Here is a 68,502-nt window from a genome sequence, read left to right as displayed (position 1 = left end):
CGCTGGGTATTGGTTTCAAGTCTAAGGTTCCTAGATCATCTGGCAATTCTAATTGCCCTGCACTCTCTGGGGAGGGGGCTTCCATATTTAAAATACTGGGGCTGGAGACAAGGTGGTTTCTCACAAAGCCCCCACTTGTCAAATCCCTGTCTTCTCTCAGCCTGGACAGACAAAGCCCAAATGACAAGAACCACAGGAGAAAGAATGGCAGCCCTGCAAGGGACTTGGAAACATACAATATTAAAGGCAGAAGGGCACTTGGAACACAGAAATGTTAGAGCCAGAGATCATTTAAGTCCAAGTCTCATTTTACAGATGAGGCAACCCAAGCTGAACAACCTACTCAAGGTCACCTAGCTGGTGAGTGATAAAGTGACAGCTAAAACCCAGGCCTCTTGCCTCCCAAGGCAGGGCTCCTCCCTCTGCATCCCCCAGGTGAGTCCTTCAGGGATGACTGCTTTAGAGAGCGGTCAGGTGTGTACCGCGTGGCTCGCATAGTGGCACATACATGGGATATGTAGGTGGCTTGCTTACCTGATAGGTTTCTTGACCTGTATTGGGACCTGGGTCCCACACACCAACTGCTCCGACAGCTTCACCTACTCTTGCCCCTAGCCTCAGGATCCCAGCTCAGCGACCACAGGGCTAATAAAGAAAGGTCTTGGCCAGCACGTGTCCATGTGTTTTGTATTGTTTTTCAACACAGTAGTGTATTTGTTATAGTTTATTTATAGGCGATCACGTCACTATTTACAGTACATGAGCATAGAGATTCTACAGTCTTTGTGATGTAAACAATTAGCTCCACAGCTGGAGATTGAAAAAAAGAAGCCCGTTCTGAAGTATTTACAGAAGTTAAAATAGAACTTTATACTCACGGGATAATACACAGAGCAATTTGGTTAAATTATCTAGGAAACTATAGAATCTGACAATGTAAAAATACAAGGAAACGTTTTCTCATTTAGAAGGTAGACAGGTAAATCACACTAGAAATAAAAAGACAACAACAAACGACAATAATAGAAGGCATGGGAACCCCTTGCCTTTGAAGGTTAAAGGATATTATATAAATAAGGACACATCCCAACAGAAGCGGGAAAATATATAAAAACCTCTACCAATTAAAAAAAATAGCAAAACTAAAAACTTGATTCTCAATCATTAGCGGTGTCTTTTACAAAATTAAAATTGAGCTTTCTATTATAAATAACAAAGCAGATGTGTCCCTCTGTGGGTGAAATTCTTGCACCTTTCTCAAGAAATGCATCAACTGAATTTCTCTCTCTCTCTCTCTCTCTCTCACACACACACACACACCCATGCATGGGCACCCTTTGCTGCATTTATCTTGCCTAGCTTCCTCATCAATAATGCCCCAAACTGTGCCCTTTTGGAGGAATGGGGATCTGAGCTTATGGAACTATCCCCAGGTTCTAGCCCATGATGGAAAGATAAAGGCTTCCCTTGGCTCAATATTGCTGAGGGTTGTCAAGGTTGGGCTGGGCTAGGCTGCCACCTGACCCCAGAGCCAGGGATTAAGGCTCACCTATAGACAGAGAGCATCATTCCATCAGAGTCAGAGTTCCTGGGGTGGGGCGAGCGGGGCACCTAGGAGGCCCCAGTGAAGATTTCAAAGCTATCCTTAGGATGCAAGGCTGGTTGGGAGGGGTGGGAAGGGATGGTGAGCAGAACTTCCTAAGGGTTGAGGAAGACCGCCCTAAACTGGGGCACTATAGGACCCTTTTCCCCTAGGATAAGCTGCCCAGAAAACTAAGTGGACCATCTCCTTTTCTACCAAATGCCCTCATCAAGACACTCTCTGGGATTCCCAAAGCCTCCTTGGTAGGCTGTTTTATGACTTTTTATTCCTAACCTGAAAGCATCTGAAAAGCTATTTAAATACAAAAACTCCTTCACCTTCTCCTCCATCGTAACTAAATATTCATTCAGCACCTACTATGTGCTCAAGTGCTTTCCAGGACATGGGAAAGAGCAGGCCTGGCCCTGCTTAGTTTTGGAGAAGCCCAAGTTCTCACCTCATCCCTTATTTCTTTCCCTCTTTTGGGGGACAGATGAGCTGTGCAGAGTGGTTACCCTCAGGATACCAGGAGTTAGACATGCTGGTATTGCACTTTTGGGGAAAGCTGCTTTATATACCATGGACTCACTCTATGGAGGTTCAGGCTTGGTCCCCCATGTCCATAGCAGTGTTTAGTGCAATTGAAAACATAACAAAATCCATGGAAAGTCTATAAAGGGGATGATTTCTATGTCCCTTGATAACTAGTGTTCTAGTGGGCTCTGCCGTCCTCAGCTGGACAGAAAGCAAGAAGGAGAAAGTGGATTCCCACCTCCTCCACCGAATACATTACATACCCTGCATTTATCCACTTTTGGCCTTATCAGTCAATAAACATTTATTAAGCGCCTACTATGTGCCAGGCACTTTAGTAAGGCAAAAATGTTAACAAATTCCAAGAGGCAGGCCCGATGGAAAATGCCCATGAGCTGATCATGACTTTAGGAAAAGTGAAACATGAGTGGTTTCTAGGCCTCCTCAGATGAGTGGACAGTTGAGAAGATCTGCCTGTGTTTAAAAGTCAAGGGGCCAAAGGATTTTAAAAGCTAGGACCTAACAGTTTTTGTTTTGTTTTGTTTTTGGTCTGGACCTATAAGTTCATCAGTGCCAGGATCTCCTGACTGAAGTAGATTGGCAATTCATCCGTACTCAGAGCCTTGGTGAGTTTCCTGGGGGCATCAGTATGGAGACTTGCCCCATGGTCACAAGGCTACCATATGTGAGGCAGGGTTGATCCCTGGTTTTCCTAATTCCAGGGCTAGCCCTCCATCCACTATGCTGCACTGTCTCTTGAGGGGAAAATCTAGTATAATGAAAAGAGCACCTGTTCTGTGGTCCAGAGGGCTGGGGTTTAAATCTTGATTCTGCTCCTTAATACTTCTGTGTCCTGGGACAAGTCACTTAATCTCTCTAGACCCCTTGTTCTGCATTTGTAAAATAAGGGAGTTGGACTAGATCTCTATGGTCCCTTCCAACTCTACATCACATGTTCTGGTCTAATCCCACCCACCCACCCCTTAATTTACAGATAACGGTCTATGTATGGTGGTGAAGTGGAAGGAAGCCCATGTTTAGGTCTGTACCAGACAAATGTCTCATCCTTACAAAGCCCTACCAACACATGCAGCATAATCGATGAACTGTCATGCTTCACCTATGACTTTTCTGTACATGTTCTAACCATCTAAAAGCAACATCTGAAAAATCGTACTAAACTATGCAGCTTTTTCAAAAAAGCAAATTCCCAATGGGGAGAATTTCCCAAGGTGCACACAGTGTGAGGAGAGAACAGACGCTCTCTGGATATACCCTTCCCATGAAAGTATACACTGCAGAGAAGCCCTGATTTCAGGTAGGCATCTCTGAATGCCATCCTCTTACATCATCCTTTAAGAGTCTATGGCTTAAGCTCTGAGGAGGCCTCCTCCATACCGGAGTAAAAATAGCTGGTTCCCTGCATCTCAGCTAACTGACTCACTGAGAGTATTCATTCTGAGGGTTAGAAATGGCCTAGTGGCTGAAAACTAGATTAAGAAAAGCAGGTAGGAGCCTCTCCTACCTCATTATGGCTTGGCCTACCAACAGCTGCAGAAGGCAGTGGAGAACATACGATAAAAAACAGGATAGAATCTTAGGGTTCATCTAGTCCAACCTCCCCTCCACCTCCGCCGCCCTGTCCCCTGCTGCAACCATTTTACAAAGGGCTTAAACTGAGGCCCACAGAGGGGAAGTCACTTGTTTAAGGTCACCCAGCTATATAGCGAAACCAGCAATTTCATAAAAGGGTGCTTTCTCACTGAGAGGTTGACTTTACATGAAATGTTTTTCAAACCCCTTAACCTCTTCTAATTCATTGGGCTTGTGACAGGCTAGCATAGCCTTTTGTTTCTAGATTTTGTTATTGGCGACTCTTACAAAGAGATCTGAGAAAGTGCTCAAACAGGTGGGGTTTTCCCTTCATACACCTTCTAAATGAGGTGGTTTCTAGCCCTGCTGCTCCCTCCCTCCACTAGCACTCATGACTATCCAGCAGTATCTCTCCTTGTTCCAAGTTACCTCCTTGTATTGCCAGAGAGACAGATAGGGCCTTCCTTGTTTTAGTGTTTTCATTAAAGTGACTTGCAGACTTATATAAAGTCATCTCATGTCTACACCCCAAAGCTTGAAGTGATTGGGCTCCAGAATTGAGAGTTATTAGGCAAATGGTACTTGAGTGGCATGCTTCTGGCCCCTACTGCCTTCTCTTTAGCTGGGCAGTGGTGCTAGGGGAAGAACATGAACTTAGAGTCAGGAGACCTGGGCTTGAATCTTAGCTCTACCAATAGCCTTGGGCAAATCACTTAACCTCTACGAGCCTCAATTACATCTTTTGTAAAATGGGACATAATATTTGCACTTCCTTCTTTACAGGGTCCATGAGAAATATGCTTCACAAATTGCAAAGTGCTATAGAAACTGGAGTTGTTTGTTATTCTCTTTACAATATTGTTCCAGACTCAGCAAAAACCACTTGAGTCAATTTTTTCTTTGAAATGCAAAAGGAGTTTAGGGGACAGGATCAAATATATTGCACCCCACCTTGGTCAGTGTAGTACAGAGAGGGATCCTACTCCTTTGGCCAAGAAAACGAGGAAGTCTGCCTTCCCTATACATGCAATCCCTTCCCCTGAGGGCTCTGGCTTTCCAAGCTTGAGAAAGCTTCTCCATCTCGATGAGAGCAGCTTCAGGGGATCCCTTGTTCTAGCACTCAGCACTATTAACAAAGTATATGGGGATTGCCGTGCTTTTAGTTAATCATCGTCATCATCATTATCATCATCATTTTTTAAAATATTCAGTCTTTCAAATTCTCCAGGACAAGCTTCAAGTATAGTAGAGGCAGCAAGCAAAGAAATACTCTGTCCATGATCAACTCCAGATAGGCAGGTTCTTCCAACTAGCTGCTGACCTTCAGGCCTCTGGGCCCCCAGTGGCCCACCCTCCCCATGGGCACCACTGTGCATATTGCATAAGTCTTGGAGAAATCTCTCAAAACTATTTTATAGGCTCTAGGCATTAAAAAGACCACTTATTGCATTTCTTCCTATATTAGGACTTGAGTGTTGATTGAGTCTTTGAATCATGGGACCTTCTTTCCTCTCGCACAATTGATGGCACTGTTGCTTTCCTAAGCCTGGACTACACCCTAACTCCAGCTGCATTACAGCGCTATGAGATTCTAAAGCAGATGCGGATACCGTGGATGGACCCTTAGCTGCACTCAATCCATTCATAAGCTTCACATTTTTGATGCATTTTCCTTCTGTAACCAGAGCCCAGGTGTGAGCTTTGATTCAGCCTTGTGCTGAGGAAGGAGATGGAAGAATTCCACTTAGCGGTTTGACTGATTTTTGATTTGTTTTTTTAAACATCAGCACAGCACAGAGACGGATAGCACTGCCCATTCTTAGATGGGGGTGAGGGAGGCTATCAGACACAGTCCACACAAAGCGATGTCATGGCAATCACATGTAAACATCATTGTGGGGAGGGAGAAAATACAAGGATGGGAAAAAGGCAAAGCTACAATGAGGTGGCGGCCAAAGGCAGCAAGAGGCTTGCTCACTCTGGGTTCCAGCAGGAGGTTTGAGCAGAGGAGGCTGGGAAGGGTTGACCACAAAGAGAGGAATAACCAGGTACCAGGCTCTGGCCTTTTGTGGGAAGCACATAAACTCAGGATATCTGGGGACATGATGGAGTCACAATGATGAGCAGGGAGCCCAGAGAATTATACTTTGGCAGGCAGAAATAACTTGAGAATTAATCTTTGACCACAGAGAAACAAGTAACTTAATTACTAAAATTTAAAAAAAAAAAAATATATATATATATATATATATATCCAGAGTTCAGGGGCTCCCCCTTCACTATTCACCTCAGTCTCAGGTTTCTCTTTTTTAAATCCCCTCCCTACAAACCTGTTCTCAGAAATTTTTTTCACACTGAGGTCAGAAAGGAACTTTTCCCAGGAATATGTACATGTTCACAGGAATCACAGCCATAAGCTATTGGGGAGAGGGGGGCATCTTAAATGATAGAATTAGAGAATGTGAAAGCTAAAAGGAACCTTAGAAAAGAAAACAGAGAATATTGGTCCCAGAAGAGGCCATGGGGATCATCTAGTCCAATCTTCTCACTTAATAGATGGGGAAATTGAGGCTGACTAGTAGATTAGGATAAGGCCTTTCCACTGAAACAGGTGGCTTCTTCCTTAGTTGCTTAACATCTCAGGCAGTGGCATCAGAGGGCTGTCCCTAGAGTGAATGCCTGTAGTCCCATGGAAAAGTGAATGACTCTAACTCAAGAATGTCACCTGTTCTAGTCTATAGCATCCAAGTGGCTCAGTCTCAGAAAGTGCTACTTGGCACCACTTGGAATAAAGGGGGATTGTGATGGTGATTCAGAACAGCCTGCCAGCTATGGGTTTCCTACCTTCTCTATGGATGAGTTAACATTGTAATGTTACCTGTAAGGATCCCAGCTACCACACCTCAGACGAGAAATGAGGCTTGTTCTATTTTTTTCCGATCATATTACAACAGAGTATAAGAATCCTCTGCCTAATGTTCAGTTGATTGGTTCTCTCAACCATTTTCCTGGCTTTAGGTGAAATGCCATCCCAAGAGGCAGTTGGAGCCAGGGGAACAATGTTTTAAATTGTTATATTACAATAATCAATGTCATAGGAGATTTTCATTAATATATTAAAAACATGTAATTATGAAATGACATTGGTCAGGGCAGACTTATATAGAACACGCCAGTAATAAGAACTGAGCGCTAGCTAGCAATGATTTCCTGTGTAACACTTGGACAAAACCTGCTATGAGAGCTATAGTAACCCTGAAACTATGATAACTGGGCTTGAACATGATTGGTTCTACATTTTGGGAACCCTCCTTCCCCAGGCTGGCTACTGGCCCAGTAGAAGAGGTAGTTAATGTGGGCAGTGCTGAGCTGATGCTGTGATTTCTGACCTGGTAAAACTCTCAACTTCTGGACTGCCTGATGGAAGGGAGATGAAAGAGGGCTGAGAACACAGGCCTCTGCAGAGACCATTCCCCATGGTACTTGAGTTTCTGAAATTTACTTGAACATGGAGGCCACTTGGAATCCAGACAACAGCCTGTGACCTCATGGCTAGGGCCAGTTTCCAGGGACCCAGGCTGTGATTAAAGATTTTGGGGGACTAGGTACAAGAAGTAGGGCAGCGCTGTCTCGACTGGGGGAAACTTCCTCCAAGACTCCCTTCCCACTTGACTCTTTTGCAGGTAGGATCTTCTCAGATATTCACAAAATGAGCTCTTTAGCCAAGCTCTTTGATCTGGGTCTTTTGACAATATTTACAAAATTAGCTCCCAATTCCCAAAGGGTTCTGCCACCTGTGAACAAATTTCCACGTCTCATGGTATCATGGGGTGGCTGTGTGGCCTGTTTTCAGTTGAGGACCACAGAGATTAATATCAGCTCTTAACAAAACCCAGTGTCTACACTGCAGATTGAGAGGGTAGGGGTATGGACTGGACCTGAACCTGTGATTGCATTTGTATAAGGAACTCCTGGGTGAGGAGGTTCCCTCTGTCAATGCAGGCCATTGCTTTCTCTGAAACTTACAGCTTTAGAGATTTGCCTAAAGCCAACAGGTCAGGTTACTTGTCTAGGCTCACACAGTTAGTATATATCAGAAGTGGACTTGAGTCTTCCTGGCTTTAAGGCCACCTTTCTTACCTACTGTCATACCATCTCTCTCATTTCGAGTGGGCAGTTTCAATAAGTATCGTGATTCGTGGCAGCTTAAGGTTTCTAAGTGCTCTTAAACTGTCTGGGATTACTGGGTTGGTAGTTACTGGGAGTTTGGTATAGTTTCTTGTCTGGTAGCTAAACAGGAGGGCGAATGAGAATCAGAATGGATTGTTATGCCACTATGCTAATATTGCCAAGAAAACCCCATGGACAGTATTGGGGACAGTCCATGGGGTCATGAAGAGTTGGACACAACTGCACAGCAACAACAAAAGCTAACCCAGTCCAATTGTGATTGAAACCGCACAACTCAGGCTTACTCTGAAATCCCCACTTCCAACAGGAACATGGATGGTCTCAGCCTGGACCTTTGGCCATTGCTCTGGAGGCTATGGTTCTACATATACCCAAGGTAGCCAGTGCAAAGTCGTGGGCTGGGATGATGTTGGGCAGAGAGATGGAGAAGACTGGGATGAGAAAGGACAAGGGCTGGAAGATGGGCTGGTGACAGATGGAGGCTTCACACAAATGTCCATCCAGCCTCCTGTTCCAGGGAGGAGATGAAGTCCAATGGGGTCTCAACCCCTCCCTGCTTTTCCTCCTTCCTTCTTTTCTTCCCTCCCTCCCAGGGCCAGCCGGGAGTCCATCAGCACAGTGGCGAGCACCTCATTACAGTGCATAGTTAGAGATCCAGGAAGCGGCACAATGAATTAGTTCGAAATACAGTACATCTGAGCCATAAATATGGTATTTTAAGTATATACTTTTTTTTCTGCAATTAAAAATTAGTTTATAGTCCTGATTCTATTCACAAGTAACAATTTTATCATCACACACTACAGACAGAAAATGTGATGGGAACACAGCTGCAACTTCACAATGGGAAGGAGAGAGGGGGAAGGGGTTAGGAGGGTTGGGGCTGGGTGGCAGAATGCTTACAGACGCACCAAAACAACCAATCTGAAGCAAGGGTACTAAAGTGTGGCAGTGGAACATCAACACCATGGAAACTCACAAACAGAAGCAGCTTTGTTCAATGTAAACATTGATTTAAAGGGACAGCAATCTCAGTCTCTCTTTCTCTCGCTCTCGCTCTCTCTCTCTCACTCTCTTTTTTCATATACTCAATTTCTTTGAAAACGTAAACATATTGGAAGGGCCTTGACTGAGGTATTGAGGTATTCCTCTAGGATTAAGGCTGTTATCGATGTAGGCTTCTCTGGGCCTCCTTCAGCAAGCTGTCAAAATCCATGGCTTCATACTTGTTTTTCACCGAAGCCGGGGAGGCCTCTTCTATATTGGAATCTGAGAAGGGCAGGGACAAGAGGAGGAGTGAGAGACTGGACCATGATGCATGCCCCCTTGAATTGGCCCATGGCTGAATGTGTTCAGCCACAAACTGATGGGGACACTGAGGTGAAGGATGTGGGGGAAGCCTGGGACTGGCTTTTCTGATGTCAGCCTCTATGGTTAGGGAGGGTCGCCAAATAGTGTTCCCTTGGTAATCTTAACTTAAAGAAGTTGGAGCTAGAAGGAAGCTTGGAGATCACTTAGTCTAACACTCATTTTACAAATGGGAAAACTGAGCTCCAGAGAGATTAAAGGATTGGATCGAGGTTACTGAGGCAAAGTCAGGATTAGAATACAGGTCTTGTGACTCTTAAGATAGTACCCTTTCCACTGCACTAAATTTGTTACCCTTAAATATATAGATATCCTTGGGGAGTCATATTTTTGTATGTTTAAATGTATACAAACCCTTGAGGGAAGCAGTTCATATTTCAAGGGGTACCATTTTGGAGGGGAGGGGAGTTATGAGTCCTATAAATGGAATATTTTTTGTTGTTTTTGGAATCTTTGTTGTTGCCCATAGTTGTGAGTGAACATGGAAAATGTGAGCTATTCTTGGGCTCCGAGGATGGCATCCAGTCTAGGGGCTAATAATTCTGCTCTTTTTACCCTTATAGCCTCAGCTAAAGGACCAGGATAGGTACAAAGACCCTTTGAAGGGGCTGTGAAAACAGCCTCCATCTGGAGATAGAAGTCTAGTCTTTCTAAACCTTAAAGTAATAGATGGTTCCTCAAACATTGTTTTCCCCTCTGAACACAGCCCAGGGAATGGCAGTAGGTGAGAGGGCAAAAGGGGAAATTGGGTAAGCCTTGCAATTCAAGGATGGGGACTGACTTTGCAGTCTTACCGAAGTTAGTGCATCTGGTCCAGAAGAACTGCCCAAGTCCCCCGTAGCTCAATTGGAAGAAGGGCTCGTTGCGCTTCCTCAGGGCTGCACCATTCCTCAGGGACAAGGCTGCATGCTCTGAACACCGATAGGTAATAAAACCATCTTTGTCCCCCCTGGAGAACAGAGCAATGAAGAGTGGCAGGTTACCCACAAGAGTTCTGCAGTTGCTACTGGCCAGTGCTGGCCTTCGGGAAACTCCTAATGATAGGCACAATAGAGTACTTGACATTCATATAGTACTTTAAGGTCTGAAAAGCAATTTACATATATTATCTCATTCAGTCCTCCCAACAACTCTGTGAGCTAAGTGCTTTAACTATTATTCCCATTTTAGAGATAAGGAAATAGCTTCAGACAAGGTTATGTGACTTATCCCCAGGCATACAACTAATATTGTCAGATGAGATTTGAATCCTGGTTCCAAGTCCAGCTGTCCACTACAATTTAGCCCTATAGGGAGGCAAGAAGGAAGTAAGTGGAAGCAAGTGTCCTAAGGGGCACCAATAAAGTGGAAGCACCACTTATTTCCTAGTTCTTATTCTAAGAAAGTTCCCTAGGTGTCAGGGGTCCAGGGCACTGCATAGATGAATACCAAAAAGATTCTTCACCTCTAGTCATCATGATGGAAAGAACAATGCTTTCCATGGACACAGTCCCTTCCATCACAGAGCTCAAATCTCCTTCTAAGACTCAAGTCAACATAAACTTTGTACTAAGGTTATGGACAGAAAGGAGCAATCAGGACAATAAGAAAGAGAATAGACGACCATGTCATCGCAGTATAGTATAGGACACGAAACATGACTCCCTTTTCTCTCTGGATTGGCTCACTCACTTCAAAGTGAATGTGTATGCTGACAGGTTGGAGGTTCTCAGAGTGGTACTAAGGATTCTAGGGATAGCACAGGAGGAAGGAATATACTTCTGCTCTTGCTTCTGCAACTCCTGCTTCTATGGAACCAATATATGTTGCCTAATTATGGTGTAGATGGCAGGAATGTGAATTTTGGTGCACCATCATGAGATAGAGGTGAGTTACTGAAGAGATGCTGCTTTGGACAGTAAAGTAGAACTGAGCTGGGAGACCCTGGTCTCTTGAATTACTTTGGGGACTATGTAACAAATATATGTTGCCTAACTATAGATGGCAGGAATGTGAATTTTGACTTATCGTCATGAGATAGAGGCGAATCATTGCAGAGATGCTGCCTTGGACAATAGAGTAAATCTTAGCTGACCTCAGAAAGACCTTGGAGCAGGTCTGGGAAGAGATCTCAGAGCTTGCACTGTCACCTACTGTTTGGAAGAGAGGAGTCAAAAGAGGTGAGCTGAGATGAGCTGGGAGCTCCTAGAAGATCTTAGAGCTGAAAGCTGATATCAGGAGAAACCTCTGGTTGGGTAAGGAAAGAGACCTCAGAACTGGAGGAAGAGGGGCTTGCACTAACATTTGTTGCTTGGAAAAGCAGACTTATGAGAGACACTTCCTGCCCAAAAAGTAAGAGCCAAACTAGAAAAGCTAGGAAGATCTCAGGTTTAGGGCTTTTTGCTTTAGCTGAAAGAGCCTAACCATAGCTCAGCAGCCCAGAAAAGAAGCATGTCAAGTGGACTAGCCTCTGCAGAGAAGCAGCTCTACTCAGCAGGTTAATAGAAAGGCCCAGAAATGGCTTGAGCAGAGCAGCCATTGAGGAAACAGTCTTCTCAGACCTACTCCAACATCTTTCTGAGGTCAGCTAAGATTTACTTTACTGTCCAAAGCAGCATCACTTCAATGATTCACCTCTATGTCATGACATTAAATCAAAATTCACATTCCTACCACCTATATCATAATTAGGCAATATATATTTGTTCCATAGTCCCTAAAACAGTACAAAAGACCAGAATCTCCCAGCTCAGTTCTATTTTACTGTCCAAAGCAGCATCTCTTCAGCTACTCACCTCTATCTCATGATTATAAACCAAAAGTCACATGCCTGCCATCTATACTATAATTAGACAATCAATATTTGCCCCATAGTCCCCAAAGCAGCTTAAGGGACAAGTATCTCCCAGCTATTACCTTTAAAGTCCTCAGGTCTGTCATATGCAAATTAGATGCAAGGAAATAGTACACTTAAGTCAACTTTACCCACAGTTAGTGCCTTTTCTCTGTAGGGCTTTTCCCCCCAGTGTTTCTCTCACAACTCTCCCCGTTTCTGTACCTTTCCATCAGCCAAACTGTCCATATGTGAGAAAAGCATCCTTTACATAAAGATCAGCTGAGAAAACTGGGATTGTTTAGATTAGAAAAATGAAGACTTATAAAGTCTTGAAAACCCTTATTGAAGACAGATGTCAAGCAGAAGAGGAATTTTCCTTGTCCTCTTTGTCAGAAATAAGCAGTGAGGAAAAGGCTGAAAGGTGCAGATTTTGGCTCTTACAGAGAATAACTTCCTAACAATTAGAGCCATTCAAAAAATGGAATAGACTGCCTCAGGACCAAGGCGTTCCTCTGCAGGGAGTACTGTGAAGGCTAGATGACCACTTTTAGGGGATGATGGAGAAAGGATTCTCTGTCAGGGACAATTTAGACTAGATGTTCTCCATGGTCTCATCTAACACTAAGGTGACAATGATTCTCTGGAAACTCAACTGTTTATGTTCAGTCACCCAGGCAAAATGACTATGAAATGAAGAAGGGCACCTTCCAAGACTCAAGTTTTGGTCTTGAATGGCTCTATCCATCATAAGCTAGTGCATGATTGTTCATTTCCAGGGTCTGCTCATCTTGGGATGGGACTTCTCCACATGAGCATGTGTCTATATATCTCATTTAGGCTACCTTTACTGGGCAGCAGAAACCCAACAGACTCACCTCTTGTTCCTTTTCAGCACTTGACACTCCACAATCTCCCCAAACACTTCAAAACGTTTCTTCAGCTCACTGGAACTCATGGTACTGGAGAGGTTCCTAATGTACACCACCCGGCCTTCTCCCTGCTCAAAAAAGAGGGACAAACATCCTTCAGTGGCCTTCTTGCCCTGGGCTGAAGATGTGCGTTTGACTCTTATGGATGCTCAGGAATCTCAAGAATCAAAATGGCAAAGAGATCCCATTTCCCTCTTCCCCATTTGAAACTATGATTCAGGCTGAGTGGGGGCAGTGCCCAGAAATTTGCTAGCTCTGATAATAATGGATCCACCTAGTAAAAAGTAAGTTCCTCAAGAGCAGGTACTCTTTTGTCTTTGTACAGAGTTTATTCCTGGGTTTTACATAGAGTAGGCACTTAATAAATATATAAGGGATTGTTGGATTTGGATGATCAGCTAGGTCCCTCGAGCCAGACTCCATCCTGAAAGCCAGACTAATCCTAGCCCAAAAAAAAAAATGGGCATTTCCCATCCTTGATATGCTTATAGTCAGTAAATCAACAAGCATTTATTAAGACCCTACTATATATATATATATATATATATGTATATGCCAGGCACTGTACTAAGCACCAGGGATACAATGAAAGGAATAAGTCCTGGCTCATGAGGCTTATATTCTAAAGGGGAAGACAATATGTAAATAACTAGGTACCTATAAGATATGTACGGAGCACATGAAAATTTGTGAGAGCAGGCTGATAAAAATAAGCAATGATAAAACTTTGAAAAAGGCCCTCCTTTCTCTTAGATTCTCCCTGACCTACCTCACATGCTCCTCTCACACTCAGCCTTTCTCTCAAGGGGCATCTGCAGCCACCTATCCAAGTCACATCACTCCACTCACTGCTCTGTTGTTCATAGAATGGAAGAAAGTTAAGAGCTGGAAGGGACCTCTGAGATGATCTGGTTCAACCTTCTCACTGTCTATAGACATTTCTAGAACCTGGGGATGTTTAGCATCTGGATCTAGATGTCCAGAGCTGAGAAGACTTTACCAGGAATCTTCAAGCACTGAAGGCTTGCCACATGGAAAAAAGATTAAGATTTGTTCTGTTTAAGCCCAAGGGGCTATCAAATGGGTGGAAAATTGCAGGTAAGAAGACTTCAATTTAATGAGGTGCTGACCAGCAAAGCTCTTCCACAATGGGCTATCTCAGGTAGTGAAACTTCTGTCACTAGAGGTGTCCAGGAAGATGCTGTAGATGACTAGATGATGTCCCATGTTTGTTCTGGTTTTGAAATCCTATGGTGTTATATGCCTATCTGCACATTTGTCTGTCTCTGTATATGTGCTTTCACACTTATAAGTCTTGTCAGTTCTTAGCATGCCAGAGAAGACTTATTTTCTACATGTCCAGGTGCCAGAGAACTCTGGTACGTGCCTGGAAGAGACAACTTCCAAGATGTTTACACTATATGTTTTCCTCAGCATAGGGCCTCCACAGACTGACTCCAGCCTACATTTCCAGGCTTTTTCCTCCATGCTCCTCTCCTAATTCATGGCTTTAGCTCCAGCTATATTGGTGCCTCAAGGACACTCTCCATACTCTTGCCTCTTTAGAGTCTATCTCTGCCACAGAGAATGTGCCCCCTGTTTAACCTCTACTTAGTCATGAAGATTCATCTCAAGTCCCAATTGAGTCTTGTCTGACCACCTATAGCTCAGTGACCACTCCCTCCTCTCAATTATTATAGCTCTGTCTCTCCTCATTTCACTCTTATCATACACACCTGGTATTATTAGCTTTCTATCTGTATGTGTGAGTCTTCTTTTCTTAAATAGACTGTGATCTATGAAAGAGGAATGTATGTATGTTTGTCCATCTTTGTATTTCTGGTAGGACTGAGCTCAAAGATGGAGCTTGTGTAGACCTCAATACATGTTTGCCAATGGATAGTTTGAGCCTTGAGAAGTGTAGAGTCATAGCCAGGTGACTCAGGGATTGGGAAGGAGGAATTTTCACATCCAAGAAATTATGTTCTTTATACTAGGGAGTTCTAATGGGAGAATGGAAGGGATGGACAGATAGGACAAAAAGCTTTAGAGTACGATGACAGGAGACAGAAAACCCTGCAGGAGAATCAGTGCTCATCCCTACAATGATACACCTTGGCAGTGTATGAAGGTCCAAGATATGCAAAGATTTGTGGTGTAGGTATTTGTGTATCTGTGTGTTGATATGGGTGTATGTGTTTGCCTGTGGGATGGGGTGGATGTTGGGGGGAGTTGTGAATCACCTCTGTAAGCTATACCCAATCATGAGACTGAGATCTCACAGAGGACCTAGAAATTTCATCTGGAAGATCTTGAAGGCAGCTGCTGGGACTTTGAGGGACTCAAAAAGGAGAACTTGGCTGGCAGTAGTAACCTCTGATCACACCCCTCCCCCATTGTGGGACTTTACTGTCTGAAAATTCCTTCTCTTTCTTTTCCTTCCACTCCACTAGGAACTTAGAAGAATGGGAAATAGATTTTTTTTCATTCAAAGCTGCTCTTTCAGGCCAAGTAGTACAGTTCTGCTTCTCTGGTTCCTGAGCACATGTATGGAGATGAGCAGTCCTGTCTCCAAAGGGAAGTTCACTAGATCAGCCTACTCTTTTGACCTTTGCAAGACCCTAGCCTACTCCTGGTGCCGCTGGTTGACAGGGAGCCTGTGACTTTGGAAGCTCCTTTTTGGACTCTAGTTATTTTTTGGTGGGGAGAAATATCATTGCATAAAGTTGGCCTTAGGTCAGCTGAAATGGAAAGGAGTGTCCCCGGATCTCTCAAAGGGTTTTATTTAAGAAAGTCCCATCCTCTCCCATAAGCCCAGGCTATTTCCCATTCCTTCACTGGTCAGCCCTCCCCAGCTCCTGGGGCACTTACAATGGCCTTTTCTCTTCTCTTCTCAATATGCTGGACACTTGGGCTTCCTTCTCCACAATGTTCCTTGCTTCCACATCTGTTTATAAATAAGAAAACATAGGTTCTTGGTCTGGGTAGATCAAAGGAAGTTTCCGAACTTCCCCTGTGAACAATGAGATGCTGGTTGTCAAATGAAAAACTGCCTTCCACCAGATAGGTTCCTCTTAAACTGGATTTGGCACCTGGGATGAATGTCCTTCTTCACCTGAACAAAAACTGTCTCTGAATCCCTCCTCACTCAGTTCTCCAGCAAGCACCCTGGGGCTTCTCCTCAAGAGAGATTCTCGATCAGCCCCACTCTTGGCCAAGCAGTCTCTACCTGCCAGGAAATTCTTTGGAAGGAGCAGTGTGTTATAATGGAAAGAGGACAGGATCTGCAGTCAGGATACCTGGATTCAAATTCTAGCTCTGTCACTTAGTAGCCAAGTCAAGGCCACCTCCCCGAACCTTAGTTTCCTAATCTGTAAAACAGCACTGTTCACAGAATTGCTGTATTTTATAAATTGCAAATTTACAAAATGTATATAATTATAAATTGTAAAGCACCATACATGGGAATTCTGAAGAGGTGCCTCTTGGCTACCATTGGGCTAAACCCAAATATACAACTCTCTGGGCCCCGCTATCTTTCCAGGTCATCTCTGACTAAGCAGGACTCACTATAGCCAACCCTCCCCAGAAGCTGGAGGGGCTCACTGCCTCTGAAAAGCTCACTCCTACTGAAGGCTGTTGTGGAGAAACTCTGTTGTTTAAATAGTTCAACATGTGTTATTCATTTACCTATGTCTGGGGGTGGGAATCGGGTGAAGAGACTCCGGTCTGTAGAAAGCCAAGATGGCTTTACAGGAAGCAAAGTGCCCAACTTTCTAAAAATGCTCAGGAAAATGAAAGAACACACCTTATTCTTAGTACCACTGAGGCAGTCTGTGGCTTCAAGGCATTCAGAGCCTGCAAACAGCAGCTTTAATTATATATGGGTGGGTGAGGCTATCTCTCCAACCTCACCAACCCTCCCCGCCTCCAAGATACAGTAAAACCCTCAGATAAGGGAGGCCATTTATACAACTACAAATCCAGTCAAAAGCCAGAGAGAACAGACAAAATAGGACAATACAATTTAGAGTGATCTTTGAGACCAACTAATCCAACCTCCCTCACTTTACTGATGACAAACTGAGATCTAAAGGGACGGTTGGACTTAACCCCAAGTCACACAGGTATTAAGTATCATAGCCAGAAACCCAAACCCAGGATTCTCAATTCTTTCTTTTTCCACTAAAGTCAATCAACCAGCAATTAAGCACCTACTACGTGCTGAGCACGGTGCTAGGCCCTGGGGATATAGATAAAAGAATAATCTCTTACTCTCAAGGAATATAAAACTCTATTGCCCAACATCATTCAGAAAACATCAGAAAGTCCTTTAGCTCATGAATATTGTTTACAGGAAATCCCACCACCTGAGGCCTCCCTCCCCCAGGGTTTATTTACTCTGATTTTATACAAAGTTCACACACACACACACACACCTGGGCTGTCTGTTTTTACCAGCCCACAGTAAATAAGAAGCAGGAAGGAGATGGGTGAACAAAACAAAAAACCTTAGAAGAATATGCCTAGGAGGGCAGACCAGGGCCATGCAGCCTTGGGACAAATATCCATGTACACACACATCTGTGGTCCCCAGTTCACAATCATGGATGATGACATTTCCTTAAGTAATCAAGAAAAGGCTAAACCAGAGGTGGGGACCCTGTTTTGAGGCCACATGGGACTCTCTGGGTCCTCAAGTGCAGCCCTTTGACTGAACCCAAACTTCAAAACATCCCCTTAATAAAAGGATATGTTCTATAAAACTTGGACTCAGTCAAAAAGCTGCACCCAAGGACCTAGAAGGTGGCCTTGAGGCCACAGGTTCTCACCCCACTCCCTCTCTGCACTGGGCTAAACTCTGTTAGGGCCCTTTGTATTGCAAAGCAAGGAAGTTGCCTACCACCAGTCTTCTTACATCTTACTCCCCTCTAAGTACTCTTTTGATGCAGTGTCCCTGGCCTCCTAGCTGTTCCACACACTCCCATCACCCAATGTTCATTTTCATTGGCTGCCCACCATGCCTAGAATTCTCTCCCACTTGGCTTCTTCAAGTCCCAACTAAAATCCCACCTTCTATAATAAGCCTTTTCTCAGGCTTCTGGGAAGGTGAGGTCATTACTTACAAGTGAATTCGATTTAAGTGAGGTAGGACTGTGCAAAGTCACCAGCCTCACTCTCTCTCCTCCTGAGCCAACTGGGTTCAGTGGCAAGGACTGGAGTCATCCTGATCTGTACCTTACTACTGGACCCATATGGCTCCAGAGGAGAAAGTGAGGCTGGTGACTTTTCACAGCCCTGCCTCACTTAAATCCAGTTTACTTGCAAGTCATGATATCACCTTTCTGATGTCATGGTCCTCTTCAATGTCATGATTCTCTTCAAGATCAAAGGACAAATAACAACTTGGGTTTCCTTAATCTTAGGGCCTTCCTGCTATCCTGTACATAGTTGTTTGCATGTTGTCTTCCCCATTAGACTGTGAGTTCCTTGAGGGCAGAGAGTGCCTTTTTGCCTTTCTTTGCATTCCTAGAGCTTAACACAGTGATTGGCACATAGTAGGCGCTTTAAAAAATGCTTGTTGACTTTTTGGCCTGGCCAAGGAAAGGTAGTAAGCTAGGGCCTTTAAGGTCTTCAGTTAAAGAACTTTCTGGGAGCTTCCTCAGGAGATGGGAGACCATCAGGCACCATATGAGATAATCAGGCACTAGATTTTTATGATATTCCTTTTCTTTCTTTAGGAACAACAGATTCTTGGGTTATCTGGTGTTTCTTAGCCTTGGTAGGGAATTAGCTTCCAAAGAAGCGGGGGGTTTGGGGGTGGGTAAGGATGTTTTCTAATTTCATCAGGGTGAGAAAAATCATAGAACAAGGAATGATAGAGCTGGAAGAGAACTCAGATTCAGTCTAAGCTTCCCAGCTTACAGAAAACTGAGGCATGGAAAAGAGGAAGCGATTTGCACATGCACATGCACACACACACATTCTTCTTATTTACTGTGGGTAAACCAAATGGCCCAGGTATGTGTGAATTGTTTATAAAATCAGAGTAAATAATCTTGGGGGAGGGGAGGCAGGAAGAGGGTACGCATGCACCCCAGGTAGAAGGATTTCCTATAAATAACATGTATGAGCTAAAGTGCAAGAGGTCTATGAATGGCCAACTTTGGGGCCCATTGCTCAATAGAGTTTTAAGTTCCTTGAGAGTAAAGAATTGTTTTATTCTTTTAGCTGTATCTGTCTGGCATAAGGCTCAGCACAGAATGAGTACTTAATAATTATTTGTTGATTTTAGTGGAAAAAGAAGGAATTAGGAGGGCCTGGGTTTGGGTCCTGGCTATGCCATTTACTACCGTTGTGGCTTTGGGTCATGTCAAACCATCTCTTCGGATCTCATTTTCTCATCAGTAAAATAAGGGAGGTTGTTGAATTAGTTGATTTCAAAGGTACCTTTCTGCTGTAAATTGTATTATTTTGCCCAAGAATCACAATGTGTCTCAAGGTTGGTTCTTTGCCCTGTGTTTCCATGGCTGAGCTGCTGTTTCTATCTACTTCTTCTTTTGTATTTTTATTTTTTTGCTTTTTTTTTGGAGGGGGGAAGGTAGAGCAATTAGGGTTAAGTGACTTGTCCAAGGTCACACAGCTAGTAAATGTGTCAAGTGTCTGAGGCTGGATTCAAATTCAGGTCCTCCTAGGGCCGGTGCTCTACTCACTGCACCACCTATTTCTATCTAGGCAAGCAGTATTACAATGGTCCAGAAGTGAAACTGTTGAGCAAGGTAGGCCTGGGCAAGAGAGGACTTGTGGCATAGTGGAGAGGGCCCTGAACTTGGGAATCAGTAAATACTAGGTTCAAATCCCACCCCAGATACTTAATAGCTGGCCTAGTCATTTATCCTTGGTTTTGTCATCTACAGAATGAGGCAAGGTTGGACTTGCAGGGCCTTTATAACCGTTCTAGTTATAAATGTATGATCCTCTCATAAGAACCAGCTCAAGTCCAAGGACATAAGTTCTGATAATGTACCTGGCAGAGAATCTATGAAAACCATTCTTTTGCTCCTTCCTGAACATTCTAAAGATTGATAACATCCTATTCTGGGAATTAGAATGTACCAGAAAAGAAATAGAGAGGGAAAGGAGAAACCTGTGAGATGGAAGAATTATCACTGCTGCTAAGAGACAGAATCCAGAGCAAAGGGAGCTAGCTTCCAATCATATTAGAGTAACCACAAGGTTCATCTGTTTCTCCCTTGAATCAATGTAACCTTTTGCTCACAGTAACATAGATGCATTGTAATTCTTGCCCTGAAGTATCCAATACAATTCCTAGAAACAAGGTTACAGGTTAACATCCTAAAGTGCATGGGTTTTTTTCCCACTTTTGTAATGTTAAAAGTGGGGACTTTTTTTTTTTGTAGTTTTCTCTAAAGTAATCGAGTGCCTTTGATTAAGTCTTACTAGGTTCCAAAGCCACAGGACCGCACCCTTTTGTTGATTAGGTGTGAAGCCTTTGGGCCCAAAGAAGGGTATATAAACTCAGAGGTTAGCATTTGGTTTGGGGCTCTCACTCACTGGAAGAGTGTTGTGTGATTTGACCAGAGGAGACTCTGGGTAGCCACTGGAGCCCCCTGGTTTTGGAAAACCCAAATGTTGGTGCTTCTCTGGTAACTATGTATATTGTGATTTGGTTAGACAGAAATGTTGATCTATTTATATTGTCTCAATCTGTAATTTCTGTATTTTCTTTGAAGTTCAGGATGCTGATCTTTTCCCCCTGAACTAAGTGAATGATATATGTATGTTTGATTAAAGTGAGATTGTTAACCCCTTAAAGTTGCTTTCCTTAGAAAAGCAGATCAAAGAGCCTGTGCTGGCAGCCCTGCTGTGTGCTGGTGTTTGTTGGTCTTCACCCCCACAGCAGTTGCTAGCCACATTGTTACAATTTTGCATAGCTAGCGCAGATTTTCCTCAGCAAGGTGGGCAGAGATATTCCCCAGTTAATTACACCATCCAGAGCATGGCCCCCCAGGGTATTTCCCATTCCATGCCCATGCAGAGAGCAGGCTCCTTGCAGCAGATAGAGTCTGGCTAGGGGCAGCAAAGTAGGCTTCTAAGGCCCCTTCTTAGAAGGGAGCACGAGGCTCAGGGTTTAGGGTTCTGGGTCCCTGAGTAGACAAGATATATTTTTATTTTTTTCCCAGAGGAAGAAAATACCTACTCTTCCTGCTCACTTCACAGATAAGGCCATGCTGCCATGCTGCCTCAGTGGCCACTGGGGAGGGCCCAGGAACAGCGAGCTACTCACTCAGGCTGCATTCCTACCCCAATGCAGAAAAGTCAGACAAGGAAGTATTCTGTACTTCCTCCTGGACAAACTTGTGTGGCCGTCATCATCTGGCCCACAGTGAGTGTCCCTTGCAGTATCTGTTCTTCTCCTCCTTCCCCAACCCCATCGCAAGAGGAGAGACAGTATTGTACAAAGGGCTAGACCTGGAGTAAGGCAAATCCTTCCATCACTTAGTAGTTTTCTGATCTTGGGGCAAATCACAACCTCTCTAAGCTTCAGTTTTCTCATCTGGAAAGTGGGGATAATAATAACATATACCTCACAGAGTTATTAGGAAGAACAATTGAGATGATGTATGTGAAGCACTGTATAAATGTGAGTTATTATTGGTAACCGGCAGGGTGGTGTAGCAGATAGAGAACTAGCTTCACATCCAGAAGGCCTGGGTTCAGTGTCAGCCTCTGTCTAGGTGATGTTGGGGAAAACACTTAACCTCTCAGTGCTCTAGAAAATTCTATAGGACTAGACTTACAGAGAAGGGTCTGACTTGCATTGGTAGAGGGACTCTCCTCATCTAGGAGGTTCCTTATACTAATGAAAGCACTGATCCAAGCACTATCCCAATGCTACCTGAAAAGGACTTAAAAAGCGGGCAGCAGCTAGGTGTGGCATGTCCTGATTTCCCCCACAATACCCAGCACAGGTCATGAACCAAGGTGAGGTGGTGGGACACATGGGCAAGGGGCAGAGCTCCATCTCTATCTTGAGCAACATTTATAGCAAATGCTCCCTTAATGCATCTGCCTTCCCTCTAAGATGGTCTTTAATTTGTCCTGTCTCTGGCTTGTCCCCCCATTAGACTCTGAACTCCTTGAGAGCAGTAACTGTCTTTTGCCTTTCTCTGTATTCAAAGTGCTTAGTACAGTGCCTGGCACATAGTAGGTGTCTTATAAATGCCTGTTGACTTGATTTGATCAACTTATTGACTGACTGATTGATCCATGAGCTGAACTGAGGCAGCCACCGGAGAAATGTTGCTTGAGCCACCACCTATAATAGGAAAGCCCCCAGCCCAGACTGAATGCCAGTTAAGGAGGGGTTAGGGTAGGGGCAGAGGTGGTGACAACACAACGTTCAGCCACTAGATGGCAGACACTGCATCATTCATCTCTGTGCAGAGAGCCATCTCTAGGAGAGATAAAGCAGCAGGGAGAGGGCAGTGCCACAGTGGCCACGGCAATGCTACCCTTAACACTGCAGCCCCCTACTTTGTTCCCCGACCTACCTGAAAGTCCTCCGGTTTGCTGGCGACCTGGATCTGTGACACGAAGAGCCTGAACTTGATCGGCTCCGAGAGCAGTGATGCAAATTGGCCTTGCTGAAGGGTCTTGGGTGGAGGCAGTGCTGACATGGAAGTGAATGGACACAGAGGTCCTCATCCTCATCATCCTCTTCTTCCTCCAAGAGGAAACCACTGTCACTGCTGCTGTCCTCAAAAACAGTGTCATATTCTGGGCTCTTGCACAAGGCAAGATCTTCCTCCTCCAAGGTACCATCCAATAACCCAAAGTGCTTCGTTAAGCTTGCTCGGATCTCATGGTCTCTTAGGGGCTTGCTGTCCTTACTGGGAGTTCTGCAGCTCCCGCCTTCCTTGCTTAGTCCTTGTGCATCAGCCCTGGAAACCCTGGACTGGGATCTGTCCTCTGTATGGGCTGAGGAGGGTTCCCAGGACCTCAGCACCTTTCTCTGGAAGGATCCTTCTGGCTTGAGGACCTGGCAATAGTCATGGTCTCCAAAGGATCGGGAAAAGGGACGCTTCTGGCCTACCTGGGATGGCTGAACTGTGGCTCGGTTCAGGTGGGCCAAGAGCTCACTCCGCTCAGGATACTTCTTCCGGGACTTATGGGACCCTCTAGCAGTTGCCACAGGCCGGGGACCCTCAGGGGAGGGGATGGATGGAGCTGCCTCTTTGTTTGGCCTATGGTTCACATCAGGCTTGAAGGGGTCTTCCTCAATAGGTTTGTAGGGTGGTGTGGTTGGTGGTGTAAGACCTTCTCCCCAATACCAAGAAAAAACAGACAGTGTGAGTTTGATGCTGGACCCTTTCACCATAGGCTGATAATTAAGACCTTAGCTGCCCTAATAAGACCCAACGGTCCTATGCATCCTTGTGACTCACCTGGATAGGATTCTTAACCTTAGTCAATCAGAATTCAACCCTCATTTTCTTTCTATCAAAGTAATGTTCACCAATTCACGACTCATCACACCCAGCCCCTAGTAACCTGATGGTAGGTTCCAAGAGCCCATCAGGGAACTGCTGATATTCCCAGGGGTCTAGGGGTTACTTTTCCTCTCAATTAACATGCAAAACTCAGGTCTCTATCTGCTGGAGAAAGACTGAGTCTGCCAAGCTCATGCCAATATTCCTAGAGCTAGAAGGGACTTAAAAGACCAAATGGTCTGACCCATACTTGACTGAGAATCTCTCCTATAACATTTTTGACATATAAGCATCCAGCCTCCACTTAGAGACATAAATAACTACTTCATGAAGCAGTCTCCTCCCTTCCCCCTCCCCCCTCATCCCAGTTCCTTCATTCAGACAACACAGAGAGTGAGGGGAGGGTTACCATCCAGATTGTGAACTCAGAGTTGCCTGACTAGGTTCCCAATGGAGTATCATGTTTGCCTGAGCTCATATCTCTCAAAACTAGCCCAGACAGATCTGGGATTGGATGGAGCAAAGGTCTCATCAGATTTTGTTGTTGGCCCACTCTGACCACAGTCAACCAACCCCAAGCGGGGTCATCATAGAGGTGCAATTGCTAGGATCCTACCAGAGTGGCACTGTTAATGCCTAGGAAGGAAGAAGGGCCCCCTCACCTGCTGTCCCGCAGAGCTCCACTGTCAGCACCTGGTCAAAGTTCCGTTTCCCCAGCGAAGGGTCACTGGTGAGAGAGAAAAGTGGAGCTCAGAGATGTCGTGATCATTATACCATCACACAGAGAAAAGAATGGAGAAAAAGAAGCATAAAGATTCTGGTGTGAATTGCAATAAGACAGTGATCCCCAGGTTTAATTTGCCAGAATAGCTCCTAAAGCTCAGTGTTTATAGGATAGAAAGTAGCATGACAATTTCTGGACAGATAGGGTGACATTGTGTCTGGAGGTATGGGGGAGGGGAGGAGGTGGGACAGGGGAAAAAGAAAGCAGAAGAAAAAGGAGACCTCTTCCTATGGGCTGGCTGAATCTGCTGAGACTGTGCAATTGGATCTCATGGCTTTAATATCTCTCCCTTGGGCCTCCAGAGACTAGCTTCTAGACTGAAGCTGATTTTAAAAAATGATCCAAGAAAACAGTTTCCTCCCTAAGATCCCTATAGTGTACCCACACACATGTGCAAACACATACACACACACACACACACACACCCATATTATACCACGTCATACCAGATCATAGCATAGCACACCACACCCTGCCAAACATGTTTTACCACATGAACCTTCCTATATCTCACTATGCCATGCTATGCCCAGCTGTGCCATGAAGGCTTTTGGCAGGGGAGGGACTTGGAATCAGAGCCAAGTTCAAGTGCTAGAGACACCCCCCACCCCTACTCCATTCTGCCATGTGAATTTTCTTGAAGTAATCCAGTATGATATTGTAAACTTACTTCTGTGACAAGGCCAGTGTGAAGCAACTGGGAGTTTCTGAAAAGGAAGAAATAAGACAGATTTATATTTTACAGGGCAAAGCCATCAAGCCAGCTCCAAGACATTTATGACAAAGTTGATCTCGTCTGATTCCCCCATTAGAATGTACTCTCATTGAGGGCAGTCGCTTTCTTGGTCTCCCAAGTGCTCAGTACATGATATGTGCTTAATAAATTCCTATTAACCGACTGATCCCTCAGAAACTGAGAAATGTCAGACTGTGGATGCCAACCAAGAGATGTCCATCAGTGTCTGGGAATGGGGATGAGAGCTGCAAGGGCTCTTAGGACAGGCAGAGAACTGAGAATGTCAGCACTGGAAATGGCCTTCAGAGGTCATCCAGCTTAACCCCCTCATTTTACAGGTGTGGACCCTGAGGCCCAGAGAAAAGAAACCAATGTACCCAAGGTCACATAGTGAGCTGGTGACAGTGCTGAGCCTAGAGCCTCTTGATGACCAAGTCCATATCACCCTGTTTCTCAACTCATCCTCTGTCCTCCCTTGTGACCCTGCCCTCCACGCCCCTCTCTCTACCTCTCAAGCATAACCGAGGGCAGCTGTGGTCCTCGTCCGTCTCACCACTGCCACTTTCACTGGGGCTCTCCAGGGCAGGGAGCTGGTCTGCTCTCTGCTGGGACTGGTCACAGACACTCTGTCCTTCCTCCAGGCTGCCCACCTCCACTTCCACCTCAGTATCATAGGTCTCTGGGTCCAGGCACAGGGAAGGGGGAGGATCTGCCCTCTGTTCCGGGCGCACTTCATCTACAAATGAAAGCCATGGGCCTAGTTCAGGGTTCAGCCTCTTGGAGCGTCGAACGGCATAAATAGAGCTCTCTGGCTTCCGTCCCACCTTGGTCCCAGCTGACAGAGGTGGACTCTGTGCACACATTCTTGCCTCCCTTTGCCCTTCCCCCTCTTCCTCCTTTGCCACTGGTAGAGAATTTATTTCTTCCTTTACTTCCAGTTTCAGGGGCCTGAAGCTGGGCCTGGGCTCTGTGGTCCCAGGGGAGGCCTTGATCCGTACCTCACAGGCCTTCTCTGATGAGGGTCTTTGGCTTTCCTCGGAGGGCCCAGGGCTGGGCTTGGTGCTGGGTGATAAGGAAGCATAGATTGGCATGGCCAGCCGGTAGGGCTTGCTCACATCACATAGGAGGTCTTGAGCCAACAGCTCTCTCAGGATAGAGAATTTGGACCAGGAAGCTTTGGGAGGTTGGAGAGTTGTTGGCCTCTGCACCAGGTTGTCTCGTGGCTTCTCCTCCTCGTTCTTGCAGGATGCTGCCTTTTGTAGCATGCAGTCGGCCTTGGCTCTCTTGAAAGGGTTGCTGCAGGGCTGAGGGGAGGTTGCCAAGCCTTGGACGGGCAACTTTCTCTGGGGAAGGCAGTAGGTATGCATATAACGGATCAGCTCCACCATGGCACGCGTGTCCTCTGCACAGACAAACTGGTCTCCAGCAGTTGCTTCAGATGGCATAGGGGAAGCCAGCGATGAGGTCTGGGCAAGCCCAGGGCTTGGGTAATCCTCACCTGAGTCACTTTCTTCCTTGATTGGGGGTCGAGGGCTCTGGGCTGGTGGGGAGGGAGGCAGCTCCTGCCATCCCCTGTCTGGAGCCCGAGGGATAGGGTGAGGACAGCAAGGAGCTGAGGTGAGATGCCTGTGCAGTTCAGTGTAGCTTCTGCTGGGAGTCTGGGGAGACAAGGGCTTCTTGTCCTGGGGGGTTTCCATCTAAAGAGAGATGGATAGAAGCAATGGTAAGGAGGAAAAGCCCATATTTCTCTCCTTGTAATTGCACAGAAGGATAGGCCAATACCCCACGGAGGCAGCATGATAGCGTAATGGAGGGGGAAGGACACAGAATTAATAATCAGGATACCTATGTTTATCATTATTAGCAGTGTGACCTTAGGTAAGTCAACTTTGAATCGTTGGGTCATAGTTTCCTCATCTATAAAATGAGGGTATTGGATTCGATGATCTCAAAGACAGCTTCTAGTGCTAAATTCTATAATCCTATTACTTTGTAGCTAAGTGACCATGGCTGAGGTCCTATCTAGGGCCTTGGTTTTCTTCACTGTAAAATGGGGATAATAATACGCACTCTATCTACCTTACGGGACTATAGTGAGGTAAGCTCCTTATAAAGCTGCAAAATGTGTAAACATGAATTGTTATTGTTTGTGAGTCCCCAGTCTGGTTGTGTGTGCTGCCCACACTCCCCTAGATAAGCCATCCACCTTTGGTTTTACTCTCTGTCTGCCTCTACCAAGGTCACTAAAATTCTGTTCCTGCTACTTTTCATGGGTTTGTTCTAATCTTGCTATGCCCGATCTCCAACGAGGAGCCTAAACTTGCCTCAAAGATCTCATGGTAATAGCTCAGAGCATTCCCGACAGGCGCAGGAACGGGGGGTGGGGGTGGGACGGCATTTGGTTCTAACTTATGCGGTTATTTAATCCCTTTTGTTATCCCTTAGTGCTGTATTAGGCAGTTTACTCCATGGAGTTCTTTGCTGGGCCTTGTCAACACGGCTTCCTACAAGAATGTGATGCTAGCCAACAATGCATCGCTTGTAGCATTATACACTCCAAAGGCATGATGGGCATTGCTGGCGTATCCCACCAGGACATCCATTCATATAGCAATGACCAACAGAATTTGCTACATCACTATGATCCTCAAGGCTCTGATATTAACTGGTTCTTGTAATATTGGTACCAATGATCCTTAGGTTCTGAGGGCAATGGAGGCTGGATCTCTATGGAAACCCAGGAATACTCAGGTTGCTTATACGATAGTCTCGAAAGCTGCAGAGACCAAAGAGTTCGAGGCAACGCAACATGAAGTTGCAGTCAAGATTAGAACCCAGGACCTCTACTGCCAAATTCAGGACTCTTTTCACTGTACCATGTGAGACGATTACGTTAGAGGCAGGAGGGTAGCTTAAACGTCACACCAGAAGGTATTCCTGACATCTGCAGGACTGTATGCATTCATCTCCTGTTTCAAGCGGTCTGAGGTTCATTTCTCCTCCACGGTGCCTTTCCCTGGGATGCTAAGAGGTCAGAACTAGAACAGATTCACTTTACAAAGGAGGAAAAGCAGCCTTACAGAAGCAGGGTGATTTTGGCCCAAGGTCACCCAGAGAGTCAGCGGTGGAATTGGGACTAGAGCCCAAGTCTCCTGACTCTCACTCAATCAAATATTTGTTGAAAAATGAATGAAGGAGGGAAACAAGTAACCCTTCTATTTTTCTGTTCCTAAAACCAGTTTCTGATAGTCCAGAATGTGCCCATTATCATGTAATTCCCTAAAAGGGACCATTTCTCAGCAAGGGACCCTGGTCTGGCTTCTCTGCTCCTTCCATGTTTTCCCTGTCCAGAAAGCTCCTCCTCACTCCTTCCACTTAGAACAGCCAGTGTTAGTTTCTTTGTGACATGACCCCATAGCCCTTCCCTCCATATTCAACTACCGGATATACTGCTGATCACAGGACTCTGATTTTACTGTGGGGTTCAGTCTGACGAAGTTTTAGAAGGGATCTTGGGTACCCCTCAGGGAGAGAGAGCATTTACAGGTAGCAAGGTGCGTATCTGCATACAACTCTTCGGTCTTGGATGGGGAAGCGGAAAAAGACAGCCTCCATGTTAACTATGAGGGCTGGCAGGAGGCCAAGTGCACACCCAGAGAAGGCACAGTCTTGTGGCTTCCCACGGAGCCTTCACCCACACCTAGAAATACCTTGAGGTAAGGTCGCTGGCTTTTGGACTTTGACGATCCTTGCCGCCGGATAGCCCCTTCCTTCGGGGCCTCCATGCTTGGAGTGGTGTGGGATGGTGAGAGGAGCAGCTTCTGCAACTGGTGGGAAAAACAAAACACAAGAAGAGGCATGACTTCCACCACAGATGCCACCATTTCTAAAGCAAGCGAGAGTGCCCAGGATCATAGACTTAGAGATGGAAGGGTCCTTAGATGTCATTGAGTCATCCCCCTCTTACAGATGAGAAAATGTGTCCCAAAGAGGTGAAATGATTTGACCAAGGTCACATAGTGGTAAGTGGTAGAGTAGACCTGGGATGTGAACGCAAATCAGGAATGAAGTATCCTACCCTGGAAACAACCATCAAGGAATTTGAGCAAATTCTTTGGTTTGCCCATTTCCACAGACACTACCCGTATGGATGGGGTCTGAATCTAGAGTCAGAAGAGACTTTGGAGGTCATCTGGTCCGACAGCCCCCTTGCCTTTTTGTTTTTAACAGAAGAGGAAACTGAGACCCAGAAAAAGAAGTGACTAAGGATCAGAAATATAGGGTTGGAAGGGACCTTAGAAGTCTAGCCCAACCCCCTCATTTTCCAGATAAAGAAATTAACCTCAGAGAAGTTAAGGAATTTGTCCAAAGTCCCACGTGTGGCAAGGAGGGGTGGGATTAAACCCAGGTCCTTGGATGCCAAGTTCAGTGCTCTTTCCACTAGACTGGGCTTCCTCCCCTTGGAGAGAGGGCAAAGGAGAATCCCGCTTTAAGGCTGAGTTGGACTAAGATGCCTTTTAGGTTTCTAAATCTAGGCTCATGCAATCCTAAGTAATGCGTTATAGGGAAGGTTTTTGAGCCTCTCACAGATAGTGCCACACAGGGGACAAGTGAAACATCTGACATTTGCTGGTTCTTACAAAGAAGACCCCAGCTGTGCATCCCCAAGCTCTGATAGGCACAGAGCCTGAACCAATACTAAGGCAAGTGTGCCCAAAGTCAGAAGTCAGAACTTAAGTCTGGAAATAAAAAGGCCTCTATTTTCACAGTTCTTGGAAGGGACAAAAAAAGCTTTGTCCAGCTTCTGTTCCACAGGCCGGTGAGCATGTGTGTGAGGGACACATCAAGAACTGTCGCAGAGATGAGAAATATAAATTTCTACCACAGGGGGCTGCTCTTAGCTTGCCCAATGCAAGGCCTTCCCATCTTTCCTGCAGGGAAACAGCATAGTTTTCTTCCCTTCCCCCAGGCCCAAGGTGGGAAAAACTTTCTTTGGCTGGTCACTTAGGTATGTGGTTCCAAAAGAAGGAATGTACTTCTGCCTTAGGTGTAGCAAGTTATCACTGCATGGGATCAAGGACTCATAGGCCTCGGAGATTTGGAACAGAGTGGCAGAGTGGGAAGAAACCCTAGGGAAGATCTAGTCCCACCCTGTCATTTTAAAAAGAGGGAAACTGAGGCCTGGAAAAGCAAAGTAAGTCACCCAGAAAGTAGTGGCACCCAATCCCAGAAAAGTAGATGTTACAAGTTGTCATCTGGGAGGCTTATCATTACTAGAACTCCCTAGCCTTCAAGGGGTAGGACAGAGGATCATAGAATTCAGAGCTGGAAGGGTCCTTTGAGATAATCTCCCAATCTCATCCTTTATTTTAGAGATGAAGAAACTCGAGCCTACAGAGAAGTGTTACCCACGGGTTACATAAGTAGTAAAAAGCAGAGCCAGGATTTGAACCCAGGTCCTCTGACTCCAAATCATGCCCTTGGCATTTCAGTATAGCAGTGGTTCTTGAGCTTTTTGTCTCAGGGCTTATTGATACTTTTAAAAATTACTGAGGGCTCCTCAAAGAGCTATTGCTTAGGTGGGTCATATCTGTTAATGTTTACTGTGTTAGAAATTAAAATTTCCTAGTTTTATTAGGAAAATAGTTTTGACTTTGAAGACCTCTGAAAGGGTCTCAGGGACCCCCAGGAGTCTCCAGAACACACCGTGAGCCACTGCACTGACTCCGTGAAATTGAGGAGAAAGAGACCATCAATAGTGTACATAAGAGAAACATTTTTCTTTGGGCCATAACTCCAACCCTACGTCCACTCTCTCAATTTACAGATGGGGAAAATGAATCTACTATGTGGAAGGGACTTGCCCACAGTCACACTGTCAATAAGGAGCACAGACAGGATAAGAATCCAAGCCGTCTAATGTTCAGGTGAGCACTTTTCACTTTGTGATCATCTCTTTTTATAGCTCTCAGGGAGCAGCTGGTGATGAGGTTTGACTCCCCGATCGGACAGGGCCCAGAGCCTGTCCACAGCATTAGGAAGTGACACAAAACAGTCCCTTGAGCAGGGAATAAAGGGTATGAGGTCTGGGAAACAGAAACAGAAGCAGAAGCTTACAGAGCTAGAATCCAGACATGGGGATCATAGGAGCACGGGATATAAAGCTAGAAGACAGCTTAGATATCATTTAATCCTAACCCCTTCATTCTACAGAGGATGCAGCTGAGGTCCCGGGAGCTTAAACACCTTGCCCATGAGCACAAAGAGACATTGAGTGGTAGAGTCAGGATTGGAATACCATCCCTCTAACTAAGTCCAGTGTTTCTTCCATTATGCCACATGTACACACATGCACCTATTCAAACCTCACAGGAACTAGATTCCATGCTGCTCAGACTCTCCCTGCTGCCTTCCCCCCTCCACCCCGCCAAAAAAAAAGCTTGACCTGGGGATAAGCCTAATGTGAAAAAAAATGTGCCCATCATAGCCATGTAGCCAGCTTATCATGGGCCATGCAATTCCATTTAAATAGTAGCAAAAAATGGATTCTTACCAGAGAAAGTTCATCAGCCTCAGACCCAAGGGCTTGCAGTCCATCCAGAGCATCAGGACTGGCTTTGGGCGAGGGGATGGGTGAGGTGGGGCCTGGGGTGGGCACGTGCTCGTCTTCCAGAGTGTGGAAAGCAGCCAGGCCCATGTCTTCTTCCTGGATATCATCCAGGGTTTCGGTGAGGGCAGCCAACAGGGCCTCATTTTCGCCACTTATGATCTAAAATAGGGAAGAAAGAGTCATGTGATTAACAGAGGATGATGCTACAGAAACACGCTTCCCCTTTGGGCTGGGGTCTGCGATCCTTTCCCCTTCCTCTGCTACCATCACTTGACTTACTTGGCTCGATCCTCTGCAGAACGTAGAGCAGGTGTTCCATAACTATTTCACAGGTTTATAGGCTGTTAGAGCTGGAAGGAATCTCAGAGATTATCTAGCTCAAACCTCCCCTACTTTATAGATGAGAAAAATGAGACCCATAGAAGAGAAGTGATTTTCTTCTGGTCATGAATCCAGTTGGCGGCAGAGCTAGGACCAAAAGACCTGAGGGTCTTCTGACTGAATCTAGTGTTCTATGAAAGAAAGGCAAGAGAGAAAAGGAAAGATAGGCAAGGGAGAAGGGACAAGACAGGAGAGGAAAGGAAGAAGAAAGAAGGGGAGGAGGAAAAGAAAGGGAGAGAGAAGAAGGAAGAAGAGGGAAAGGAAAGGAAGAAGAGGGAGAAAGAAGAAGAAAAGGGAAGATACACAGATGGATAGAGGGATATGGGTACTACCTAAGTGGTTTTTTTTTTTTCAAAAAATTCCTGAATCTTGATGAAGATGTATTTAGAGTTTTGAGTGAAATGTTTACAAAAGAAGGGAAAATAAAACTAGCCAAACCCCAGTTATACAGAATTAGTCATTGGCAATATCATCTGGGTACCTGTCACCTCTTACTAGGCTATAACTAGATCCTATCTAAACTTTGCAGCTTCTAGCACTGCATACAGCCAGAAATCATTAATATTTGTCTCTAAATAAGAGAGAGCTCAGCATCTCATTAAGGTGGGGGGACATCACCACAATCTATTACAGTCAAATGATGCTTCAGTCTGCTGAGAGGGAGAACGGGCCCCACCTCTGAAAAATGGAAGAGGAAACCTCAGAGGATGTCTTCAAGCAGCATCTGGAGGACCACTTGTAGGTACTAGAATAGAGGAGACTTTTAGTCAAGAATTGGTTGGATGAGATGATCTCTGAGGTCCATTTAAACTTTGAAGATTCTAGAATTCTTTGATTTTTTTCCCTTTATATCTGACCTATTTGATGTACTCCTTGAGGGTAGGGACCATTTCATTTTTATCTGATATGTCCAGTACCTGGCAGTTCTTGATATAAGTAGTCATTGAAAAATTAAAAGTAGTCATCAAAAGAAATTAAAGTAAAGCTTAATAAATGTTTGCTGAATTGGGGTGGGGAGGGAAAAAGGAGGGCAGAAGGACTTAATATCTTCACTTTTAAGAAAGCTTCATCATTTTCTCTTGATCAGTTCCACAACAACTTAACTCAGTAAAGCTGAGATGGACAGAGCATAGGCTGTGGTGGAAAAAGTCCTGCCTTGGAGGTCAGAAGACCTGGATTCTAATCCCAGCTCTATCACTTACTAGTTGGGACCTTTAGCAGGCAAGTCATTTCACATTTCTAGGACTCAGTTTCCATATATGTTAAATTAAGTTGGACTTGGTTATCTCAAAGGTCACTTTTAGCTCTAAGACTTTGATGCTAGGAATTTTTTCAATTGATAAATGAGTATCTTGAGTCTTAGTCAAGGCTTAATGCTGGGCCTGCATGACCCCAAAGAAGGGTAGGCTACCCAAGAGCTGAGGTAGATGTCTCCTTGGGAATTTACTTTATGATAATCTCTGCCACTGATATGTCAGGAAGAATACATTTCAGATTCTTACCTAAAAACCAATTTTGAGAGGGAGATGGGAGAGAAAGCCAAAGGCATCTGGTCTACAACTTGCCTAGGTCTTCTGACTCCAAATGCAGTGATCTTTCTTCATCACCACAGATATCTGACATTTTATTCATTTCTGACTCTCCTATAGCATAGGGCCTTGTAGGTGACCTTGAAACATCCACATCTACTGAGGATGACGGTCACAGTGTGGTCCAGGCTACCTTCCAAGCCTGCACCAGAGTATAGGTCTATGGAGTTTACACAGTCGAGGGAAATCATTGGCCATTTTCCAGGAAACCTCAGAGGGCTGGTTTCTGTTTGTCACCTGATTAAGACAAGGAGAAATGAGGAGAAGGCACAGATTCCACCAAAGCAGGAGATCTCTTTGTTTCAAGGTGAAACATAATTTGCAATTGTCCTCACTTGCTCTCTGACAACCTGGCTTTGGTCATTAGCTCTGCAAGCAGCCAATGAGGTGCCAGGGAGTCAAACTGTACAAACTGTGTATCAGGGAACAGTGCTGGAAAAATCACTCTGGGGGGATGACATGAATTCACCTAAATGTGAGGGGGGCTCTTTCCCAAAAGAATCTACCCTGAGAGATGCCACATAAATATGCTGCAGATACATTACGGTGGCTCCCTATAACTGCACCAGGGAGACACCAATCTAAATTTAACTAATGTGAAACTGTACAATGAGTGACATATGAGCAAAGAGAAAGGGGGCGTTTCTCTCTGCATGGAATCCAGGAGAGCCGCATATTAGCACTGTGGAGGAAGGAAAGTGGAAGGTATCCTGAGCATGAGAACACAGGGGCCTCAGACTGTTGTGACCATGGCATTATTTCTTCTTCACCTGATACCCTGGATTCTGATGCTATACTCCCCAAATCACCTTCAGATCAGGACCTAGACTCAGAAAAACTTTCTGAGTTCACTAGCTTGTGACTCTGGGTAAGGCAGAAACTTCCTCATCTGTAAAATGTGGGAATTGGACATGCAGGCCTCTAAGCTCTAAACTGGGTAGGTAGGTGGCACATCAAATAGAGTGCTGGGCCTACAGTCAGGAAAACTCTTCTTCTTGAGTGTAAATCCGGTCTCAGACACGTTCTAAATGTGTGACCCTAGGCAAGTCACTTAACTCTGTTGGCCTCAGTTTCCTCGTCTGTCAAATGAGCTGGAGAAGGAAATGGCAAACCACTCCATTATCTTTGCCAAGAAAACCCTAGATGGGGTCAAAAGAGTTGGGCACAACTGAAAAACAACTCAACAATATTCTCTAAATCTATGATCCTGAGATCGTAATATGATGTCCCAGGTTGGCTTTACCATTGGGAAGAGACATGAGGATTTGGATCCACTGAGCTGTTATATTTGCCAATGTAAATTAATAAAAAGACTTCTAATCTTTCAAGCATATTTCTATACGATTACAGGCATCTAGACTGCTGGAACTTGAGTCAGGAAGACCCAGGTTCAAATCCGGCCTCAGATACTTATTAGCTGTGTGGCCCTGGGCAGTTCACTTAACCTGTCTACCTCAGTTTCCTCATCAAAAAATGAGGATGCTAATACCCCCTCCCAGGGTTTTTGTGAGGACAAAATGAGACAGTATTTGTACAGTGCTTTGCAAACTCTAAAAGTTAAATAATTTACATAGAAAAGGTTTTTTGGGATAAACTTTATATAAAAGTTATATGAAGTTATTATAATTGTCATTTTACCATTGTTGTTGTAACTGACCAGTGAAAGTCAGTGCCCCAGAGGTCTAGGCACCCTATTTAGAAGGGACTAACAAAATTGAGGGGCTAACCCTGGAGGCCTGAGGACCCAAACATGGAATGGTAGTGCTGCTACCACAGGGAAGATGATCTGTGAGCCCAGGCTAGCTGCCAGGGGGCTTTTCTTCCAGGCATCTTAACTATAACACCCAAGGACCCATTAAGCTGAAGTACCATTTGCAATCTATCCCATGAGGCAATGGGCTCCAGCAAAATGGAGCCATGGCTTGGCCTCTCTTTGCAGCCCTTGCACAGGGCAAATTCTCCCAACTTGATTTCGGGAACTTCGATACAAGGAAAAGAACACTGGATTTTGCATCAGAATACAAAAGTTTGTGTTTTGGCCCTATTCTGCTACTTACTTGTTATCTATAATATTAAGTAAGTCACTTTCTCTCTTCCTGGGTCTCAATGTCCTCGTCTTATACTACCACCTCACAGAGGGTGTTTGGGGGGAAAACACTGTTGAGTTTAAATCACAATATTAATGAAAGTTGTTGACCTTAAAGGGTTCTAGCTGCCTCTCTCCATGGTCCAAATTCTAATCCACAGGCCAGGATCCTTTTTATCATGTCCAGGCTAGGCTCATTGACTTTCATGGCTTCACAGAAGAATTCAATTCAATTCAGTTCAACTTTATTAGGGACCTGCTATGCCCAAGGCACTGCAGGGAGGTGGGGGATGGGTGCTTGTATCCCAAGCACCCATGAGTTTGACATGACTAGCGTTGATTCAAGATTTCCTTTGATTGGCAAAATTCTAAAATTTGGGAGGTGGGGGGGGGGGGCGGAATGTGTGGCAGGAGAAGACAAGCAGCAGATGAGGACAGAGGAAAACTGAAGTTAAAATATCGATCATCTCTTCTTAGAAGGGAATGGACCTTGGGGCAGCTAGGTGGTGCAGTGAGTAGAGCACAAGCCCTGGAGTTAGGAGGACCTGAGTTCAAATTCAGACTCAGGCACTTGACACACTTACTAGCTGTGTGACCCTAGGCAAGTCAATTAGCCTCTTTTGCTCAACTGTGAAATGGGGATGATGATAATAGCACCTACCTCCCAAAGCTTTTGTGAGGATGGAATGAGATAATATTTGTAAAGCACCCAGCACTGGGCCTGGCACATAGTCGGTACTTCATAAATGCTTATTCCCTTTCCCCCCTCACCCACTATTGAAAAAAAACTTTGAAAACACCAGTGCTGCCCCATCTGCTCTCTCCCACCCACCTCCACACAAAGACCCTCATTCTTGGGATTGCAACGTTGTTGGATGACTTTCCCACTCCTTCTCTTGTTCAATTCTGGCTCTGGATTCCCCAGCCCTGAGAGAATTGGCAGAAACACTATTTCATCACATGAATACCGCCCTCCCTCCCTTCTACCCCCATGGCCTTTTTCTTCCAATCCAGTCCAATCCAATCCAAGTCTGTCTGTTTTTTCTTGAAGAAGTTTATCTGAAATAGGGATCTCGTGATGGTTTCTTGGCTGTCCTGGCTCCATTTCAAGGACAGAAGCAATAGCTGATAGTGGGGGAGTTGGGGGGAGATGGGGGTGGGGAGAGGTTGGAAAGATGGAACCAAAGGGTTTGTTATTTTTGTAACCAAATCTAAAAAAGGAAAAGGCACAGTGAGTTTCTCCATTGGTTCAGTCAGCAGTCACCTGCAGCTCAGTGGTCCTGGGAGCACAGGACTGAAGCATGAGATTTGAGGGGAATGAAACAAAGTTAGGTTGGCTAAGGCATAGAATGCCAGAGACAGCGAAGCTCTTAGAATGCAAGTCCTGTCTATCTCACATTTTGCATTCTATGAACTAAGGCCCCTTCTAGCTCTGGAGATCCTATGGCCCTAATTTAAGGTTTATAAAACTCTTTACATATATCACATCTCATTCAATCCTCACCACAACCTAGTAGGGTAGGAGCAATTATTACCCTCATTTTACAGATAAGGAAACTGAGTCTGGGAGAGTTTAGCAGATTTGCCTAGGGTCACACAACTAGTAAGAGGGTCAAGGCTTCCTGTCTATCCATTGTATCCCTTAGCCTCCCTTTGCATGTTCTATTTGGAGATGAATCAATAAACATTTATTAAGTACCCACTAGGTGCCAGACTCTATGCTAAGAGTCTTTCCAGCTTTAGTATGAATGATAAAACATTCACCAAGCATTTAAGACAGTAACCAGTATTCAATTATCTACAGTGATGGTGGCTGAAATAGGAATTCAACAGGCCTAGAAAAGACCCTAAGAACCCTCTAGAATAGGAATTCCCCACCTATACACATCACTCCTGAGGGTTCAAGAAGCTTGTGGCAGGGAAGTATAGGGAATATTTGGTAAATTACTATATTATCTTACTGAAATGTTCTAAAAGTGGCGTTAATGGAAAAAAAAGTGGTCAAAGCCTTTTGTATAAAAAAATTTATCTATTTTATTTGACCACACATATGTATTCTATATCTAGGATTTATTTCTGTTCACGGTAAATAGAGGGTATAGAAAGGTTTACCAAAAGCCACGGGATACAGGGATAGAAGGATTGAAAACAAATTGAGGGGCAACTAAGTGGTGTAGTGGATTGAACATGGGCCCTGAAGGAGGATCTGAGCTCAAATCTGACCTCAGATACTTACTAGCTGTGTGACCTTGGACAAGTCACTTAACCCCAATTGCCTCCAAAAAAGAAAGAAAAGAAAAACAATTTGAGCCCCAGGGAAGCTACTTACCTAAATTAGACTAAACTAGACTGACTTCTAGGCTAGGAGTCTTCCTACCTCTTTAGATCCTCTCAACAACCTTGTGAGGTGGCCTTTCTTGGAGGTGGAAAATGATGCAAAGGAAGTCTTCCGAAGCTTTTTGATCTAACAAGCTAGTGAGAAGGTGAAGGCGGGGACTTCAGGGTCCCTCCTTGGCCAGGCTGGTCTAACTCGACCCAGACCCTGGAAATAGCTCCCTCTGCTCCCACACGGTCATCACTGACAACAGGATGACATGCGCACTCTGCTCACTAGTCCTTTCCCTTGAATAGCAGAGCTAAAGATGCAAGAGCTATTCAACAGCAGGAGGCTCCCACAAGCCTCCTCCCCCCTTCCCTTTACTCCACTCACTCCCTCTGGAAACTGAGTGCAAATTAACCAAGACTTTGTCGGCTGTGAGAGGGGTATTTATTAATAGATGCCAAGATGCAGAGCTTCTTGCTCCACCCCCACCCCTCCTCTGATCCTCCTCTTCGGGCTAATCTAAAGCTTGGAGAAAATGAATCTTAAAGTCATCTGAGGAGAAAGCCCCTGGAAAAACTAGGAGGCAGGTTGGTTTTAGAGAAATGACATTGGCCTGGGAGTCTTGAGACTTGGGTCCCCATCCTGGCTAGGCCATTAAATTATAGGTATGTCTCAGTTTCCCCTTTGCAAAATGCAGTGGATAATAATATCTTTTGAACATCAGAGGAAATAATGGAATTGAAAGTGCTTTGTAAAGCACAAAACTCCATGTAAATTAAGTTAATTTGTTAAGTTAATTGTTATTATTATGAAGTGCAGAATTCCATTCCAGACTTATTTTAGCCTGCCCTTCAGATACCTCCAAGTCAAAAGCAATCTTTTTTTTTGCGGGGGGGGGGGGGTTGTTATTAAGAATCTACCACTTTTCCGAATTATGGTTATCTGTGGTCATACATGTCTTATCTCTACTACTAGGGACAGAGCTCCTTTAGAGCAAGGATCACCCTTGTTTATCAGGATATTTCCTCCGGCACTAAGTACACAGGTCTGTATACAGTTAAGTTCTCAATAAATATTAAGTGGAATTGGAATGACTTGATTCACTGTTAAAGAAAATTATTGAGGTAAGAAGTTGATGACAACAGCTTCACAGAGGAGGGCAAGCTGGGGAGGTTGGAGAAAATTCTAATAATTTGAGAGAATGGGATGGGGTAGCAGAAATAAAGGTGGGAAGTAATATGGCATCTACGACATTGGCAACTGAGTATGTGATCCTTGAACAAAGCTATTCAATATCAGCTATCCTAACCACTGTATTCTTTCCTCATTCCCTCCAGGAGAGCCTTATAATAAAGTATGAAGGAAGGAAAGGGGGAAAAAGTTACACAAAACATATTTTTAAAAAATCAACATACTTTTTAAAAAAGTCTGATACCCTAAATATATCTCATATAACCCATCATCTCCTAAGAAGGGGAAGAAGGAGGAGGAGAGACATTTTCTCATTTCTCCTTTCTGGGGCCAAACTTAATCATTACGATTCCAAATGATTCAGTTTTAATTTTTTTATTGCTAATTACATTATTGTATATATTGTTTGCTAGTTCATCAGACTTTGCTTTGTTTCAGTTGACAAAAATCTTTCCACGCTTCTCTGAATTCATTATGTTCCTAATTTCTTACAGCACAGTAATATTCCATTATATTCACTTGCCACAATTTGTTTGGCCATCCACCAATTAATCGTTATCACAAAAAATGCTGCTAAAAATATCTTGCTGTATATGCAGACATTCTTTATGCCATTGTCCCTGAAGTATATTTCTATCAGTAGAATCCCTGAATCTAAGAGTATAGACATTTAAATTACTTTATTAACATAATTCTACATTTCTTTCTAAAATGGCTATACCAAGTCACAGCTCCCACCAGCAATGCTCTTGAGAACCTGTCTTTCTACCTCCCATCCCCCAACATCTAATCCTATATAATCCAATGACTAATCCCATTTTTTGTCATCTTTGCCAATTTGCTGGATGTGCTTTGAAACTTCAAGATTGTTTTGGTTTGCATCTCTCTTATCATTTGTTTTTTGGAGTTTTCTTTCATTTGGCTGTAAATAATTTGCAATTATCTTTTTTGGTTTATTTTAAATTTATTTTTTAAAATAAGGTTTTATTGATATTTTCTGTTTCTTATATCACTATAGTATCCCAAATATGCCTTGCCCTCCCCCTCCATGACAGCCATCCCATAAGACAAATAGTACTTTTTAGAAAGGAAAAAAATCAGCACAACTGATTGATACATTGAGAAAGTCTGAAAACGTGTAATATATAACCACTTCCACTAAGAGGTAGATTGGGGGTATTTTTTCATATCTCCTCATTATAATCCTCCTTGATCTTTATAATTTTGTTACATTTCCTTTTGGTTTTTTTTGGTGTGTCACTGTTCTTTCTATTTACATTGTTGTAGTTACTATGTATGTTATTTTCTTGGTTCTGCTTACTTCACTCTGCATCAGGTCATATAAATTTTTCCACGCTTCTCTGCATCCATCCCATTTATACCTCATTTCTTTCATTTCAATAATAATCTGTGTACCACAGATTAGCCATTCCCCAGCAAATGGGCATCTACTTTGTTTCTAATTCTTAGTGAATGTAAAAAGTGTTACTGTTACAAATATTTTAGAATATGTGGGTACTTTCTTCCTTGGAGTATAAGACCAGTAATGGTGTCTCTGATTTAAGGAGTATTAATGTTTTAGTCACTTTATTTGCATAATTCTAGATTGCTTTCCAAGATGGTTGTACCACTTCACTGCTCTACCACCAATGCATTAGTGTATCTATTCTTCCACAACCCCTCCAGGATTGACTATTGCCATTTTGCGTGGTCGATTTTACCAATTTGCCGGGTGTAAGGTGGAACCTTAGAGATGTTTTTATTTAAATTCTGTTGTTAGTGATTTGCAGCATCTTTTCACGTGGTTGTGAACACATCACAATTTTTCGAAGAACTGCATGTTCATACCTTTTGACCATTTAACTGTTGGGTGATGACCTTTCCTTCTTCTATATTTCTGCTAATTGTCTGAACAGCTTATCAGAGATATTTGATACAAATGTTTTATTTCCTTAGTAAACCAATTTCCCCTTCCTATTCAGTTGCATTAATTTTGTTTACACAAAGGTTTTTCAATTTCATGTAATCAAAATTATCTATTTTATCTTTTGTAATTGCTTCTATGTCATTTGATTTAAGAATTCACCCTGTATCCACAGCTATGAAAGATACATGATGTTTTCCTTCTAATTTTTTAATGGTATGGTCTTTAATATTCAGATCATATATCTATTTTGAATTTATTATGGAGTGTGGTATGGAAATACTATCTAAATCTAATTTCTACCAGACTCCTTTCATGTATTCCCAGTAGTTCTTATTAAATTGGGAGTTCTTTTCTGGGTAATTTGTGTTTTTTGGCTTACTAAACACTGGACTGAGTTCAGTTATTTTTCCTTGTCTTTTCTGTTTCATTAATCCTTTTCTATTTTTTAACCAATAACAATTTTTTTTGGTGATTGCTACTTCATAATATGAAAAAGTGCTATTCCCCTTTCATTCTGATCTTTTTTTCCATGATTTCCTTTAATATTCTAGATCTTTTGTTCCTCCAAACGAATTTTATTATTATTTTATTATATTATCATTTTACATTATTATATGTTACATTAGGACAGATAATTGGTGCAGTGGATAGAAGGGCCTGGAATCAGGATTAAATTGAATCCTGGCCTCAGACACTTCCTAGTTGACTGACTGTGGACAAGTCACTTAACCTCTCATTGTCAGTTTCCTCAACTGTAAAATGGGGATAATAACAGTACCTACCTCCGAGGGTTGTTGTAAGGATTAAAGGAGATAAATGTACAGTACTTGGCAAGCAGCAGACGCTATGTAAGTGCTTATCCTTTCCCTTCCCCATTTCAGCTGACTCTGTACAGTATCCCTTTGGTAGTTTGATTGCACTAAAATCTGCAAATTAATTAAAATTTTAAAATTAGTTTGAAAGTACCACCATTTTTATTTTAGTGGCATGGCCCAGACATGAGCACTGCACATTTAAGCTGTTCTTTGTTTCCTTAAGGAGTGTTTTATAGGTTCATACATACAGGTAGTGAGTGTGTTTTGGCAGATTAACTCCCAGATATTTTATGCATTTCACGGTTATTTTGAATGGGACTTCCCTCTCTTTTATTCCTCCTAGATCTTGCCATTATTATATAAAAATGCTCTTTATTTTTGTGGACTAATTTTGTAGCCTGCAACTTTCTCAAAGCTATTGTCTCAATTAGTTTCTTTACTGATTCCCTAAGATTTTCTAAGTAAAATGAGTCATCTTCAAATAGGGATAGTTTTGTCTCCTCTCTGCCTATATTTATGCCTTTAATGTCCTTTTCTTGTCTTATTGCTAACATTTCTAGAAATAGGGCAAATGATAGTGAGAAAAGAGTATATTTTTGCTTTACTCCTATATTTTTTGGGAAAGCTTCTATTGTTTCATCGTTATATATAATGCTAGATTTAAGAAAAAAAGAGGCTTTTCCTATATGTATTTAGATCAGGGCTGTCCAACCTTAGGTTTTTATTGAAACAATAGACAATGTATTTTGATTTGCCATTTTAGTGAGAGCTCTGCCATAGCTCGGCTTCATTTGCTAAAGCATTTAGGTAAATTTCTATTTGTAGACAGGCTGCATAAATCACACTGTGGGCTGCATTTTGGACAGCACTTATTTAGATAATGTGGTTTTGGGATGTTTCCATTTTTAATATGATTATGTTAACTATTTTTCTAACATTGCACCATCCTTGTATCCCTGGTATAAATACAACTTGATTATAGTGAATGACTTTTTGGAATAAATTGTTTTAATCTTTTTTCCAGGACTTCATTGAAAATTTATGAATTGATATCACATGGATATGTCTTACCTTCTTTATCAGATGATGAATTCCATTAGGCAAGAGATATCTCTGTTCAGTATGAGTACAGGAAGGACATACCTGGAAAAGTTCTGAGTCTTCCCCGCAGGTGCCACACTGGCTGAACCCGTTTTCAGAGGTCTCGGGGCCCCACTGAAGCTCACTGAAGCAGCTGGCAGAATCCAAGTCACTGGCATCCAACTGGGAGAGGTCAAGGTCTTGGAAGTCTTCATAAAGGTGCTCCTCCCCTGCGCCCTCACACTGCAGAGACAGGAAAAGGGAAAGGGCCCAATAGCTATTGATCTGTCTAGGATTTCCACATTGAAAAAACTGAGTAATGCTACAGCCATGGCCCTGTCGGTCCTATGTCTGGGAGTCCAGGTTCCTAGGTTTCTGGGAGGAAGGGGGAAAGAGCTCTCATTGCCATCCACGGCTGTACAGAGAACCAGGACGAAGGGAAGGCAGATTCTTTCAGCTGCAACCCAAAGTGGGGGTGAGGAGATAGGGATGCATAACCATGTACATTTTTTCATATGACTTTTTTCTAAATGAACATATAATCATAGTTTGTAGAGCTGCCAGGGACCTCAGAGATATCTAGCCCAACCTCTCCATTTTACAAATTTAGAAACTGATGCTCAGAAAGTTTTAAGTGGTTTGTCCAAGGTCAAACAGTAAGGGATTCAAACTCGGTGTTTTTTCTACTACATCATGTTGGGAATCCTACCCTCGCTGGTCCATGGAGATTTTAATCTGTGATGAGCCAAATCATCTATGTTAAAAATGATACAGCCATAGCCACTGGTGGATAATCATTCACTTTTAAACCTCATCTTGGGTACACATACACCTTGCTCTGGCTCTGCTGCTCTTCTATTATTTGGCTGGCTCTAGCGTCTGCTGGTCAGCCATAATCCCCACAACTCCACTAATCATTTCTTCCACAAAGGCCTCCTGCTTCCCTCTCTACTTAGGGTTTACAAAATCCTTCAAGCATGCCTCCCACCTCTCCCATGCAGAGAGATGATGGACTATAGGCTTAGATGAGGCATGCATTTTCAGGCATGGCCAGTAGGTTAATATTTGTTTGACTCTACTCATTTGAAGGTTCTACAGGCAGCAGGGATAGGAGGGATGTGGAACGAGTGTTTATTAAGCAGCTTTTATGTGTCAACCTTGGGCAGCTAGGTGGAGCGGTGGATAGAGCAGGCCTGGAGTCAGGAAGACTCATCTTTCTGAGTTCAAATACAGCCTCAATTATTAGCTGTGTGACCCTGGGCAAGTCACTTAACCCTATTGGGCTCAGTTTCCTCATCTGCAAAATGAGCTGGAGAAGGAAATTGCAAACCACTCCAGTATCTTTGCCAAGAAAACCCCAAATAGGGTCACAAAGAGATGGATATGTCTGAACAACAAATGTGTCAGTTATTATGCTAAACACTTAAAAATATCTCATTTGATCCTCACAATAACCCTGGAAGGTAGGAGCTATTATTATTTTCAGTTGAGGAAACTGAGGCCAACAGGGTTAAGTGACTTGCCCAGGAACACACAGCTAATAAGGGTCTGAGGCCAGATTTGAACTCTTCCTCACTCCAGGTTCTGCACTCTAGCCACTGCACCACCTAGCTGTCTCAAATAAGTGTTGATGGCTCATTTGCTAAGGTTTTAAGAAAATGTTAGCACCTGCCTAGGAGAAGGGAGGCATGCTGGGCATCATTTGAAACTAATGAGTTGACAATCCGCCTCTCACTAGTATCTTCCTGTGCAAGTTTGTAAAGAACATTTACTGGTTTTTTCCCTGCTTTGGGAACAATTTATTCTAAATTGGGAAACCACTGGGGAATCTTCAAAAGTAGGTAAGTTCATCTTTCTTTTCCAGTCTGTGCATCTAAACGAAGAACAAAGGAAAGCCTGGGGGGGAAAACCCCCAAATACCAGTATTTTAAGTTTCTCATGTTGTCTGAGTCCAAACCATCTCATTAGGAAGTCTCAACTTATGACTGTGGGCAAATTACTTAACCTTTATAAGGGCTAATACAACATAAAGAAAAATATTCCCTAAATACTGATTCTTAACTTATTGAAATAGCAATGATCTGCCTCTTGTTCTGATAAATAAGATAACCAGATCACTGTTTAGTTTTACGATATGCAGCAACACTCTGACTATCTGAAGGCCAGATTAAAAGCAGCAAATCACGATAAGAGCAATGGCAGGGATGGGAGAAGAACTGGAGTCAATAACAGGAGACAGAATGAAAGCAGGAAAGACACTCCTAGACTTCCTGATCCTAAGGGTAATGATGAAAAATAGATAAATAGCAGACCCAAAGTCTTATTATCTCACAGGACTATTAATGGGTGCCCACAATGATGGTCCGGAATCATCAGAACTACACACTAATGCTCAGCATTTTGTGTAGGAAGCTAAGGAAGTAGGTGATAGATATTAGAAATGTTCTCATCCAAAATATGTGTGTCTGTGGTTTTTAAAAAGTAAATCTTGGAGTTTGCAAGAGGGAGCCTCAGTTCTGTGGAAACTTTCAGGCTGTGGAAGCCTCGTTCGCCAAAGGTACAAAAGGTACAAATGGAGTTATAGTCAGTCTCTGCTTGAAAACAAACCATGCAGGCCTTCTCTACCAGCAGCTCAAGTGAACAGCTCTCAGACTTGTGACTCACACCAATTATGGTCTGGTCACGCACCAAGAATAAGCTTTCAGGATGGTGACAAAACACACCATAATTCAGAGGCTTCTTCCTGATGAATCAGTAACAATGGAAGACCCCTCAAAACAAGGCATGTGCTTCTCCAAGAGGGTGGAAGACTATCCATTTTAAGCTCCTGACAGGACTTGTCAATCACTGTATGGATTTCTCTGACTAGGGAGGTGGCATCAGCTTGACTTGCAGAATTTCGCAGAAAGCTCAGGCATAATCATGCATGACAGCAGCAGGTTAAGTTGAGGGAAACTGTGATATGCTTAGGGTCTTTCAGACTTTTCAGAAGAAGTGAATAATTTCTTTCCCCCGGGTCTCTGGTGCTATCACAGCTAAATTAGGGGAGCATTCTACTGCCCTTGTATCTCCCTCTCCTTCCCATCTATCTGCCCAGGCTGGCTCAGAGCCCTTCTGAGACAGCTAAGACACAACCACACAGGGAATCCTGCTTGCTTACCTACCTCCACCCAACTGCTTGACTGATCACATAGTCTGGATGAGATGGAAGCCAACAACTGCATTTCTTCTGATGAGATGGAGGCCCCGCCATCTACTCTGCCACTGATTCCTAAAATTCTTCAGGCTTTACTCTATGCTTTATAGTCCCCCAGCACAGTCATCTCACCTACTTATGGGCCTCTTAAACTAAGGACCTTTCTAATCGGGGGAGACAATGTATGTGAGAAAGTTCAGAAGTCATAAGTGCTCAATGATGAGATAGCATGGCCCAGAACTTAGCATAGTGCTTGGCACTATGCTAAGTGCTTCATCAATGCTTTTTATCATTCATTTATCAGTCCCACTATCATTCAGTTATTTTTCAGTTCTGTATGACTCTTCATGATCCCATTTGGGGTTTTCTTGGTGGAGATACCTGAGTGGTTTGTCATTTCCTTCTCCAGCTCATTTTACAGATGAGGAAACTGGGGTTAAGTGAATTGCCCAGGTTCCCACAGTTAGTAAGGTCTGAGGCTAGATTTGAACTCAGGGAGATAAGTTTTCCTGGCCCTAGGCCTGGCACTCTATCCACAGTGCCACCTAGTTGCCTCAGTTCTACTAGTATGCACCAATAGGGATGACGGGGTCATTTTCAAATACCTCCACTCCTTGGTTCTCCATTAGATTTTAAGTTCCTTGAGGGCAGGGATTCTCTTTTGCTCCTTTTGTATCCCCAGAGCTTCGTGCCTGGCACATAAGAGGCACCTGATAAATGTTTGCAAGAGTGGGGAACCTGTGGCCTTGAGGCCACATGTGGCCTTCTAGGCCCTTGGGTGCAGCCTTTTGACTGAGTCCAAGTTCTACAGAACAAATCCTTTTATTAAGAGGATTTGTTCTGTGAAGTTTGGATTCATTCAAAGGGCCACACTTGAGGTCCTAGAGAGCCACATGTGGCCTAGAGGCCACAGGTGCCCCACCCCTGGTTTTAAAGATTCATTAACCCGCCCTCCTTCTCTATAGTAGCAGTTTCACTGAAGAAAACTTCTGTGCCTTATCCCATTATTGACATTTAGTCCAAGACAGTCAGAGACAGAAACAAAGATTCATTATATGCCAAAATATTTATTCATAACAGCACTGTCTGTGGTAGCAAAAAACTGGAAACAAAGTACCCATCAACTGGAGAACAGGTAAACTAATTGTGTCATGAAGAATTCAGAGAAACCTGGGAAGACTTGTAGCAACTGATACACTGAGCAAAATCAGAACAAGGGAAACATTCATGGTAACTACAAGAATACAAACATAAACAATGAAATAAAGCAGATCAGCAATCATAGCGAGTAATCATAATGACCAACCTGAGGAGAAATGATGAGGAAATGCACCTGGTCCTTTCCTTGGAGAGGTGAAGGAATATGAGTTGCATACACTGTCACATGAAACTGATGTAGGGGAAGACAGAAGGAAGTGAACAAGAATTTATTTCAGGCCTATTATGGGCCAAGCATTGTTCGAAGAGCTTTACAGATATTATCTCATTCGATCATTTGGTTTGGTTTTGCTGAGTAATTTTTTCCCCCTTTGTTAAAAGAGAAGGTTCATTGGGGGAAGGTTATATAGAGTAATGATTAACATAAATACAAAAGACATCCATCAACAAAATAAGAGAAAGATAGGAAGTTAGCAAGATAGGGAAGGACACGCATACAAGAAAGTTTAAGTCCAGAATCAATTTTCTGCCTCTTCTCTAAAACCTATCAAAGGTAGGGAGGGAGGAGGATTTAAATTTGGACAAGGAGATTGTGCTCTCAGTCTGATGATAAAATATGACTGATAAACAAACAGGCAGATCTATATTAACGAAGAGGAATTGTAAGTTTAGACAACCAAGAACAATCTGGAGCTAAAGGAAGTTCAGAGAAAGGAGACCCAGAATGAAGAAGGGCCTCAACTAGAACATTCATTGTTTACCCTGGAGGAGACTTAGCAAGGACAGGATAGTCATTTTCTGATATTTGAAACACTGACACATGGGATAGGCAACACACTTGTTTTCCTTGGCACTAGAGAGCAGAATCAGGAACAATGGACCAGAGTCCCAGCAGGGCACATTTGGCAATATCAAGGAAAAACATCCTAAGTGGAAGCAACTGGCTTAGGAGACAAGGAGCGCCTGATGTCTGAAGGTCTTTAAGCAGAAGCTAGGTGACCATCTGATTTGATAAAAGGGGGTCCAGCTCAGAAATGCACTGGGTCTCTGAGGTCTTTTCTGCCTCAGGTTCTTTGGGTCATGTAGAGGCTAAATGACCACTTAAAAAGGATTTTATAGACAGGATTCAGGCTTGGTCTACAGGATTGGACTACATGACCCTGAGATCCCTTTTAACATGGGATTCTGTGAATGTGCTTTAGGTATTGAACAAAGGGGTATAATCAGAAAGACCACTGGATTTTGAATCAAAGAGCCTGGACTGGAGTCCTGTCTGTTATTTTACTACTGTGTAACCTCAGACAAGTCACTGAAACTGTCTGGGTGCTATTCCTCATCTATAAAATTAAAGGATTGAACTGTTGGGGTTCTGAGCCTGGACTCTATGAACATAGCTTTTAAAACTATAGTTTGGTGACAGTATCTCAAAATAATTGGCTTCCTTTGTATTTTATTTTGTGCATTTACCAACATTATCCTAAAAAGAGGGACCTCACCAGTCTGCCAAAGGGGTCCAAGACACCACAAAAAAAGATTCAGAACCCCTCATAGAGGTGATCTCTAGGGTCCTTCCAGTTCTAAATCCTACCATTCTATGAGGTACAGAGAGTCACTACATAAAGCCTTACATTGCTAGAGTGATATATATTTAGCTTAGTCTCAAAATTGTAGGGCATTTTAGTGGTTAAGTTGCCTGCTTCCTGGGGCAGTAAACCTCTCTTTTTATAGAAAATAGCTCTCCTAGCAAATGGTCATAAAACTGCTGCTTGAACACCTCTGGGGATGGGAAGCATGCTATCTATTGAGGCAGCCCATCGTTTTTTCTCCATATGCTGAACTGAAATTTACCTCCAGGTGATTTTCCTTTGTTAGTCCTAGATCTGTCCTCTGCAGATAGCAGAACAAGTGTGGTACCCCTTTCCCAAGTGACCCCTCCAAATCTTTGAAGACCATGATCATTATTCTCTACCCCTTCCTTAAGTTTTCTCTTCTCCTGGCTAAATGTTCTGAAATCCTTCAACAGGTCCCCATATAGGATGGCTTCACATCCCTTTCCCATCTTGTCACATCTCTCTTTGGACACATTCCAGCTTCTCCATGTCCTTTTTTGAAAAGTGGTGCTCATACCTGGCTATAGTCTTCCAAATAGGATCTGATTATGGGCAGCTAGGTGGCACAATGAATAGAGTACCGACCCTAGAGTCAGGATGACCTGAGTTCAAATTTAGCCTCAGACACTAGCTGTGTGACACTGGGCAAGTCACTTAACCCCTATTTGCCAAAAAAAGAAAGAATAAAAAACAAATAGGTTCTGACTAGGGCAGAAAACAGGCTATTACAGATAGGCCACCAAAGAATGTTGGGGTTGCAAGGGGCCTTCAAGGTCATCTAATTAATCTAAACCCAGTCATTTCTCCAGAGGCATCATGCACAGATGGACCAGCTTCTTGGAGAGGAATGCAGAGGCAGCAAGGGGGCCAGGGCCCAGAAGAGAAGTTTTGGGTGTACAATGCTGAGTTACATTGTTATAAATAACTACACAGAGAGATAGCAGGGACCACACTCCAGGACTGAAGGTCACCACCCCATGAAGCAGGCAACGCAGAGTCCCCTGGCTCAGCATTTGAAGAGGTGTCCTGCTGGAGAGAGGCAAGCACGTTGTCAGCTCCTGTCTTTTGTCCAGCTGCTGCAATATTTATAGGGAGAGAGGCTCGAAGTTGGAGTTCTCCAGCAAGGCCCCTACAGAGAGATTTCTGAGCCAGGAAGAGAAGCAGTATGGGTCCTGCTGGGCTCAGGAAGGACAGCAGCTCCAGCTGCCCACTAGAATTGGAATCAGAAGTTCTGGAGTCCAGATCTCAGCCCTAAAGTTCAGCAACCTCAGGCAAAGTCATTTAGACTCTTAAAACCCTGGTGGCCTCACCTGCCAAACAGCAATAATAAAATAATATAATAATAAAAGTACCAACCAGGCCATAGGGTTACTTCGAGGAAGGTGCTTGTCAAGACCTCTGACATCATAGAAATGGGAGTGACACAGTTGTGTTCTCTCTAGACAAAGCCTTTACTGATCTCCCCAACCGCTACTGCCCTCCCTCCCTAATCCCCTCCTACTTAACTACCTCGTGAGCCTCACTCTCTTCCAGACGACTTTGCACAACTCTGCCTCACTTAAATCTAATTCACGATCAAGTCAAGACATCTCCCCATGAGGTCATTAGTTCTCTTTGAGGACAAACAACCTTGCATTAGCTGTATATATATTTATTCATGTTCATGCCTTCTCCTCTGACAGAGCAAGCTCTTTGGGAGTAGAGACTGTTTCAATCTTTGTATTTGCATCTTCAGCACCTAGTCCTGTGCCTGGCACAGAGGAGGGGCTTGTTAAGTGATTGCTGTTTCCTGTCAGTGACCTTGGAAGGCACCAAACAACTAGCCTTGTCTAGGGGCTGAAAATAGGATCAGAAAAAGGGAGACTCAATTTCTATCAGCCATTTAGGTGGCTCAGTGGACAGAGTATTAGGTCTGGAACCAGGAAGACCTGGGTTCAAATCTGGCCTCAGACACTGCCTAGCTGCGTGACCCTGGGCAAGTCATTTAACCTCTGCCTTAGTTTCCTCAATTTAAAATAGGATAATAACAGTACCTACCACTTGTGAGGATCAAATGAAATAATATTTGTAAAGCACTTAAAGTGCTATATAAATGCTAGTTTTTCTAAGTACCTGTGCTTAACTTCATAATCTCAGCAGAAGAAAGGCCTTAGCAAAAAAACCAACAAAAAACACAAACACTAATTCCCCTTCAAAGTAGATATCATGGTAAAAGCATTGGTTCTAGAGTCAGAGGTCCAGGGTTCAAATTCTAACTCTATCATTTATTACCTATGTGACTTTGATTAAGTCATTTAAGCTCTTGGGATTCATTTTCATGTTCAGTAAAATGAAGAGACTGGACTAAACAGCCCCTGATGTACTGAGCCAGTCCTAGATGTTCTAATAACACCTATGAAATGTGGACAGCTAGGTGGCACCATAGTGCACAGAGTACTGAGCCTGGAGTCAGGAAGACTCATCTTCCTGAGTTCAAATCTTGCCTCAGATACTTACAAGCTGTATGACCCTGGGCAAGTCACTAAACCCTGTCTGCCTCAGTTTCCTCATCTATAAAATGAGCTAGAGAAGGAAATGGCAAACCACTCCAGTATTTCAGCCAAGAAAACCCCAAATGGTGGTCATGAAGATTTGGAAAGGACTGAAACAACTGAACAACAACAACACAAACCTACAGAATGGGCAGCATCAGGAGGCAGTGGGTTCCCTTCACTAGGAGAGCTTCAAGAGAGGACTAGACTTGTGGGCAACACAGTTAAGAGGATTCTTGGCCAGGTACTAATGAGACAGGATGGTCTATGAGGGTCCTTCCAACTCTAAGACCATAAGATTATAGATTCTGAGTTGGAAAGGATTTTAGAGGTCCTCTTGTCCAACCCCCTAATTTGATAATTGAGGAGAAGGAGGCCAGGAAAATTAAGTCACTTGCCCAAGGTCATGGAAGTACTAAATAGCAGATCCAGGATTTGAACCCGCATATTATGGCAATGTGGTTGGTGGGAAGAGTTCTGGATTTGGAATCACGTCATGCCGTCTGTGTGACCTTGGACAAGTCACAACATATCTGAGCCTCATTCTCTCCAAATGGAGGGGGGTTGATCCTTAATCACCTCAATGAAGTAGTTGAACCACAGGACCTGTAAAATCCCTTCCAGCTCTAAATATATAATTGCATGATTCTTAATCCAGTATTTCAGACATAGCTGTCTACCCCAAGTATGTAAAAACTTTCCCCATTGGAGTGGGTGGATGAGAACAATTTGTTCCAGTGGCCATGAAGGCGGCTGAAGCAGGTGCTGTGGGGGGCTTGGAGCTTGGTCAGACACCAAAGTGCATCTTGGACCATCACTAGTCATCTTGACTTTTGTCCTGCCACTGGACTTAGGAGACTCAGGAAGAGAGATCAAGGCTGATGACTGTGCTCCTCTGCCTCCTTCATCCAATTTATAAATGAATCAAGTAATCACCAAGACATCAAGATGTCATTGGTCTGCCTCAAAAACAACAAAACAACAACTTCAGACCACTGAATCACACTGATTCAATGATTTTAAGTCTGTTCCACAAATAAATGTCCCACAGAACCATTGTGCTCTCAAACCCAGAATCACAGAATTTTAGAGAAACAAGAGAAGGAACTTTTGAGATCATCTATTCTAACCATCACATTTTACAGATGAGCAAACTGAGAGAGAGTCCCTTAGCTAGGAAGTGGTAGGGCTAGGGCAAGGACTCGGGTCTTCTGTGTCTTTGACTCTCTTGACCTCAAATCTAGAATTCTTTTTACTTTGCTACATAGTTGTCTTATCTTCCAGCAGAGAAACTGAGGCCCAGAGAAGAGAAACGAGTTATCTGAGGCCATAGACAGAGTCAGAGGCCAGGCTGGGGTCAGAGCCCATCCCAGGGCACCACACACACAGACACACACAACCTTAACCAAGATGTTTTTCACCCCCTTCATTACTATTGTTCTTGAACCGTGTCTTGTTACAGAAACACTCATGTCGTTTTTCTGTGTGCTCATACTTGTTGAAATTTAAACCCCCAGGATCCCCAGGAAGGGATTAGGAAGAATGCTCTTGGCTGATTCCTCTGGTCATATGACTGTGTAAGGTTAAAGCAGCAGAGCTGGCTGTGGTTCCTGGTTGCCATATTGCTCCAGGTTGGGTCTGGACTCTTACAATCTCCAACAGTACAATTCATTTTCTACTCACAATCGGTGAGACGCTTACTTCTCTAGCTTCTCTTGCTCACTTTAAACAGTCTAGAAGAGGAGACATATAGCACAGTGCAGTGACAGCCCTAGATTTCAAATCCAAAAATCCTAGCTTGGCCACTGATGTGAGACCTTAAGGAAGTCTTTTCCTTTTCCCCTCTTTGGGTATAAGTTTCTCCCACTATGAGATGACTGAGGTAGACAAGACAGTCTCTATAAGCCCTTATTGCTCTGGCACTTACAATTCTAAAAAAAAATAAACTGTACCACGTCTAAGGCAGGGGTAGTGGGACACTTTTGGGGCACCACAAAGACTTGAACATGTCACGATGGCCGGGTTTTCCTGCTGGTCAATCTGTGATTGGTGGATAGAAAGTGGAGATGGTGGTGAGCATAGTGGGAGGGAGGAGATAAGATGGTTGCTTTGTGTGGTTGGACAGATGGTAGGAGTTAGGAGGAGGTCTGAGGTGTCACAGGAGATTGGGGGGGGCGGGAAGAGATGGTTGCAAAGTTGGGGACCTTTTCTTTTTGACATGAGGAACATCCTGGTTTCTCCTTAAGGCTTGTCCACTGTGTGATAAGCTCTGCTTGCTCCAAGTTCTTTTTAGCCCATCTGGGAGCTAAGCAAAAGACTGGCAGGGCCAGTAGCAGATGGAGACAGGATACAGACGGAGCCCAGGAAATGGAGGAAACTCAAGGAACGACCATTTGAATTCCCCAAACACAGCATGAGAAGCCCCAGGAAGAAGCCATTTCATTTCAGAGGCAGAAGGTGGATCGTGAGCCGAGACTCCAGGAGGGAGAGGGGGGGAATGGGGCTCTGAGTCATGGAGACTCTGATGATAATTAACCACACACATCCTCATGACATTTACCCCTCCTTGTCTTTGTCAGGATCTCTATGCCCAATCCTGGAAGAAAAAATAGCAGCAATGAGGAGGAGGCCGGAGTCCAGGGATTCAGATTCCCAATCCCCCTCTAGGTTCCCTTATTTATCTGGCGAAGGTGGCCCTGTCGCAACTTGTGATCAATGAAGTCAGCACGCTTAGACCCTTAAACACAAAGGTGGCCCACCAGGCCTTGCCCAGGCTTGACCAGGGAGGACTAAGTGGGCAGTTGAAGCTCTTGGACGACTCTCCCCTCTTCCAGAATGCACCCCCAATTTCACTTTTTCTTTCATTATTGCCTTTCCTAAGTATTACTTCAGACTAAAAATGGTGCTTCATAAGCTTGTCTTGCTTCCTTGAACTAGAGCTTATAGCCTTGTCAAGTATTCTGATGTAGACAAACGAGTAGGAAGTTACGTACTTTGGAAAAAGCAATGGAGTTGAGTCAAAGGGATCTGGATTCAAATCCTAGCTCTGATGCTATCTATATGACCTTGGACAAGTCCTTTTCTTTCCTCTGGGTCTTAGTTTCCTCCTCTATAAAAGAATGGGGTTAGACTAGATGATCCCTATGGTCACTTTCAAGAATGTACTAGGCAGCAGCTAGGTGGCACATTGGATAGAGCACTTGCCTTGAAGTTAGGAGGACCTGAGGTCAAACATGGCCTCAGACGCTCACTAGCTATGTGACCCTGGGCAAGTCACTTAACCCTGATTGCCTCCCCTCTCCCCCCAAAAGAACGTACTGGTGCTAGCTTGAGAACTGTTGGTTATATTTTCAGGGTGGCCATTTATGCCTCAGAAATTGACAAAATGCTACAAATCTTGGGTTTAGTATATTATTTTGTTGATTGTTTAGATTTTAAAAATTGATGAAGAACATGTTAATAATTCAGATTAAACTTAAAAGTGTGTCATGAGTACACTTTCCCCCCAGGAATTGGTTGTTAAATATTTACCAGCACATTCTATCTCGAAGTTCTATGACCTGAAGGACTAGGTTAGGTTGTAGGTTTGGAGAACTACAAATGCAATACTGGGAGTCCTGCCCAGTGTTTCTTCCTGTGAAAGAGCTCAAGTACATATCTTGTTGGGACGTATCTTGTTGGGAGACCTGAGATTCCTTATGCTTGGGGACTACAAACTTTCTTTTATATTCCTATTTATTAAAGAGAAGGGCAGTCATAAGAAAAGCCTCATATCCAGTCTCAGTGTATGTGAAAGGGAAGGCAGCATATAGAGCCTAATGGTCAAAGGTTTTGTCTGAATGAGAAAAGGCTATATGTACTTCTATTAAATTCCATTACAGACGTACCTAGTTTTATTGCACTTTCTTTATTATGCTTCTCAGATATTGTGGCTTTTTTACAAATGGAAGGTTTGTAGCAAGTCTCTCAGCACCATTTCCCCAACAATATGTGCTCACATTATGTCTGTGTCACATTTTGGTAATTCTTGTGATACTTCAGACTTTTTCCTTACTATTATATGTGTTATGGTGATCTGTGATCAGTGATCCTTAATGTTACTATTATAATTGTTCCAGGGTACATGAACCACGCCCATATAAGATGGTGAACTTAATAAATGTGTGTTCTGACTGCTCCGCTAACTGCTATTCAATCTCCCTCTCCTTGGGCCTCCCTATTTCCTGAGACACAACAATATTGCAGTTAGACCAATTAATAACCCTACAATGGCCTCGAAGTATTCAAGTGACAGGAAGAGTCTATCCATGTGGAAAACTTCACTGTTCTCTTATTTTAAGAAATTGCCACAACCACCCCAACCTTCAACAACCGGCACCTTGATCAGTCAGTAGCCATCAATGCTGAGGCAAGACCCTCCACTAGCAAAAAGATTACAACTCACTAAAGGCTCAGATGATGGTTAGCATTTTTTAGCAATAAAGTATTTTTTAACTAAGGTATGTATATTAATTTCTTTAGACATAATAATATTGCACACTTAAGAGACTACTTATTAAATGTGCACACTTGTATATGCACTGGGAAACCAAACAATTCGTGACTTGCTTTATTGTGGTGGTCTGGAACTGGGCCCACTATATCTTCAAGTTATGCCTGCATTCTTAAATTATTTGGTGGATTGGTGATCAACTCACTGAATCTAGCTGGTGAAAGGGAGGTTTTTACTACGAGTTTTGCGTGTATCTATGTTATTTTCCTAAGTGTAGACAGGGCTAACAGATCCTTTCAGAAGAGAGATAGAGAGAGGGACATCCAGGAGTAAAATGCTGCATCTGCTGTCAGTGGTTGTTGACTCTCTTTGCTAAAAGGGAGAATTCAGTTCTTAGTGTGTGTGTGTGTGTGTGTGTGTGTGTGTGTGTGTGCGTGCCTACATGTACTAGATATAGAAATGACTATGATATCAATAGAACATTTTTCAAAAGGAAAGTGATCCACTCCTAAAGTTCAAATAACCTCGTTTTATAAAAATGGAAAATGAGACCCGGAAAAGGAAAATGAGTTACCCAAGGTCATACCTTGAGTTAGGTCTTCTAAGTCAAAGTCTAGGGCCTTTTTTGAAATTCACCACATTGAATAGTATAACACTATTGCCTTATTGTGTTGAGTAGGTCCTTTGTCACAGACTTTTAATCTGTGGGATCCCAAAGGCTGTTTGTTGCCCCCATTACCATTGTGGAGAACTAGAGCATAGGAAATACAAGAGGGCACCAGGATCTGGGGATTCCAGCAAAGGGGATTCAGCTGTGACCTACAGGCTACAGGGACATGTGGCTGCCTGGGATTATTATCAGTTATCCCTTATTTAGAATGTATTGGTATGGTAGGATGACATTGGAATCAGAGGTAGTCTTGGTGGAACAGTCCCTAGGTATGTGCAAAGAAGCAGAGGATATCCATGACAGCAAAGAATGAGTCTGTCACTAGAGAAAAGACAAAGAGAGTTGAGACAAGAAATGGTTTTTGTGAGGGAATCCCTCTCCATGCTGCACTTCTGACTCATTGCCACAGAACTTCTTCTAAGACCAGGCCATGGAAACCTCTTCATCCAGGAAGCTCCTTACACTCTAAGTCTACACCACCTCTCTTCTTGTAAATTCCCTCTGCCTTTGTAGGCTTCCCCTCTGATTGGCTGGGTCCTCTTAGAACTTCCATTTTGAGGACGCCCAGAACAACCATGAGGCAGTTAGTTGGTAGTGCAGTGGATACAGTGCTAGGAATAGTTATGAAACTCATCTTCCTGAGTTCAAATCTGGCCTTGGACACTTGCTAGCTGTGTGATCCTGGGCAAGTCACTTAAACCTGTTTGCCTCAGTTTCTTCATCTGTAAAATGAGCTGGAGAAGGAAATGGCAAACCACTCCAGTATCTTTGCCAAAAAACTCCCAAATGGGGTCATGGAGAGTCAGACCCGACTGAAAGAACTCAACAACAACAAGAAGAACCACATCTTCATTTCTCTCTAGGCTATATTCTTGAATCATCATCACAGGACTTTTTCTACCATTCCCCAAACACCCACTTGATTCACCACTACCATCACCCTTGCCTGTTTTTCAGTTCCCTCTTATGTATTGTCTTTCTCCATTAGAATTTTATAAAATACTTGAAGACATGGGCTGTCTAGCTTTCTATCTGTATTTGTATTCCCTGGCTTGGTACACTGCCTGGTGCTTAGTAAAGTCTCTCTCTCCCTCTCTCTCTCTCTCTCTTTCTCTCTTTCTCTCTCTCATCAGAAAAGGAGGTTGGGCAATTCAATTAATTTATGAAATTTATTTCATTGCATTTATGAAATTAATTTAATGAAATAAAAGAGGTGCTTAGTAAGCTCTTAAAAATACTTGTTGACTTGAAATGAGTGTGTCCAGGAGTTTGGAGCCCTGGAGTGTTTTTTTTTTCTTTTTGTTAATATGAAAATAGTTATTAACAAATAGTATCTATGGAATTTTCAAATCTCTTCACCAATGTTAGCTCATCTTATTTTCACAACAATTCCCAGAGATAGGCGCTGTTGTTATCCCCATTTTTTAGAGATAAGGGAACTGAGGCAAACAGAGGTTGTGGCTTGCCCAGAGTTACATAATCAGTAAGTGTCTGAGGCTGGATTTGAACTCAGGTCTTCCTGACTCCAAGTCTAGAGCTCTACCCATTGCTTGTACGCAGTGAAGGGATGAATAGTATTCTGGGTCCTAAACTCCTCTCACACTATAATAGTAGTTTTCCTAAGCAGGCCTAATCAGATTCCGTGTACCTCAATGACAAATTTCTGAACTCCCTGTTTTCAAGGGAAAACAGAGTGCCTAGGAATGATGAAGTTGCATATGGGAACTAGAAGAAGGATCGACAATGATGACTGTGAGCGGGAAGTCTCCAACAAAGGATCAGAGGATGACCCATTCAAGCCAGTCTTCAAGGGCTAAGGTGGGGGAGGGGACCATTCTATGTCCCAGGGTTACATTCCAGCTATGAGATTCTGTTTTATGGTCTAAGGTTCCTTCTGGTTCTATCATACTAAGTTCTTTCTAGCTCAGACAATCCACGAGCCATTTAATGGTACAGAAGGATCCCTGCCAACCCCATATTTACTTAGAAAATCACATGTTAACATTATCTGTCCTAATATTTCCCAATCACATTTTAATCTGGTTTGGGCCACATTTGGGAGTGTTGTAGGTCAAGTGTTTGATACCTCCGCTCTGTAGCATTAGGATTATTTCCAGTTTCTTTTCTGTTGCTATCTTTCTGCTCATTCTGTCTGCCAGTGTCTTCAGGAAACAGTCTCCAATGACTTCAGGCTCATCCTTGGTCACAGGCCTGGTATCTACCACCAAGGCAAATCCACACATACTTTGAGTACCTACTTGTAGCTTAAATTATCTGAGTGGTTCAACCCTTGAAAGCAAAGTAATTGCCACTTTTCTATCTATACAGTCATTTATTCAACAAATACTTTACAGAATCACCATCTCAGCATTGGAAGGGACCTGTGAGACCATCTAATCCAACCTGTACCTGAGCAAGAAGTAGGAGTAATAAACATTTATTAAGTACTCACAATGTGCCAGGCACTATGCTAAGCACTGGGGACACAAAAAAATAAATAAATAAAAAGACAGTCCCTGACCTCAAGGAGCTTACAGTCTAGTAGGGAAGACAACAAGCAAACAAAGATGTACAAACAAGCTATATATAGGATAAATGGGAAATAATTAAGAGAAAGGCTGGGAAAGGTTTCTTGTAGAGATGGGATTTTAGTTGGCTTAAAGAAAGCCAGAGAAGTCGGTAGGTAGAGATGAGGAAGGAGAGTATTGCAGGCATGAGAGACAGCTGGAGAAAATGCCTGGAGCCTAAAGATGGAATAACTCGTTCCTGAAACAGCCAGGAGGCCAAAGTATGTATTGGGGGATAAAGGTGTAAGAAGACTGGAAAGGTAGGAGGGTGCTAGGTTATGAAGGGCTTTGAGTGCCAAACAGAGCATTTTGTATTTGATCTAGGAGATGATAAGGAGTCACAGGAGTTTATTGCATATAGGGGTGACATGGTTGGATCTGTGCTGGCTGAATGAAGGATGGATTGGAGTGGGGAGAGACTTGAGGCAGGGAGGCTGACCAACAGTCTATTGTAATAATACAGGTGTTAGGTGATAAGGGCCAATACCAGGGTGGTGGCAACACCAGGGGAGAGAAGGAGGCCTGAGAGATGTTGCAAAGGTAAAATCAATAGGCCTTGGCAACAAATTGGATGTGGGCATTGGGGGTGGGATGAGAGATACTGAGGATCTGAAAGGGACTGAGGAGCTGGTGGTACCCCAGACAGTAGTAGGGAAGTTAAAGGGAACGGGGGTTGTTTTTAGAAGAAAGATAATGAATTCCATTTTGGACGTTTTGAGTTTATCTAGATATGGATGTCTGAAAGGCTATTGGAAATGCATTATTCCCTCTATAACATCTCCCCAAAGTAGTCAACCATCCCCCACTTGAAAACCCCCACTGGGAGAACTCACTGGCCCATTCCACTTTTGGATGGCTGTAATTGTTAGTATGAAGTTCCCCACAAGAGGTAATGGGGTACAATGGATATCAAGCTGAATTCGGAGACAAGAAGACTTGGGTTTCACTTAACATTTTAGCGTTTTTACTTTTCCAGGCTAAATAACACTGATCCTTGATCCACATGGTCTCCAATTCTTTTTTATCATCCTGAGTGCCCTCCTCTGGATAAACTCCAGTTCCTTCCTAGAGTCTGGTGAGCCTAGAACATAACACATTACCTCCAAAGTGATCTGGCCAAGGCACAATACAATGCAACTACCACCTCCCTCATTCCATACACTACATGCCTCATCATGCATCCTAGGAAAGCATTGACTTTCTGGTGGTCACATCTCACTGTTGACTAATTTTGAGCTTGAGCGTCTTGAAAAACCAAGTCACCAGAACTGCCATCTAGCCATCCCTCCTCCTCTACGAGGTTGAATTGTTTTCATCCAAATAAAGAAAAATTTATGTTTATTCCTATCAAATTCTATCTTACTCAATAGGGCCCACTGTACTAGGCCACCAAGATTTGTCTAGATCCTGACACTGATATCCAATATAACTATCCTTCCTAGAATTATGTCATCTACAAATCTGATAAGTGTGCAGATAGATAGATAAGAGATATACAAACTGACAGACAGACAAATCATGGTCAACTTTTCTCAGGGGATTAGTATTTGAGCAGTGGAGGCATGTACTCAGAGCTGTGCATTAGGGAAAAGAATCTGGCAAAAGAAGGGAAGGTGGAGATGGTCCCCTCAAACCTCCCTGCAACTTATCAGAGGTGACTTGACTTTTCACTGTTCAAAAGGGTTATCTTCAAATGTGGAGTTGTTCCTTTGCTGTCTTTGTCAGAGATTTCCAATTGCCTACAAACCCAATTTCACTAGGACTAATCCTGATCCCACATCTGTCACAGTGGGAGAGTTTTGGCATCTACCTGGCTGTTGGTGCCAGAAGGTCCAATAGATATTTTTCACTCCTTGATACTCAGCAGCTCAGGGACATGGCATGCTTCCTTCCCACTGATCCAGTCAGGGTTCTACTGTGTAATTATAATTACTCTTAACTGAGGCAAGGGCACCAGTTTTTTCCACTTGGAGGGCAGAATCATCTTCTATTTCCAAAAGATCTAGGGACACCAGAGAAGAGCCCAGGTCTACCTTTCATTTTATTGGCGCCCCCTTCCTAACCCAAAACACTCTTCTGTTCCTGCCTTCTGTCAGAGGCAGCCAGTGGTACAGTGGGGCAATGCACCTGGATTCAGGGAGATCTGAGTTCAAATCTGGCCTCAAACACTTATTAGCTGTGTGATCCTGGGCAAGTCACTTAACCCCTTTTACCTCAGTTTCTCATCTGTAAAATGAGCTGCAGAAGGAAATGGCTCTAGTATCTTTGCCAAGAAAAGCCTAAATGGGATCATGAACTGAAAAAAACTGCTGACCAACACTATTCTGGAGGGACTTTAACTCCAGGGCTTTATCTACCAGAAGAGGCATCAGAGGAAGGTGGACTGTCTATTGCTCTCCAACAGCAAAAGGAAGTAAATGCTTGCTTACGTCTGAACCCAAGGCTAAGGATTCCTATGAGACATAGGGGTGCTCAGTCCACCATCAGTCAGTCAGTAAACATCTATTAAATGTCTACTATGTGCCAGGCTCCATGCTAAGCCCTGGGGATATAAGATAGGTAAAAACCCAAAACAAACAAACAAAAAAAAAACACTCCCTGTTATCAAGGAGCTCACATTTTAATGGGAGAGATGAAAAAAAAACTCCATAAAAACAAAATCTATATAGGATGAATTGGAGACAATCAACAGCAATGTACTAGCATTATGGGGAATCTGGAAATGCTTCCTGTAGAAGGTGACATTTGAGCTGAGACTTGAAGTCATCATGGGAGACAGAGAGTGCAAATGCATTGGGTCCAAAGATGGAATGTTTTGTTCAAGAAACAGCAAGGAGGCTGGTGTCACCTGACTGTAGAGTATGTGGAGCGTGGGGGAGGAGACTAAGATGTGAGAGGACTGGAAAGGTAGATTGTGAAGGGCTTCGAATGCCAAACAGAGTTCAGATTTGGCCCTATTGGTGATAAGGGGCCCACTGAAGTTGATTATATGTGTGTGTGTGGAAGGGAGGTGAACATAGTTAGATATGTGTTTTAGGAAGACCATTTTGACAGCTGAGTGGAAGATGGACTGGAGTGGAGAGAAACTTAAGGCAGGGAAACCAACAAGCTGGGCTTTCTAGGTCCTTAATATTCTAGGATATGTCATAGGGCTGTATTTGATGTACAAGCCAAATAATTCTTCATGTTGCATACAGTGCTTTGGAGACAGAGACAGACACAGAAAAAAGACTCACGGAGACACAGACAGACACAGAGAAAGACAGACAATGGTCTCCATGTTATCCATGTTAGCCCGAGGCCCAGACATCATCATGAGATTGCAATAATCCCAACCACAAGGTGTTTGGGTCCAATACTTATTTATACATGCCCAGTGTTCTGTTATGCCCTGAGAGTGGATGCTAAAGAAGCACAATCCCTATACTGGAAGAACTCCTTGAATGAAAGAAAGAGAAAACCTAAGTATTACCAAGTGCTCTGGGGCTGCAGGCCAGATGTCAAATTAAGAGGCACAGCTTGGGGCCAGCTAGACACAAGGGGTTAAGGGAGGGGAGAGAAGGTAGAGTCTTCAGAAAGCCAGTGCCAGAGGTGCTTGCCATTCCAGATGGGCAAGTGGGAATGTGGGAGGGACAATGAGGAGGAAGCAGCAGGGTGGAGAGCTTGAGGCTGATGGGATATGATCATTGCATCCAGTGCTTCTCTTTTTGTGTGTCAAGGACCCCTTTTGCAGTCTGGGAAAGCATATGCCCTCCCCACTCCCACCCCTCAGAATATTTTTTTAATGCATAAATAAAATACAAGGGATTACAAAGGAAACCAAATATACTGAAACGGTTATCAAAAATGAAAAAAGTTCAGGTTAACAAACCTCCCTGATACAGTCCAACTGACTCAGGTAGGTATTAATATGGTGGAAAAAACACTGGATTTGGAGGCAGAAGCCGTGGCTTCAAAGTCCAAATCTGGAACTAATTGTTTTTGTGACCTTAAGAAAGTCATTTAACTTCTCATCCATAAAAAGAGGCGGTTGAATTAGATAGCATCTAAGGCCTCTGTCAGCTCTAAATTCAATGAGTCCCTTACTTTAGGGAATAGAGCCCCAGAGGAATTATGCAACTTGCCTGAAGTCCCATGGGGCAGAATTGGGGCTAGAGCCCAGGTCTCCTGCATCACACACCCATATCCTTCACACTGCATTCCAGCTGCTCCAAGGAATTCAAGGGGTTGTTGAAGCAACAACTTCTATACACAAAACAATGAAAGAACCATGCGAGCCAGCATAGGTATACTATGAATACAGCTGCCAATAGCTTTTTGCAAGAACACTGCTAAGACCTTAACAATCAAACACCACTGCTGTCTTACAAAATCTCACTGTGATGAGATCGAACAAAGTGCCCATTTATAACCTGGTCTCTATGCAACTAGCTCTCCCCTGCAACATCTTTTCACCTAACATTGGTTTTTTGGTAGAATAAATGAACGAGGTCAGGTGGCAAATGCCCCCCCCTTTTTTTTTTAATAATCAGTGCTAGATCACCTAGTACAGAGACCAACGTGACCTGAGGGCATGGGGAAAGATTCATGGGAGAATAGAACTTGAGCTGAGCTTTTAAAAAATAGTAAGAAAATGGATTGTAGTGGATAAAGCACCAGACCTGTAGTCAGGAAGACTCATCTATCCTGAGTTCAAGTCCAGCCTCAAACACTTACCACCTGTGTGACCCTGGGCAAGTCACTTAAATACTGTTTGCCTCAGTTTCCTCATCTGTCAAATGAGCTGGAGAAGGAAATGGCAAACCACTCCAGTATCTTTACCAAGAAAATCCCAAAGAGGGACACAAAGAATTAAACAAGACTGAAAAAAAACACAAACAAAAACAAAAAAGACATAAAGGAATTGGGAGCTGAGGGAAAGATATTCCAAGCAGAGGGAATAGCATAATCCTTCAGAAGGAGTTGAAGAGGCTTGCCAGGTGTGGGAAACTAGGGAAAGCAGATTTACTGGAGTAGAGGGTGTGTGCGTAGGCAGTTGTGAATGATAAGGTTGGAAAGGCAGGGTGGGGTTAGATTTTCTAGGGCTTTGAATGCCAGGCTGAGAAATCTGTATTTGATGTGCTAAAAACAACAGGAATGTATGCCTCCTACTTTTGGCAATCTGCTCCATTAGTCAGAGGTCAGGAAGTCTTTATGAATGACCCCACCAAAACAGTGGTGAAAGAAGTCACAAAGATCAGAGATTCAAAGCTGAAAGTTACCTTAGAAAGGCACCTAGCCTAACCCCCTCGTTTTACAGATGAGGACATTTGGGCCCAGAGAAGTATAATCATACTTATAATACATATAATACATACATATAATCATAAGTGAAGGAACATAGATCTGAACTCAGATTCCTATCGGGTCCTCTGACCCCAAATCATTACTCCTTCCACTATAACATGGAGCTGTTGTTATTTTCAGTTGTTTTTCAGTCATCTCCAACTCTTCATGACCCCATTTGGGGATTTCTTGTCAAAGATACTGGAGTAGTTTGCCATTCCCTTCTTTAGTTCATTCTTAAAATGAGGAAACTGAGGCAAACAAGGTTAAGTGACTTACCCAGGGTCACACTGCTAATAAGTGTCTGAGGCCAGATTTAAAGTCACAAAGATGAGACTTCCTCACTCCAGGCCTGGCACTCTATCCACTGTGCCACCTAGCTGCCATCTGAGGGCAAAATACCCTGGGGTCCTCACTGGCTTTTCTGTAACTATTAGAGATAAGATAGTGATCCCTTTCCCAGATTTAGGTCTGTCCCAGGTTTTTCCTTCTATCTCAAAACAAAGCAATATAGATCTCTAGCACTTCTACCAATAAACCACCACTGGTCTTCCTCAGGGAGGCCTGGTTGTCAAACAAGCTTACACAGTCCTGAGGGTTCTTGGCATCTAAGAAACAGGACCCCAGTTGTCCAGGGAAAGCCACTCTGGTCATAAAACACAATGACAAACAAGCCTTAGCTAGTGGTGATGTGATCTGGTTGTTCATCTCTGCTGAAGTAGGGCAAACTAATAATGATGATGGGGATGATGATGGTCATGCAGCTAGAGTACGTGTCTAAGGCCACATGTGAACTCAGATCTTCCTGACTCCAAGCCCAGTACATTTGTCATCTGGCTGTTTAACTACGGGACTAGTATGTTCCATAATTAGATGCTCTCAGAACTGTGTCTATATCTGAAACACAGTAAGCATTTAATAAAAGATTGTTGACTGACTTTATCAACAGTAGAGTTGCATTCCTACTGTGTGCCTCCAGCTATTTCTCCTCTCACTTTCTTCTTAACCCCTTACATTCCGGCTTTGGACCTTATCATTCCACCAAAACTACCCTGGTCACCTCCCATAGATTTAATTACCATCTCTATGCAGACAATTCCCAAATCTACCTGTCCTTCCCTAGCCACTCTGCTGAACTCCAAGCTCTTATTTCCACCTGCCTTTCAGAATCTCAATCTGGATTTCCAATAGATATCTTAAACTCAACGTGTCCAAAACCAAACTCATTTTCTTTCCCTCCTAACTCCACCTCCCTCTTAACTCCCCTATTACCATAAGGGGCAACACCATCACCCCAGTCCTTCAGGCTCACAACCTAGGTGTTATCCTTCACTCCTCAGTATCTCCCACCCCCGGTTTCCAATCTGTTGCCAAGGCCTGTCGATTTCACCTTTGCAACATCTCTCACCAAGGCCCCCTTCTCCCCACAACACTCGCACCATCTTACTCCTGGACTATTGTAATAACCAACTGGTGGGTCTGGATCTGCCTGCCTCCAGTCTTTCCCTACTCCAATCCACCCTCCATTAACCATTAAAGTGATTTTTCTGAAGTTCTGATCCAACCAAATCTCTCTCCCCTACCACCCCCACTTAATAAATGCCTCCAGCTCCCTATCACTTATTTGATCTAATGACAATGAACTCCTTGCTATTACATGCACAAGACCCTCTATCTCTTGGCTCCTGCATTTTCTCTGGCTGTCCCCCATGCTTTGAATGCTATCCCTCCTCAACTTAACTTCCTGGCTTCTTTTAAGTACCAGATAAAATTCCATCTTCTACAGGATGCCAATCCATTTTAATTCTAGCAGCTTCTTTCTTGTGACTATTTCCAGTATATAGCTTGTTTGCCTACATTTATTTGTTTGTTGTCTCCTCCATTAGATGGCGAGCTCCTTGAGAACAGACTGTCTTTTGCCTCTTTTTGTATCCCCAGCGATTTAGCATAATACCTGGCACATTTTAAGCTCTTAATAAATGTTTGGGAGCATCTGGGTGGCACAGGGGATAGAGTCCTGGGCCTGGAGTCAGGAAGACTCAACTTCTTGAGTTCAAATCTGGCCTCAGACACCTAGTGGCTGTGCAACCCTGGGCAAGTCACTTAACCCTGTTTGCCTTGGTTTCCTCACCTGTCAAATGAGCTGGAGAAGGAAATGGCAAACCGTTCTAATATCTTTGCCAAGAAAACCCCAAATGGCGTCACAAAGAGTTAGACATGAGTGAAAAGGACCAAACAACAATAAATGTCTACTGATTTAATGATTGTTTTGAGATACTTTCTCCTACTGTCCCAATGGTGAAAGTCACCCTAAACTGGAGCCTGCTCAACTTCAGTTTGGTGTGCGGTTGTCTTCTAGAACGGCAGGGATCCTTTGGCAGAGGACTGCATGGTCCTTTTATATCTGTGGAAAGTAGAAGGAACATGAGGAGTTGGTTTGAACTGGCCAAATGGTGGGAAGCGGCCATTGATGAGCACTGGCTCCACATTAGGTCAAGTTGGTTTTGAAGTCCCTTCCACAGCTACCCTTTACATGTCTAGAGCTGTGATTCTCCACTTACTGTGGAAGCAGAACCCTTGCACCATCTCTTAAGTGACAATGAAAAGTGGGAGCAGAAGATGTATCCAGCTTACAAGACTGTCGTGTTCCAAAAGTTAGTTTGTCACATTGTTGCGTGGAAATAATGTTATTCAAAGTAGTTAAGTTCAAGGTCTACCACACACGGAAGCCAATTTAACACACAAGTTCAGCAGCAGAAAATAACATTATGTATATTAAATACCTACAGAATTCTCAGTTTGGAGCTGAAAGAGAAGTCAGAGGCCATCCGGTCTAATTCCCTTATTTTGTAGATGAGGAAACTGAGATGCAGAGAAGTGAATTATTGTAACTTCAGGTACATTATAATAGATATTTTTGATCCAGCCTGGGAACCTAAGCATCCTTTCTAATATTGTTTCTGTGGTACATGTAGAACTTCAGCTGCCAGAGAAATGTCTTCATCCTGCCATAGCACTCACTCTCCCATTCTCTCTCTCTCTCTCTCTCTCTCTCACTCGCTTTCTCTCCACCCCCGCCTCCCCTCCTTCCCCCCTCTCACTCCCTGGAATGGGTATGTGAGAACAATTTGTTCCAACAGCCATGAAGGTGGCTGAAGCAAGTACTGTGGAGCGCTTAGAGCTTGGTCAGGCATCAAAGATGCCAAGGTCATCCACTGCATCCCAGGCCATCTCCAGTCATCTTGACTTTTTTCTTGACACTGGACTTTGCTGTCTCTGGGAGAGAGTGAGGCTGATGACTTTGTGCAACTCTGCCTCACTTAAATCCAATTCATGTGCAAGTCAAGACTTGACACCATGATGTCATTGGTCCTCTAAGAAAAGAAAGGGATGGACAAAAACAACAATGGGGGGGGCGGTGTTACAAGGCTCCTGTTCATATATAAAGGATGTTTCTAAAGGGAGAGTTTCTATCTCAGGGACTGCATATAGTAAAACAATCCTGTGGAATGATGGAGAGAACAATGTATTTAGAGTGCAGACACCTAGCTTCAAATCCTGGATCTACCACTTATTGGCCATTTTAACTCAGGCAAGTTACAACCTCATTGTACTTCAATTTCCTCATCTGTAAAAAAGAATGGGGTAGATTAGATGACCTCTAATGCCTGTTGCATATCTAAAATCTATGATTCCGATCCCAAGAGTAATACCTGCGGAGGACATTTAAGGTCTAGATAAACTAAACACTCTCCTAACAGGCTTTGAACCACAGAGGTGTAGTCAAAAAGAAAGAGTACTAGACTTGCTTGGAAGGCCCAGGTCCTTTCTGACTTTGGAAGAGTTGGGGGAAAGCTGGCCTGGGACTCAGGAAGATGTGGGTTCAAGTCCCTCCTTTGATACAT

At 43.6% G+C, this 68,502-nt stretch overlaps 1 protein-coding gene across 1 annotated transcript; it reads right to left on the bottom strand.

The window, feature by feature from the left end:
• Positions 1-8,161: 8,161 nt before the first annotated feature.
• Positions 8,162-43,380, bottom strand: PPARGC1B (PPARG coactivator 1 beta). Its single transcript, XM_036749731.1, has 12 exons — positions 43,375-43,380; positions 43,112-43,291; positions 31,600-31,815; positions 28,757-28,873; positions 25,555-26,743; positions 24,981-25,017; positions 24,189-24,253; positions 22,588-23,353; positions 15,884-15,959; positions 12,959-13,080; positions 10,063-10,217; positions 8,162-9,169 (listed from the first exon to the last, which is right to left on the bottom strand). Exons 1-12 carry the CDS (start codon positions 43,378-43,380, stop codon positions 9,066-9,068), a joined length of 3,033 nt encoding a protein of 1,010 aa, XP_036605626.1. The 3' UTR covers positions 8,162-9,065.
• Between the last annotated feature and the right edge of the window lie 25,122 nt (positions 43,381-68,502).

The sequence above is a fragment of the Trichosurus vulpecula genome, chromosome 3 (assembly GCF_011100635.1).
Source record: "Trichosurus vulpecula isolate mTriVul1 chromosome 3, mTriVul1.pri, whole genome shotgun sequence".
NCBI lineage: Eukaryota > Metazoa > Chordata > Mammalia > Diprotodontia > Phalangeridae > Trichosurus > Trichosurus vulpecula.
This window is presented reverse-complemented; position numbering and strand designations above follow the sequence as displayed.

Coding starts and splice junctions, on each gene's coding strand:
- PPARGC1B (XM_036749731.1), bottom strand. Junction 25,018..25,554: donor CCCTCGGTTATGCTTGAGAG/GTAGAGAGAGGG, acceptor CTTCCTTTTCAG/AAACTCCCAGTTGCTTCACA. Junction 15,960..22,587: donor GCAAACCGGAGGACTTTCAG/GTAGGTCGGGGA, acceptor ATTTATAAACAG/ATGTGGAAGCAAGGAACATT.